This window comes from Halichoerus grypus, chromosome 5 (assembly GCF_964656455.1).
Source record: "Halichoerus grypus chromosome 5, mHalGry1.hap1.1, whole genome shotgun sequence".
Classification (NCBI taxonomy): Eukaryota; Metazoa; Chordata; class Mammalia; order Carnivora; family Phocidae; genus Halichoerus; species Halichoerus grypus.
This window is the reverse complement of record NC_135716.1, coordinates 173,057,723-173,128,565: the sequence shown is the minus strand read 5'-3', so window position 1 is coordinate 173,128,565 and position 70,843 is coordinate 173,057,723. Positions and strand designations below refer to the sequence as shown.

Genomic DNA, 70,843 nt, shown 5'->3' with positions numbered 1-70,843 from the left:
ACAAGCAGGGAGAGTGGGAGAGGGAGAAGCAGGCTTCCCGCCGAGCAGGGAGCCCGATGCGGGACTCGATCCCAGGACCCTGGGATCATGACCTGAGCCAAAGGCAGATGCTTAATGACTGAGCCACCCAGGCGCCCCGACACACATTTTATTTTATTAATTTCATTCTCTCTCTCCCTGAGGGATTTATTCTTCATATGTTTATTTAGATATACATTTCCTTGAAAGATATTTAGTGTCTCTGTGTGTGCTTTCAAATTATACACAAGGTATTGTGATATACATTCCCCTTTCTCTTCTGCCAAGATTGCAAACTGGCATAGGTAGCTGGCTCCTTTAGCCAAAACCAATCTGGCAAAGCCACAGATCTGAGAGAGAAGCTTGGATTTGAAGCACAAACAAAAGAACCTCTGCAGGGTACTGCAGGGAAAGAAGGAGCTGATCTCCGCTGCTGGGGGGGTTGTCGGGGAGAAGGGACCGGCCGTGCCCTGGAGCAGAGGACTGCCACTTTTGGCAATGACTGGATAGGTTGGCAGGAAGCTTCTGGAATGCTCTTTTTCCTCTCCCTTTGCTTCTTCACCCCAGAAGACAGCGCTGAGATGCTCAAGCTCTGCAGGCAAATATGAGGACTGTCCAAAGCCCTGCTGGAGTGAGGAACTGTTGAAAACAGTACAGGCTGCTCGGCTAGCCTCAGCCCTTCATTCTTTCCTCTCCTGCCCCTCCCGACCCCTCAGTCTCAGGGACAGCCGATTTCAATCTCCGCTGATTACAATCTCGGGACGCCGCTTCCTGCCAGTCCTGCTCCTTCCCAGGTGTTTAATGATGAAATCCCGAGCAGAATAGCATATCCTTTCAAACCGTCATTCAAGGTGAGGTTGTAAAAGCAATGTTCTCAGGAATGGAAGGGCTCCAAATTTTTTGCACACAAAAGATTACACCGAAAATATTCTTGGAAGAACGCTCAATTAAGAAGTGCAAAGTCTCTCCTGGGGGGAGAGATGTAACAGAGCAAGTAAGTCTCTCCTTCCTTTCCCAACCAGAGCGAGGCACCGAGAGGAAAGAAAAGCTCTTGGCAAGCATTGAATTGTGGCTTTTTTCAAAGGGCACTTTGGGGCCTCCCTTGAAACTGAAAAGCAGTTATGGAGGAATAATGTGGTCGCACCCTTATTCCTCTAGCCAGTCCTGAAGAGTGGCAGGAAAGGAAGCAATTCGGGGCGCCCGGGTGGCTCAGTTGGTTAAGCATCTGCCTTCCGCTTGGGTCACGATCCCAGGGTCCTGGGATCAAGCCCTGCATCGGGCTCCCCGCTCAGTGGGGTTAGGGTTAGTCTGCTTCTCCCTCTCCCTCTGCAGCTTCCCTGCTTGTGCTCTTTCTCTCTCTCTCTCCCTCTATCAAATAAATAAATAAAATCTTTAAAAAAATAAAGGAAAGGAAACAATTTTACCTACAGAGCAGTAAATCTCTTACTATAAGTCAAAGGACAGATACGTTTTGCTAATTATGAAGTTGTAAAGGGCATCGGTCTTTGCTCAATACAGGTTCAACCAGCGCTTCCCAAAGTGGGGTTCACCGGCCAGTGTGGGTCATTTCCCATCTACACTGAGGCACGCATAGGGATTGAGAGTGTTTAGAAATTTCAAAGCAATTTGACAGCGAGTTTATGTTCATTGAATCAAATAATAAAACGTGGGTTCGTATTTCATCTTTATTTTGCCAAAGTAGCGATCTGAGGCAGATTAAGACAAAAAGAATTCACCAGGGACAGTTTGAGAAGCACCCTGTTAGCCAGGAACGAGTGAACTTTTCCTGGAAAAGGCCATACGTCTCTGTCACGCTATTCAATTCTGCTGTTGTAACTCAAAGCTGTCATAGACAACATGTAAACCGAAGGTCATGGTTGCGTTCCATTAAAACTTTATTTATCGACACTACCATTTAAATTTTGGAGCACTAAAAAAAATTTTTTTTGGAGCATTTAATGTGTCACAAGGTATTCTTCTTCTTTTTTTTTTTTTAATTTTTTTATTGTTATGTTAATCCCCATACATTACATCATTAGTTTTAGATATAGTGTTCCATGATTCATTGTTTGTGCATAACCCCCAGTGCTCCATGCAGAACGTGCCCTCCCCAATACCCATCACCAGGCTAACCCATCCTCCCACCCCCCTCCCCTCTAGAACCCTCAGTTTGTTTTTCAGAGTCCATCGTCTCTCATGGTTCTTCTCCCCCACCGATTTCCCCCCCTTCATTCTTCCCCTCCTGCAAATTCTTCTTCTTCTTTTTTTCTTTCTTAACATAAGGTATTCTTCTTCTTTTGACGCCTTCCCCCCCCAACCATTTAAAAATGTAAAAACCTTTCTTAGCTTGCAAGCTGTATAAAAACAGGCAGCAGATAGATTTGGCTGGCAAGCTACGGTTGGCTAATCCCTGGATTAGACTCCATTGTCTCTGAGGATTAGTGTCTGTTTTAGGGAGAGGAATGTTTGTGTGTGTTTGGTGATGCTAATTTTCTTTTGAATCGGAAATATATTCATAGGGCTAAATTTTTTTTTAACTAAAAAATTATATATTGAGAAATCTCCCTTGAACCCCATCTGTGCCCCCTCATTTCCCTGCCAGCCCTGCTCCCTATGTAGGTAATCACTTAAATTAACTTCTTGTGTGTTGTTTCTGGCAGTATTAGCAAATACATATTCACACTTCCGCCCTTCCCTGCATACACGCAGCACACTGTTTATACTGTGATCTGCCTTGCTCTCTTCACCTGCCACCATATCCCGCAGATTCGGAGATTTGCTATATTGCAACAGAGGAAGTTTCCGGCATTGAGCAGATGTAGTCTCTTGCAGTTTGAGATTGTATCATTGTTTATTTAACTAGTCCTCTCTATATGGACACTTGCGTTATTTGCAAACCAATTCAAAACAATGTGGCAATAAAAAAATCATGAATCACTGGGCATGTGCCTGGGTATGTGTGTGTGTGTGTGTGTGTGTGTGTATGTGCGTGTGTATGTGTGTATGTGTGCGTGTGTGTGTGTGCATTCATTAGGGCAAATGTCCAGAAGTGGTGTCACGGAGCCAAGGGATAAATGCATTTATCATTTTGATAACTATTTCCAATTTGCCCTCTATGGGCATTTTGCTCTCCCACCAGCCCCTGTTGAGTGCTGGCTTCCCCATGAGGCCTTGCCCATAGAGCAGGTTGTCACACTTCGGGATTTTTATCCATTCTAAAATAAAGATAAATAAAAGATAAAAATGGTATCCTAGTGGAGCTTTATTTTGCATTTCTCTTATTACGAGTGAGGGTGAACATGATGAGGGCTACTCCTGGCAAACGAAGTATTTTGGTGCAGAGTTAGAAATGTCACCCCTTCTGGGCATTACAGAAAGGCACCACCTCTGGGTGAATGCAGAGCTGGCTGAGCTGTGCCCTCGGTCAAGTTCAGCTCCCACGGCGCCCCCTAAGCAGGGCGCTTTTGTGTAGGGATCCGCACCCAGCAGCCCTGATGATTCAAGAAACAGGTAGGGCTATTAGCTGATCCAGGTGGGAGCAGCCCAGCGGAACCTTGAACCCTGGATGACGGGAAGGGGAGAAGCATCCAGGTGAGGGAAGGACCAGCTACCTAATCTGTGGGTCCCAGCGCAAAATAAAATGCAGGACCTCTTGTTGTGAACAATTCGAAGATGGCTGCAGGAGAGCATTAAACTAGGTACAGTGCCCTTCCGAGCACAGGGCCCTGGAGGTTCTGGACCCAGGAAACTGGCTCTGGGGTCAGGGATGATGCCCTGAGTGTCCAGCTGGTGGCCAGCATTACACCGACCCACCAGCACCTGGCCGGCCACAAGGCAGAGGAAGGTACCATGCAGAGGACGCAGACGATAGCTCCCTGGAACAAGACTGATGCCCATGTCCTCCCAGTGGGCCAGCAGAAGCTGCTCTCCCCACGGGAAGGAATAATCCATGGGTAATCATAATGACAGCCACAGACAAACCAGACCGGGTGCTTTACATCTGTCATCTCCTTTAATGCTCCAGCGGGCCGTGCAGTGGGATGTCAATGTTGTCTGCGTTTGGATGAAGAAACTAAAACTCAGGTTGTGGGGGCGGCGGGGATTTGACTCAGCCAGTGTGACTCCAGTCTGTATTTTCACCCCTTACACTATATTGCCTTGTACCGGTTTGTTTTCATGCCAACAGCACACACACGCGTGGACACCCACACACAGAGTTGACCCATGAATTGCTCTATTCAGAGGAGGCTCCCAGGAGTGTAGCTGCTACTGCTAAGCAGGAAGTCAGGCTTGGAGACAGTGGGAATGGGAGCAATCTACTGCCCAAGGAAGCAGGAGGAAAGGGGCCAAGGCATACACGGTCCAGGCTTTGGGCTTCTCACTCGGGATAGAAGACTTCTGTCTGAGGATAGAAGGGCTCGGGGCTTGTCTCTAGCACGGAAGAAGGGTGTACTCTTTTTTGTCAGGGATCTCGGCTAGGGTAGGGAATGGGGTGCTAGAGAAGGAAACTCAGGATCGGGTGGGAGGCTTCCAGGGTAAGGGGACTCTCGGCACCGAGGGGCCCTCCCTCTGCTCCACTTTTTGCTGGAGGTGTTCCAGCGTCTTCCCAAACAGTAGGCAACCGTTGACACGGTTGACTCCTACAGTGGTCCTGTTAAGTTGAAATTTTAAGGAATAAACACTGGATGGGGGGCGGTGTTAATATTCTATGGTCTTTTGGGAGAACCCTGGGGGAGAAGACACAGCCTCTGTCTTCCAGAAGCTTCTAATCTGAGACAAGTGCCTCAGATATTTCTGACTGATGGGGAGACAGATTCCTGCCCTTGGGAAGCTAGTCCTGGTCTGATAGGGACACAGAGCAACCAAGCACGGGGACACTCTGCTAAAGGCCTTCGTAGCAGCCATTGCCTCTTTCTTCTTGCTGTGTCCATGTGCAAAGCCCCCCATTTTGAGGTCATGATGCTTGGAGCATGAGTCTTGGCATCACGAGTATAGAGATGGCCAATATGGTGGAGCAGAAGGATAGGAAAAGGCTGAGTCCTTGCCGACACCGTTGGGAAGCTCCCCTCTTTCCAGACTCCTGTCATGTGAGAGTCAGGCTTCCCCGTTATCCAAACCTCTTTTAGCTGGGCACTTTGATTCCAAGAAGAGGTCATGATAGGGAGACATAATTTTTGCACTTAAGTAACTGCTATTGGGCAGGAGCCATGCCCCCTCAAGATCCCACTCGTGGATTTGCTATCTGGGAGCACTGAGCAAACCCTGCCAGCTACCCCCGACCTCTCTCTGCCCCTTCAGAGCCCATGTTTCTCCAGGAACTTGTCTGCACTTACTGTCTCTGCCTCACTCCCCATATGCTCCCCTGTCCACTCTACTCTGACCTTGTCCTTGCCACATGGAAACAGCCCCTTCCGGGACCCTCAGTGGTCTTCCTGCCCCAAACCCAAACAGGCTTGTCAGTGCTTGTCCTGGAGGACTCCTCTGTTGCATTGGCCGCTGTGGGCCTCCCCTTCCTTGCTAATGCCTTGACCTTCTCTCTCAGCTCTCCTCCTCCCCCTCTGACCGTCTCCCCCTGTGTCTTCTTTCTGGCCCTTTTAACATCAAAGGGGTGAGTGCTTCCAACTCTCAGCTCTGCTGTCTGCTCCCGAATCCATGCCCCCAGTTGGCCCCTCCCGTGAGCTGTGAGCTCCTATATCCACATGTCTCCTGCACACTTCCCTCTGTGGGTATTCTTCAGCTCCACATGCTCTAAACAGAACTTGCCCTCCCCTCTCCCACCAGGACCTCCTCCTGGGGTCTTTACCTCAGTGGCTCCATCCACACAGCCCGGTACCCACTCGGCTCTCCATCCCTTTACCCCGTCCGTCAAGCTCAAGAGCATCTGAACGTCACCGCCTGCCCCTTCCGTCCAGACCACTCTTGTCGTTTTTATGTTTTAATTAATCAATTAATCATCGATATTAAATTATAAGTGACATCCAATATTATATTAGTTTCATGGGTACAAGATAGTGATTCGATATTTGTATACGTTATGAAATGACCACCACAATAGGTGTAGTTACCCTCTGTCGCCATACAAAGTCGTTACAATATGATTGACTATAATCCCTATGCTGTACTTTTCATCCCCATGACTCTTTTATGTTATAACCGGAAGTTCGTACCTCTTAATCCTTTCCCCTAGCTTGCCCATCCTCCCACCCCCGTCCCTTCTGGCCACCACCAGATTGCTCTGTATCTGTGAGTCTGTTTCTGTCTTGTTTTGTTTGTTTGTTTTGCTTTTTAAGATTTTACATATAAGTGAAATCATACGGTGTTTGTCTTCCTCTGCCTGACTTGTTTCACCAAGCATAATACCCTCTGGGTCCATCCACATGGCTGTAACCTGCAGGAGCTTATTCTTTTTTACGGTTTGTGTATATACATACATCAAATGGGGGAGCGCTTCCAGCTCTCAGCTCTGCTGCCAGGTCCTGAATCCGTGTGCGTCTACCCCACTGTATGTATACACACTGCATCTTCTTTATCCGCTCATCTATCGATGGGCACGTAGGTGGCTTCCGTGTCTTGGCTACTGTAAATAATGCTGCAATGAACAGGGGGGAGGGTGCAGATGTCTTTTCGAATTAGTGTTTTCATTTTATTCAGATAAATATCCAGAAGGGGAATTGCTGGACCTTATGGTAGTTCTATTTTTGAGTTTTTTGAGGAACCTCCACACTGTTTTCCGTCGTGGCCGCACCAACGTGCATTCCCCCCAACGGGGCAGCGAGGATTCCCTTCCGTCCACATCCTCGCCAACACCTGTGTTTCTTGTCTGTTCGATACCAGCCATTCCGACGGGTGTGAGGTGGTCCCGACGACCACTGTTACGTGTCAAGCTCTACTGTCTCCTGACTGCTATGGCAATGGTCTTCTCACTGGTCGCCCTCCACCTTGTCTCCATCCTCCCTGTAGCCAGAGTCAGTCCTCTGACATGCAAATCTGATCCAGTCGCTGCTTTACTTAGGAGCCCCCTGCTGCTTTCGGAAGAAGTCTAAATGCCATGTAGCCTTGAAGGCTGGGCTTGGCCAAAGCTCCTTCCTCCTTCCTCTCTTCCCAGAATCTTCCTCGTGCCCACTCGTCCTCCGCACCGACCCCTGCAGCAGCACACGCCGGCTTCCTCAGGTCCCTTTGACCCTGCTGTGCCCTCTCGTCACAGTACCCCAGTCCTCCTCTCCTCTGACTCCCTTAAGACTCAGCTTGGGTGTCACCCGTCTCAGGAAGCTTCCTTGAACCTCAGGGTGTGTGTGGGGCCCCGCCACCACATTGTGTTTCATTCCCTTAACTTCCCACTCAGTTCTGAGCTCCTTACGTGCAGCAGGGACACTGCCCCTTTGTAGCTCTCTCTGGTGCCCAGCACAGACGCTCAGGAAAGCAAACAAGGGAGACTGGGTGGCGTCGTGAGACTCTTGATACCACACACGAGTTGTCCCCTGTGGTAAGCAAACTCGTAGCTCAGAAATTTGGCGCCACAGCTGCGTTTGTGCGGACAGCCATGGCAGCCGTCCTGTGCAGGGCAGCACCTGTGATAAGAACACCCTATTGGGGCTGCCTCCCCCCCACACCACCCCGACTGCTTTGGGGAGCCTGGTGCCCTGTGGCCTCACCCCCTTGACCCTGGGCCGAGACCCACTGACTCTGGAAGAGTCTCGAGCAGAGTTTCCACCATGCTGGCTGCTTTTCCGGCCAACACCTCCTGGGGTTCTGTGCTGATGGGGTCCCCGGGTTACCCTTGCAGCTCCTAGCCCTGCTGGGGCCACAAGTGGGCAGAGGGAAGCGAGGGCTGGGGCAGACTCAGCCTTTCTCTGCATCCCAGGGGACCGTTCGCTGTTGGTAGCAACCATAAAAGGCACAACTGGGCACAGCTTCTTTTCTGTTGCCAATGGGATCATTTCCCAGAAAGTCAGCAAATCCCCAGACCTAGAAGGACATCGCCTCGTGATGGGACCCTGCCCCTGTGTCCTCCCTCTCTGCCCCTCTCTGCTACTCTCTTTCCCTCCCGTGGCCACTCTCTTCCATCCCCCGAGAGACAGCCTGCTGCCATGGGACCGGAAACTGAGAGGTGAGGGCGTGGACCTCCCTGGGCCAGAGATCGGGGTCAGCTCTAACCGAAGGCCACGACTGCTGCCAACAGCAGGAGGGGCTTCATGTTGAGAGTTCTGTGTGGGAGAAATGCAGAGGGACAGGCCTAGACTCCTCTCCCAGGTGATGCCAGCTTCTGAACTCACATCTGCTCTCCTGCTCACACTCAGTAACCCCAGAGAAGGGAGAGTTCAAGGGAGCACGCAGACATGCTCCTCCACCCCAGTTGGGGTCCAGGGTGACAACCTTCATCACACACAGAGTACACAAGGAGTGTGCACTTGCATGAGGTCCTGGCCCTTCCCCGCTCTGCTAAACATCTCATACACATGTAGGCCTCAGATCCATTGAGACGTCCCCATGATGCACTAACAAGACCTCCATACTCCTTATCTGCCTGAAGTTTCTGGAAGGTTGCAACCAGGTCATCTCAACAGACTGGGGGGGATCTCTGAGATCATTGGTGATATGTTCCCCTTTAGACATATTGTACTTGTCCGCACCCTGGATTCAAGGCTTGGAAATTCCATCCATGGAACTGGATCCCCAATGTTTTTCTTTAGAATTAAAGCAGCACACTTCCTAGGCAAGACTCTCCAAGCCCTTACACGTATACACGCACAAACACACCCCCCTCCCTGCCGACATACATATATTTGCGTACACACACTCTGGAGCTCACTCACTAATGCAGACATCCTTTCATACAATATGCCCCCACATGCACACGACATGTATGTGCACGTATGATTTGGTATGCATCCTCTGTACATAGCAAATCATGTGCATGCAAGCTCATGCTCACAGATGCTTACACACGAACGCGCACACACATGCATAAATGCACAACACAGCCCCTCGCGAAGGCAGCCAATGAGCAGGGACTCATACTCCTGACAGAGCATTAATTTCTGGGTATTTACACTTCAGAGGATGCCAGAGTTGGTATCTCCAAGCGACAGCCTCGTATGTTCTGAACTCCAGCCCCTCTTAAACAGCTGCTGCCTCCGGGAAGTTGGGGGCTGCGCAGGAAGAAGAAAGTGGGGGTGTGGGGTCAGTGGGTGGCCTGCCCTTGCCCCTATATGATAATCCCCTTTTATCCCCTCATCAGCTGGCAGGACAGAGATGAGGATGGATGAATTGTATGGGCTGTTAGCTGATGCCCAAATCTTAGATTATTTAAAAATATTTCCTGTGGACCCCACTCCTGACTGAGTGACTTCCCATGACCCGCTCTGTGAGTCACGGCCAGTCATCTCCCTGCCCACACTTCCGGGACAGGGCAGAGGCCGGCTGCCATTCCAGGGCCGACAGGGCCATTGACTGAGTGAGAAGCACTCTTTCCTTCTGCTCAGTGTGGCATTTGGGAATAAGAAACAGGGCATTTTGTGTGACTCATTCATTCAATCAATCACTCATTCACAGAAAGTACATACTAAGCCTCTATGGAGTTCCAGGACAGGTGGGAGCCTCTTGGGAGGTGAGGAGGATTTGCCTCCAGGGGCCCCAGCAGGGAATGGGGTGCAGGAGGACAGATGGCCCCTGCCCGGTGATTTGGGTCAGTGCTTCTACCTTCTCTTCTTGCCCATCTTTCTTCTCCTCCTTCCCCCTCCCTCCCTTCTGGAAAAAGCCAGAGATTGTCCTGGAGTTCCCCCCAAAGTACTCCCTCCACCTTATCCCCAGTCTTCACGTGCTTGCAGATGGAGCTGCTTAATGCTCTCTGGATCTATTGCTCTTTCTTTTTCAGCCTTCAGGGACACGGTGACTCCAGCTTTCATTTGTAAAGCAAATATTTTTTTCCCCTGCTCTGCCATACTTGCTAAGAATTTAGTTTCCATGGCCTTAAACAAACACTCCTGAACACCAGTCCCTAAAAAGTCAGTGTGGCAGAGAGGCTGCTCCCCACCTTCTCCAGCAGACACTCGTCTGCTCCCCACCTTCTCCAGGCCCCGCTCCAAGTACACAGGCCCAGGAAACTGGTTCTGGCTGCCAGAACCCGAGCATCAGTGCTGAGGGCCAGGTCCAGGCTGAAACAAGGGAAAAACCGTGTGCCACGGCTCAGCCTTTTTCTGCCCCTCGTGGCAGAAGCAGAAGATGAAAGCGGCTTGGATCCGTGAGTCATGGTCTGGAGGCCCCTGTCCTGGAGCGTCCCCCAGACGCTTAGTGGTGTTAGTGTGAGCCACATGGAAACGTTTGCTGTTTGAAGCCACTGATCATTGAGATTGGTAGTGACTGCAGGTGCCTCTCAATAGTCAGTGTTATAGCTGGACCAGCCCTTGCGGGTCTTACTGTGATGGTAAGATGCCCTTCATCGATAACCATCAGGAAACTTTTCAACAATAAGGGTTTATTACTTATAGGACTTGGAAATTACACAGCACACCTGGGGCCACACAACGAGGTCACAGGTAGAGAGAATTTGTGTTGGCCTGGGGTTCTGCATTTCTTGGGGTGAGTGCCTAGGGTTTTGCAGGCTCATTCCTTATAGTGAATTTAAAACATAAGAGCGGGGGGTGGGGGGTGCCTGGCTGGCTCAGCCGGTGCAGCATGCGACTCTTGATCTCGTCTTGTGTGAAGGACTCAGTGAACAAAACCAACATCGCTACCTTCGTGGGGCTTCCTCTATAGTGGAGAGACAGGCAATAAACACAAGACACCGTAAGTAAATCAGACAGCATGTTGGGTGGTGATAATGCAATGCGGCAAGAAGGGGTCGCGGGAGCGCGCGATGAGGGGTGGGTTGCAATGTTTCATAGGACGGGTGGGCTCTAATGTGATGTGCTTTGAGCATGGTCAGCGCTCAGGAAAGTTTTCTCAAATTATTAAGAATTAAAAGAGTCAGCTTACTGGCAGTCGTGGTTTTTGGTGTCAGGACTGTGGTTGAAATTTTTCTACTAATCTCTGCTGTTTCCCGGTTTTTCCTTTCTGAGGAAAAATTCCTCAGTGTTCTTTTTTTGCTGGGGGGAAATCCTTTTTATTTTGAAATACATTCACGTTTACAGAAAAGTTGCAGAAGTAGAGCTCCTGTAACTCACTCTTCCAACTTCCCTGAATGTGAACGTCCTCCGCGGAGTCATGGGACCACAGGGAACCCAGGACATGAACATGATTCACTGAACTATAGACCTTATTTGAATGACTCCGGTTTCCCTGTTAAGTCTGGTTCGGGTCCAGGATCCAGTCGGGGTCCCTCACTGTGTGTCATTTTCATATCTATGTAGTGTCCTCAAATCTGTGACAGCTACATGTTTCTTTGTTTTTGCCAAACTTCAGACTTTTGAAGAGCTCTGCTCAGGTTTTGGTAGAATGTCCCTCAGTTCGGGTTTGTCTGATGTTTTCTCATGACCAGATTGAGATGATGCATTTTTTGGCAAGAATATCACAGAAGGAATACTGTGCTCTTCTTAGGGAGTCTTATCAATTTGGGCCCATGATACTGATCACCTCGATCACTAGGTTAAGGTGGTGTCTGCCAGGTTTTCCCACTGGAAAGTGACTGTTTTTTTCTTTGTAACTAGTAGGTATCTTGGGGGGAGATACTTTGAGACCACACAAATATCCTTTTTCTCATTATACTTCCACTCACTAATTTTGGCATGACTCCATGGCTCTTGCCTGCAACAATTAAAACTGGTGTTTTTTATTATTTCTTTTTCATGAGGAATTTGAATTCTGTTACAGGCAAGAGCTTTTCCTTGTATTTCCTTATTCAATTATTTATTTATATTCTATACACTCATCATTTTCATCTTTGGGTTATAATTTCATGGCATCATTATCTATTTTTTCTCTCAGATTGTTCCATCTTGGCCATGGAGAGCCCATTCAAGTCGAAACCTATGTTCTTTGGCATTCCCTCCTCATTTTTTTTTTTCTTAGCACTTCCTTACTTTCTGACATCACAAGATGTCCCAAGCTTGTCTTGTATTTTGCCTTTCCAAGCTCTGGAATCAGCAATTTCTCCTAGGAGTCCTGGTTCTTTTCCTCCCCCACCACCCTCTCTCTTTTTGAGGATGGTATTTAGAAACAGATATCCAGGAGCCAAGGGTGCTCATTGCTACTGGGGTGTCACTTCTTCTGGGCTTTCTCAGTGATCAAAGCTGGAAATAGACACACACACACACACACACACACACACGCACACACTCATATGCACTCGCACAATGAGTTTACACTAATGCCTCCAATCCCAACCTAACACCACAGGGTTCGTTCTAACCACTCCACCTTCCCTATTTGGAACTTTAAAAAAAATATATCTTATCTATTTATTTGAGGGAGAGAGAGAGAGTGAGCATGAGCAGGGAGGAAGGACAGAGGGAAAAGCAGACTCCCTACTGAGCAGGGAGCCTGATGTGGGACTCGATCCCAGGACCCTGGGATCATGACCTGAGCCGAAGGCAGACACTTAACCGACTGAGCCTCCCAGGGGCCCCTAGAACTTTTTCTGACAGGAGTTTCATTATTCACTGCATATTTACCTATTTGTTCAATTCTAGGGCAAATACAGTAGTTTCAGAATTGCAAACTAATGCGTCTGTGAGAAACAAATTTATGAACTTCTCTACATATTTTCTCCCAGTCTGTATCTTTTCTTCCCTTTCTCTTGACTGTGTCTTTTGCAGCACAAGGAATTTTAATTTTAATGAAGTTGTCCAATGTATCTCAAAAGTCATCCAAAGCCAAAGTCATCTAGATTTTCTCCTATCTTGTCTTCTAGGAGTTTTATAGTTTTGTGTTTTCATTTAGGTTTATGATCCATTTTGAGTTAATTTTTGTGAAGTATGTAAGGTCTGTGTCGATTCTTTTTTCTTTTTTTTTGCATGTAGATGTCTAGTTGCTCAAGCACCATTTGTTGAAAAGACTATCCTTTCTCCACTGAGTTGCCTTGTTCCTTTAACAAAGATCAGTTGATTCTATTTGTGTGGGCTTATATCTTTTGCCTCTCCACATAAAGTTTAGAATCTGTTCATCAATACCCACAAAATAACTTACTGGGATTTTGATTGGGATTGTACTGAATCTATAGATCAAGTTGGGAAGAACAGACATCTTAGCAATATTAAGTCTACCTATCCATGAACATGGACTATTCCTCCATTTTTTTAGTTCTTTAGTTTCTTTCATCAGAGTTTAATAGTTTTTCTCATATAGATCTTGTGCATTTTTGTAAGAGTTATACCTAAGTATTTCATTTTTTTGTGGTGCTAATGCAAATGATATTGTTTTTAATTTCAAGTTTCAGTTGTTAATTGCTACTATATAGGAAATCAATTAACTTTGGTAGATTAACTTCTTAGTCTCAATCTTGCTATAATTGCTTATCAGTTCCAGGGTCTTTTTTGTTGTTGTTGTTGATTCTTTGGGGTTTTGTACATAGACAATGATGTCATTTGTGGAAAAAGACAGTTTTACTTCTTTCTTCCCAATCAGTGTACTTTTATTTCCTTTTCTTGCCTTATTGTATTAGTTAGGATCTCCAGAATGATGTTGAATAGGAGTGGTGAGAGGGTGCATCCTTGTCTTGTTCCTGATCTTAGTAGGAAAGCATCTAGTTTCTCACTTAAGTATGATTTTAGCTGTAGGTTTTTTTGTAAATGTTCTTTATCAATCTGAAGAAGTTCCCTTCTATTCCCAGTTTGCTGAGAGTTTTTATCATGCATGAGTGTTGGATTTTGTCAAATGCTCTTTCTGCATCTATTGTTATGATCATGTGGTTTTTCTTCTTTAACGTGGTGATGTGATGGAATACATTAATTTGTTTTCAAATGTTGAACCACCTTTCTATATTTGGAATAAATTCCACTTGCTTGTGAGGTACAGTTCTTTTTATACATTATTGGATTCCATTTGCTAACATTTTGAGGATTTTTACACCTATGTTCATGGGAAATGTCACTCCGTAGTTTTCCTTTCTTGTAATGTTTTTGGTTTTGGTATCAGAATAATGCTGACATTATAGAAAAAGTTAGGGAGTATTTCTTCTGTTTCTATTTTCTGGAAGAGATTGTAGAGAATTGCTCTAACTTCTTCCTTAGATATTTAGTGGAATTCACCAGTGACATCATCTGGGTCTGGTAGTTTCTGTTTAGGAAGTTTTAAGAAGGTTATTAATTATTGATTCAATTTCTTTAATAGATATTGATCTTCACTAGGGTATGCAAAATTGGTTTAATTAAACTGAAAATGAATTCCACATGGAATTACCACATGGCCATGTTTGACTCCTCATGCCATTGGGAAAATAAGCTCAAAGAGGGACCACTTAGTTGGAAGTGAGGAACAAATATGGGAAGAAGAATGTGTATGACGCTTGAATAAACAAAGAGACAGACTATGAAAGATTTGTATGGACTGGCTTATTCGACATCTATTTCAACTGCAGTATTTTCCTGTACTGCAGAGGCGAGAAAGCTTAAAACTATGTTTATAAGACTTGCTTGCGGGTAAGATTCCATATGCTTTAAGATTCTGCCTATCAGATATATCTGTTTGAGGTCTGAGTCGATGGGAAGAGGGGCAGGACATACAGCCTTACTTTGCTGGTGGAGGCATGACTCTGATGGGAGCTGGGACACCAGCCCTATGGTTGGTGAAGGAGCACTAATCATGTTGTTGCAAGAGAAGCAGCTCCCATGGCAGATAAGTTCTGTGAGGTGACTCTGGGGGTTTGTTCTGGAAACTCAGCCTGCTTTTTGGCACTTCCAGGGATTCTGTAGGATTCACTGCCCTCCTGTAAATATTTTTCTTCTAAATAAGCTAAACCCTCAGCCCTGAGTGGTGCCCTAGGGGAAGTTTGTTGCGGGGGGTTCTAGGCAGAGGAAGCTCCTGTGGCTGGCTGCAAGAGGAAGTGTGTTCTTGGAGGAAGTGAGAAAAGGCCAACAGGACGGAGCCCAGGGGCTGGAGTTCAGGCGGAGAGGTCAGAAGGGCCCAGGTGACTACAGGCTTTCCAACCTTCTCAGCTCAACCTGTGGCGCTGTGAAGCCATGTTGTGAAAGCTGGAATATTATTCATCAGCCCTTATCTTCAGTCAATTCAATATTTTTAAGAGAGAGAGAGACAGTATTGTGATAGGTTTAGGCTTGCTAAAGAGAACCTCATTTGGGGATAGTTTTGAGACCCACAGGCAACCAGAGGCTAGTGTTGGAATGACCTTTAGGAACAAACCAAGAGCCCAGCTGGGGACAAGTCTTTCACTGTAGCAGGGGCTGGACTTGTAATGACCCTTCGTGGACCATACAGCCTGGTGATTCCATTCCTCCCTTCCAGCTTGGCTGTGTGTCTCCTTGCTCACACCTCTCTCTGGGATTTGATCCAGGGACACAAATAAAACCACCTCTCCATCTTTGCCAGAGAGTGTCCTTCATTCTGTTTTCCACTGTGAAGACTTGGCACCCAACAGGGCTTCCTACACTCACCCCACGCCGGTGTGAGTGCTGCACTTGTGTGTAAATCTCAGCACAGCTATGAACGTGGGCTTCTCCTTTGCGCTGGAAATGAGCAGAGCTTCAGAGAATCACTCTTTTCACATATCTTATGTCGATGCACCTCTCCTGAGTGTAAGCCACCTTCCTTCCCTCCACTGCTCTTCAATAAGGTGCTGCGAATCTTTGGATCTTAGTGTTTGTGTGTCTAATTCGTCCGCCAGACAAGGAGGTCTTCAAAGTTTGGGGGCTCTCCAAGCATTAAGCCGTGCCCCCTCTTCCCCATCAGACAGGAAACGCCCTCCATCTCATGTTCCTCTGTCTTCCCACGTCACACTCTAAGAAGCTGTAAAAAACTTGTCCCTTTAATTCAAACCACACAGATGGCGCCAGGACATTGGAGGTGAGCAGGGAAGGCCACTGCAGAGGAAAAGCTCTGTTAGCAGTAGAGGTCAAGGAGAGTCTCCCTCCCCTGTTCAGAGCTGAACACTCAGAGGGCACTTGCTTTGGGCTGACAGGGTGAGGTAGTAATTGACCTGCATCTGGTTCCTAGCACTTAGCTCGGGGCCTGTGGAATGGAAAGGGCTCATAAGTCTGTGTTGAGTGAATGAATGAATGGATTATCAATATGTGGATACAGAGGGTCCATCCCAGACATGAGGTACTTGGGCAACACAATTAATTCTAGACCCCACCTTTGGGAGGCGCCGAGCTGGCTGATAAGCTGCTTGTCTGGGTCATGATTGGCTCACAACTGGAAAGAACTGTGGTCTGAAGTTTCCAGAGCCCCACGACCTGCAGCTAAGAAGGTCCAGGGAAGGTTCAGGGAAATGTCTGCTCATGGCTTCTCAAAGAGTTTGTGTTTGGTTTAGGTCAAGAGTTTGATCTCCTCACAGTAAGTAGGTGTTCTGGTTAGTGCTGGCTGCTTACTCAGTGATTTTCTTAGTTGACTTTCTGCATCTGTTTCAACTGCAGCGAAATCTTCTTAGTCTCCAGGACAGAGCCAGGAACTTCTCCAGCCAGCTGTCCCCAGGGCCATCTGAGGTCAATGGAGGCTGTAGCCAGAGGTCGGGGGGAAAAGGTGTTCTTTTGGTGCCCAGGAAAGGCTGTCTGTCCCAGAAAGGGATTCTCCCTCAGCTTTGAGATGTGCAGTCAGGCAGCCGGACGGATGGAGCCTTGTCTGACTTCTGCTCAATGGACCAAAGGAGAGATGAGCATGGGGTTGGGGTGGGGAGTGATACAGCTAGAAATTCAAAATCCTTGCTCTGGAAAAAGAAGAGCCATGCCTTGATTTGGAAGGAACATGCTTAGAAAAAAAGTAAAGAATGCAGTGTTGGAAGGGCCCTTCATGAGAATGGAGCTCAAACATCTCACTTTACAGATGGAGAAGCTGAGGCTCAGAGATTTCCTGGCAGAACTGGGACTCCAATCCCCTCCAGGTGGTAGCACCGTGCCATGGCTAGCTGGGAACATGAACTTTGTACAATGCAACCACCTCCCTCTCACGGTGTTGGCCACCTGACTCAAGGCTCTCCTTCAAGTAAGCAACATGTCCTTACTAACCCCAAAGTAGCTGTTGTCCGGGCAACCCCAGGAGTGACCTTCAAAGTGTCTAGAATGCTATATGCACTTGACTTGGGCAAACACACGTATTTGGTGGTCCTATGCATGGCCATTAGGGTGTAACTGATCTTTTGTTGAGTTTCACTCAGACATATGAACTTCTAATCTCAGCTGCCTCGTTTAGTTGAAACAAAAATTCCAGTGCCTTTGGAAACGGAAAATACATGTGATGCAGAGAGAAAGGGCAGGGAAAACAGCCTTTTAAAGATAGATATAAAAATTACCTCGAAAAACACTGATAAGCATTGCCGTGAAATTAGATATTTCTTCCTTCCCCTTTATTTAGAAAACAGATTACAGAGGGCTGAGACTGGGCTTTCTGGTCCTGTTAGGTTGTCTGTTTGCATGTCCTGCTACTCTGGGGTATAGACTACATACCAGCAACACTGGGATCTCCAGGGAGTTTGTTAGGAATGTAAAGTCTTAAGGCTCCCCGCAGACCTGTGGATCAAAAATCTGCATCTTGACAAGATCGCTGGGTAATCTGTAGGCACAGAAAGATTTGAGAAGCACTGCCCTAGAGCATGAAAGCCAGTCAAACACAGAACAGACTCTGAACAGAGAAAGAAAAGAAAATCTCGACCGTGCTTGTTTTGTAATGGAGAATGTATATAATCATATAAAAGCATTTATTGCAACAATGGTCCTTTTAAAATTAATAGGCTTTGTGTTTTCTAGAGCAGTTTTAGATTTGCACAGGATTTCCATATACATCCTCCCAGTCTGGACGTGCACAAAATTTCTCCTACTGGTAACGTCTTGTATTAGTGTGGTATGCTTGTTACAATGAATGAATCAATGCTGATACATCATTATTAACTGAAGTCCATAGTTCATGTGAAGACGGACTCTTTGTGTGGTATATTCTGTGGGTTTTGACAGATGCATAATGTCATGTATCTACCATTATCCTATCTTACAGGGTAGTTTCACTGCCCTAAAGCCACCCCATATCCCGTGGTTCACCTAGATATTGATTCTCCCCATCCCATACTCTTGGCAACCACTGATCTTGTTACTGTCTCCATTAGTTTTGCTTATTACAGAATGTCATATCATTGATATCATATAGTATGTAGACTTTTCAGATTGGTTTCTTTCATTTAGTAATCTGCCTTTAGGACTTCTCCATATGTCTTTTTGTGGCTTGATGATTCATGTCTCTTGTCGCTGAATAATATCCCACTGTATGGATGTACCACAGTTTGTTTATCTATTTACTACTGAAGGACATCTTGGTTCCTTCCAGTGTCTGGCAATTATGAATAAAGCTGCTACAAACATTCATGTGCAGGTTTTTGTGTGGGTGTAAGTTTTCAACTCGATTGAGTAAAAAGACCTAGGAGTACAATTGCTGGATCATATGGTAAGACTATATTTAGCTTTGTAAAAAAGCTGGGAAGCCAAACTGTCTTCCAAAGTGGCTGTACCATTTTGCATTTCCACCATCGATTTCCACCACCCTCACCAGCATTTGGTGCCGTCTGTGTTTTAGATTTTAGCCATTCTAATAGGTGTGTCATGGTTGTTGTTTTACTTTGAATTTCCCCAATGACATATGGTGTGGAGCATCTTTTCATCTGCTTATTTGCCATCTGTATATCTTCTCTGGTGAGGTGTCTGCTCAGATCTTTTGCCCATTTTGTAACTGGGTTGTTTGTTTTCTTACTATTGAGTTTCAGGAGTTCTTTGTATATTTTGGACACAAGTCCTTTACCAGATGTGTGTTTTGCAAGCATTTGCTTCTAGCCTGCGGCTTGTGTCTTTCACAGAGCAGAAGTTTTTAATTTTAATAAAGTCCAACTTAACAATTCCACATTTGGTGGTGTCACGTTGGTAGCTTGAAATCAGTGGTAGTGGGAATACTTACCACACTTCGGACTGGCAAACTCTACACAGCAAGTTTTGTTTTGTTCCCCCCCCCCCACGAGAGTTGATTGTAGAACACTTGCTGGCAAACCACTGTCTCTCGCTGTCTAGCGAATCATTCCAGTTGTTCTATGACTTTCCTTTTTTTTTTTGACTTTTTAAAAAAATTTTTTATTGTTATGTTAATCCCCATACATTACATCATTAGTTTTTGATGTAGTGTTCCATGATTCATTGTTTGTGTATAACACCCAGTGCTCCATGCAGAACGTGCCCTCTTTAATACCCATCACCAGGCTAACCCCTCCTCCCACCCCCTCCTCTCTAGAACTCTTAGTTTGTTTTTCAGAGTCCATCGTCTCTCATGGTTCGTCTCCCCCTCCGATTCCCCCCTCTTCATTCTTCCCCTCCTGCTATCTTCTTCTTCTTCTTTTTTTTTTTTTAGCATATATGTTCTATGACTTTTCTAATGGTTTTTTTATATGTGCCGTAGAAGTTTTTCTGTTTTGTGTACATAGGTAAAATATTGGTATTTTCTCTTTCTTTTTGTTTAATTGCTCTTAATTTTCATATGTTCCCCACAAACATAAATAGATACAGTGATGTCATTTCTTATCTGGGGATTTTTTCAACCTAAATAATACCAATTGGTTGTTGTTTTTTAAGATTTATTTATTCATTTATTTATTTATTTAGGTCGGTGGGGAGGGGCAGAGAAAGAGGGAGAGGGAGAGAGAGAATCTTAGGCAGACTCCATGCTTAGCACAGTGCCTAACTCAAGGCTTGATCCCAGGACCCTGAGATCATGACTTGAGCTGAAATCAAGAGTCACAACTATGCCACCCAGATGCCCCTACAAATTGGTTCTTAATCCTCAATTTTTACTGTTATTTATTTATAAATGACTTTGATATTAATAATTAGACAAAGTTCTGACTATTGATGCAGTGTTATCACAAATGATTATTTGTTTGAAAAACAGCAAGTTTGTATCTAAAATGAATAATCACAAATAACTTAGTTAAACCAGTTTAATAAAGGAGAAAAGGAGCTTTTGTAACTTTAGATAACTGATTTTTTGAACATATCTAAAATCATTCAAAGTGTAAGTAATAGTCATATTTTGTGAATTTTTGGAATTTAATTAATTAATTTTTAAAAAGACTTTATTTATTTTTCAACAGAGAGAGAGACAGTGAGAGAGGGAACACAAGCAGGGAGAGTGGGAGAGGGAGAAGCAAGCTTCCCGTCGAGCAGGGAGCCCGATGTGGGACTCGATCCCAGGACCCTGGGATCATGACCTGAGGTGAAGGCAGACATCTAACGACTGAGCCACCCAGGGCCCCTGGAACTTAATTTAAAGAACTAAGTGCAATTTGACATGACAAACCTCCTTTTTCGTTTTGCTGTGTGCTTGGTGAAGTGCTTATCATAAAGGAGGCACTCAATAAATATATGTTAAAACTACAATTAAAGTCAATAATAAGACACAAATACCTTCTATCACATCTGCAATTCATTATTTTACTAGAAGTCTTAGCCAATGGAATAAGATGACAAAAATAAATAGGTATAAAATTTAGAGAAAAAAGACAAAATCATGGTTTGCAGACACTATGATTCTCTTTGCAGAGACAATTAGCATTATAGACTAAGAGAATTTGACAAAGTTGCTAAATATAAGAACCATATACAAAAAGACCCGAAGTCATACCCACATACCACCAACAATCATTTAGAAAATGTAATGGGAAAAAATTCCATTCACAATAAATACAAAAAATACAGGATTTCTACAGGAAATCTACTATATAGTTAGTAGAATTTTTTTGAAGAAAAATCATACAACTTTATTGAAGAACATATAAGAAGACCCAAATAAATAGTAAGACTATGTCATGTTCAGCCTTGGCAGGATGAAAGATCATCAAGCCATCTACAAATTTCAATGTTATTCCAACAAAACTCCAATGGGAGTTGTCATGGAACTTGAAAAAACTTCTTCTAAAATTCACGTGGAGGAGATAGTGTTTAACAAACTCTTTGGGAATAACCAAAACATTTCTAAGGAAGAAGGAAGAAGAGACTTTCTTTAGGATATGTGAAGGCTTAAACAGTCATAGTCATTGGGAAGAGTGATACTAGGGCAAGTATACACAGGTAGATGAACGTGAAATAAGGAAAGCCCAGAAATCTAAGTGTAGGTGGAAGCTTATTGTCATAGAGGAAATATTAAATTGGAGGGGAAAGATTGTATTATTCAACCAAAGGTGTTGAAATAATTGACCTTTATGGAGACATTAAATTCCTGCCTCATTTCATACTCACAAGCAAACTCTGATAGAAGATAATGCAGAAGACTGTTCTTTTGACCTCAAAGTCATGAGCAGCTTTGTGAATAAGATACCAAAGCAGACTGGTAACTTATTACATAAGAGTCAAACGTTTTTATACTATAAAAGATGCCATAAATAAAGCTGAAAGACAATTGGCATGTTTAGAGCATATATTTGCCACATGTATAGCAAAAGATTGATGTCTTGCCAGTCTTCTGCTTCCCGGAAGCAGCTGATACAGGAAGCATACCCCCTCACCACACCCCTGCCCCCAAATAGAGCTGAGCAGGGGAAGGACAGGGATGGAGCTGGGGGCACATGGTGTCAGAAGTAGCACAGATATGAACAGACCATTCATGAAAGAGGAAGTCCAAATGGCCACTAAGGATATGCAAAACTGCTCAACTGCACTAATGGTGTTGATATACCATTTCATGCTCATCAGACTGGGAAAAATTGACAAAAGTGACATTATCAAGTGTTGGCTACAGTGCTGCTAGGCAAGTAAACTGGTACAACCATTAAGGAAAGTATTTTGGGATAACTAGTAAAGTTAAAAACATATATACCCCCCACCTGACCTAGAAAGCATCCTTACCAAACATGTTTAACTTGACAACCATGAGGAAACAACCAGATCAATCTAAATCGAAAGGTATTCTGCAAGACAAATGGCCTAGATTAAAAAACGTCAATGTCATAAAAGACTAAATAAAAAAAAAAGATTGAGGAACTTTGTAGATTATTAAAGAAGATTAAAGAAGCACAACAGATTACAACCAAATGCAATGCCTGATTCTCATTCAGATTCTGGATGGAAAAAAGCAAAAAAAAAAAAAAAAAAAAAGGACATAAAGGATATTATTTTGGCAATAGGGGAAAATTGAATATTAGACATTTTTAATGTCCACTAGATAATAGTGTTATTGTATCAATGCTGAATTTCTTGAGTGCCATAATTGTATTGGGTTATTTAAGAGAATGTCTTGTCCTTAGATGGTAGATGCTGAATTCTTTAGGATAAAGTATCTGCAATTTATCCTCAAATGTGTGTGTGTATGAAACAGAAGTAGAGCAATTGTAGAAAAATGTTAACAATTGGTGAACCGAAGGGTTTATGGGTGTTCATTGTATGAATTTTGCAACTTTTCTGTAGATTTCAAATTTTTAATTTTTCAAAATAAAATTTTGGGATAAAATATGAAAACTCTATGACCCATCATTGCCCTTTTCAATACATATCTAAGAAGAAATCAGACCCAGAGGGACCAGTATAGATTGAGTGAACAAAGCAAGATGTGGGATGTTAAGTATGCTATCATTCCATTTGTGGAGAAATAAATAACAACAACAACAGGAAGTATGTTATATATTGTTTATGGATACATGTATGCAGCAGGAGCATAAATTGTGCACTGGATACACATCAATTTAAGAATCTGGTTACCTGTGGAAGGAGAAGGAGCAGGGAAGGAGGGATGGAGATGGGATGGGAGAAAGGGCAATGAGGAATTTCTGCTTAATCTGTAAGGCATTAATTCTAAAACAAAACAAAACAAAACAAAAAACAAAGCTAAACTAAAAAAAAAGAAAGAAACAACAAAAACCTGAAACAAACACAAAAGCCAATTTAGACAAAAACAAATAGGAAGAAAAAGAAAAATTATTCTTACTAGTGATTATCTTGGGTGAATATGGGGAAGTTTCACATTTCTAGATTTTTTTTTAATGATTTTTTTTCCTCCTCTCTGATCATGAAAAAAAATAAGATTTAATATCTGTATTGTGTCAAGGATTATAGCAGTCAAACTAGGAGTTGCCAGTCTGGACAAACAGAATCCCTCTAAGGTCATGGGAGCCTCTGGTTAGCTGTGCGACCTTGGCCACTTTACTGGACCCCCTGCCCAAGCAGCACGTTTCCCCATGGAGTTAATGTCTGTATTCAATGGGGTAAATCATGTGTTGCGCTTAGCGCAGTGCCCGGCACCCAGTAAGCTCTAATACCACCACTATGATTGCGGTGGCTGCTGTATTATTATTCCTTAGCCCTCACTGGCCAAGGCAAGGGGTCCCTCTCTAGGCTGCTGCTCTGGGCTTATCCATCTCTGCACTTCTGCACTGTTTTGGGTGGCGTGCTCATTCCTGTGCTGTCTCTACTTTTAAACTCCAAGCAAGGAGTCTCCTGCTCCCATTCATCTCTGTATCCAGTGGCTGGCACGCAGTAGGTCCTCAGGACATTATTTTTGGGTGAGTATTGACACCACCACATTTCTGGCCACGGGTCCCCACTCTCAGAGCTCACTTCCAGTACATTTACTTCCCCAATGGCTCCAGCACCTTCCACCCGACCCTGCTCCCCCCCATGTGTGTTCCTGGGCATCCCATCCCTGGGCTCTCTGCTCATGCTCCTGTCTCAGCTGAGACTGAGGACCCCAGATGCTCCAATAACCAGGTTACTTAGCAGATTGTCAGATCCTTAAGAGAGTTCTGAGCTCTGAGCCAAGGCTGGGGGGATTAGCAAAGGCCTTATCAAGCCGGATAAGGCTGTGACCTGGATCATTCTGAACTCAAAGCCACCCCCACTGGAATTCTCTGGGTCACTGTCTAGGCCCCTCTGGTAACACCCTCAGCCCCAGGCTCTGGGTTTCTGTTGGACATCCTGCCTCTGTGAAGTCAGTTGGGGGCTGAGCAGAAGAATGCCTGGCTGGGTGCAGGCAGAAGTTTCTCTCGCCACCTCCAGACCTGTCTTCATCACTCACTCCCATTTGGGCCTTTAAGATTCTGGAGGCCCAGAGTCTATTGGGATTCACAGCCTGTGCACCCCAATGTTGTGGCTGGGGGCAGGGAGTCAGCAGGGCCTGGAGCCCGATGGGGCTGCTCATGAGAGCAGGTCACAGGAGCCCAGGAGCTGAGGCCAGGCCAGAAAGGTCAGTCATGGGCATGAGGCTGCATATACTGGGAGGGGCAGACCAGCTGGAGTGGGAGAGATGGGAGAAGGTGGGGTCTGAAGAGCAAGGAGGGTCCGTGGGGAGTGTGGGCAAAAGGCATAGGCCCTGCTGGAGGAGTCTCACTAGGGCCCTGGGGTCCCTTTCCCATAAGGTGGCAAGCCCTGGGAGCTGTGTGGTTCTCATGGAGGCCAGGCCCACCTGAAGGGAGCTGGAGATCACCCAGAAGGTTGTCCTTGAGACTGGGGGCAAAGCCAGGCAAGGTTAGGAAGAGGGTGAGAGTTGGAATCTGTGTTTACGTTAATCTGAGGCTTTGCCTGAATTTCTTTTTAACTCAAACCACAAGAAAATATTTGTCTTTGGGAAAAAGAATCGTCAGCAGTTCCTTAATCTTTTCTGAGCATCCACTCTATGCAGACACTTGGGGACACGTGGGCGGGAATACGGAGCTGGAGGAGGCCACTCCAGCCCTGATAGGGAGGCCGCTCTGGCCTCTTCCTCCAGCCCCTGGAGCCCTCCTCTCCCTGCCCCCATGGCCAGCCCCCTCTCTCTGGAAGGCAGTTTAGTTTTGGGCTGGATTTATGTAGCTTTGCGGGTCAGACCCGCCAGGTTCAACTCACTGCTTTGCTGCTTATCAGCTGCATGATATAGGTAAACCATGTCCCTTCGATTCTTGCTGTCCTAATCTGCAAATGGCAGCTGGTGGCAGCGCCCACCTCCTAGGATCCCTCTCAGGGTAGAAGGGGATAAGCCACATCAAGAGCTTGGCCTGGTATCTGTGCTCGGTGAGCCTGGGCTATTTCTATTAGTCATTCCACAAACGTCTTTTTCTCAGACCCAGTCTGTGCCAAGGTGCTAGGGGCTGCCAAGTGTCGAGATGAAGCGAGACATCCTCGCGGATTCATGGCCTAGTTTGTTCATTCATTGATGGATTCACTCAGGCAGTCAATAAATATGTATTAAACCTGATGCTGGGCACTGGGACAGTCCCCATCCCCAGGTTGCTCCGGTCTTGTCGGGGAGACGCTATGATAGAGCACGATTGTCCTGTGCTGAGGGCGCCCATAGGGCGCTGAGGGACAGAGAAGGGAACCCATCCAGTCCGGGGAGGGGGGCGGTAGGCTCACTAAAAGGCTTTGTTTTGGAGGGGAGGGCAAAGGAAGACCTAATTTCCTTATTGTTTCTCCAACTCACAGCCATGCTTCTACTCCAGGACCTTTGTACACACCCTCCTCCCTGTGTGCGACGCTCCTCTCCAGGCTGTCCCCGTGGCCTGCTCCCTCACCTCCTCCATCGCTTTGCTCCAATGTCACCTCCCCAGGCAGACTTTTCCTGGCCACCCTATTTAAACTGACAAAGCCCAGCATCAAGCTCCCTGTCCCAACATACGCCCACAGCACTCCGGTCTCCCTTCCCTGCTTTATTGCTCTCTGGAGTGTTGATCACCACCTGCCCAACTGTATCTTCTATGTGGTATATTTGGGGACGAGTTGGGGAACATAAAGGGTTCTTCCCAGGAATGCACTGGGGAGCGGGTGGTTGGTAAGGCAAGGCTGGAAAGGGTGGTAGTGGGGCCAAATCATGAAGGGTCACATGCCTGTGGGGGGAGACAGGCACCTTTGACCTTGGCAGCAGGTGATATGTGCTGACCTGGAGGTTAAGAAGATTGATCCAGGAACAGAGGAGGAAACCAGGCTGGCAAGTATAAGGAAAGGCATCTCAAGGGAGGGCACAGCTCGTTAGGCCCAGGGAAGGAGTCCAAATGTTATTCTAGGTTTACGGCATTCTAAAGGCCTGGTCTCATTTTCCCCATCCTAACGGACCGACGCTGGATTCTCAGTGCTAGAGTGCAGAGGCTGATGGACTTAGCTTGGCCTTCGTCTCCTGCAGTGTCTAGCTGGAGCTCTGCCCACAGGAGTTGCTCCAGAAATGATTGCTGGGTTGAACTGGGATGGGAGCCGAGTGGAAGGGCCTGGAATTGTGAGTGTCAGGATCATGAGCCTAGAATCTCGGGTGCCACGTTGGATCTTGCCAGTCAGAGTCTGTTCTAGGGTTTCTCCAAAAAAAGAAGTGACATTACAGTGTGGAAAAACAAGCAGGCGTTTACAAGGCAAAAAAGACAACGAAGAACATTCTGGGGGCGCAGGGAACAACAGAAACAAAGACAGAAAGGAAGGCTAGCTCAAAGTATGTCGCTTGAGGATGAAGAGTTTAATTGGTGTCTCAAAGATAAAACAAAGCAGGTACTTGCTATCAACTAGGTGTTTGAATTTGCGTTTTCAGCAAAGGTTTTGGCGGAAGTCAGACTTTAGTGTGTTATTGAAAAATAACCATTACATATGTAGGAACAGAATGAGCCCCAGATAAGATTAGCTGTGTGTATCTTTATTTTATTTTTATTTAAACAATCTCTACACCCAACTTGGGGCTCGAACTCGCGACCCTGAGATCAAGAGTCACATGCTCTTCTGACTGAGCCAGCCGGGCGCCCCTGTGGGTATCTTTAGAGCAGGCTGCCAACTTACAGAATGACTGAAATCCAGTGAGGTTGGCTGCTCCCTCAAGTCTTGGCTCATCCCCCCAGCTGTTCTTTATTCCACAGATAAATATCAAACACCAATATGTATTAGGCTCTGTGCTAGCTGCTGAAAATATGATGAACAAGACTGACGGGTTTCCTGGCCTCTAGTGGAAGGGGCAGGAGACAGAAGTCCTAAACAAATCCAGAAAGAGATACATGAGAGGTAAAGATGATGGTCAGGGCTACGAAGGGGAAAAACTGATCTGAGCTTAACTGGAGGTTAACCTTGGGCAGGTGGTCAGGGAAGGCCTCCTGGAAGAGGGGGCATTTATGATGAGACCTGGAGTTCATACCAATGCTAAGTATTAGTATTCCAGGCAGGGGGAGCAGCAAGTACCAAAGGCCTCAGGAGAAAAGCTCGGAGTGCTCAGGGTTCATGTGACAACAGGCACTGTCACTAGAAGGTCAGAGCCCGTGGGCGCCCTGGAGCTCATTCAGTCTGTACCCCACTCAACTGATACTGCTTTTTGCAACAGCCCTGAACATGACTGTGGCATGAATCAGTGTCGGGGGTGGGGAGCCCCACGAGGCAGAGAGCACAGAATATTTGACAGCTCTCTCCATGCAACTGAAGGGCTCCTGACTTTTCTGTGTGTGTGTTTTTAATTTCGCTAAATTGTCTTTTTTTTTTTTTTTTTACACTTCTACAGACTAGAACTGATGCTTCGTAATTGACTTAAGCTAACGTCATGTGCTTTTGACAAGTCTCTCGTGTTCCTAAAATTTAAAGAAAGCTCCTTCTCCAGAGGAGTCAAGTGGGGGCCTGCCCCACCTCCTCAGTCCCCACCTTTTACACTATATTTCTTCTTCCTAAAAGGTGATAAAGAAAAAGTGCCTCTGGGGACAGGAAGCTCACCACCCTCAAGACTGCTCATTCTATTCCCAGGACATCTGGGTTATTAGAAAAGACTTTCTGGGCTTGACCCAAAATCAGCACCCCCGCCTGGTGCTGGCTCTGTGATCTGGAGCCACATGGGACAACTGTGGTCCTTTTCACCCTCAACAGCCCTTCAGAAATTTGGAGACAGAGTCTGGGTACCCCGAGCCCACTTCCGAACACCAGTCAGCCCCTGTTCCCTCCATCTGACAGGAATCCTGTGACCCAGACACCCCCCAGTTTTCCAGAAATGCTCTCAGAGCGGGGGTCAGGACCAGGCACATCCCTCCCGATGAGGTCGGTTTGGAGCCCTCACTCTGGGCATCACACTCGGGCCATTACAAGCAAAAACGATGCTGCCTCTGTGATCCGAGGGCTCCCAGGCTTGGGGTCACAGGTCTGATGGCTGAGCTGTGTCATCCCGCCCTGTCCTTTCGTGGTTCAGTTTTGGGGTTCTTGGGGTGGGATTTGTTCCTCTCTTGTTGAACCATATCATCTTGCTCTTGATTGAGGCCATTCTAGCACACCATCAGGAGAAGAGTTCAAACTCCTTAGCCTGACGCCCAAGGTTCTTTGTGGCCTACCCCTCTGTGTCTCTTCAGCCAGCCCTTCCACCATTCCTCATTTCCTACTAAACACATAGAGAAAGTTCCCTTTTCTGAGAAATCAAGCGTGGACCTGCCCCACTTTCCTAGTAAAACCAGCAAACGTTTGTTGAGCCCTTCCTACGTGGCAACACAGTTCTAAACACCTGCCACGCATCAGCTCGGAACACTGGGATGAGGCAGGTACAGTGATTATCCCCATTACTGAGCTTAGCAAACCGAGGCACTGAGAGGTTAAAAACCTTGCTTAACGTCACACAGCTAATGAGCGGTGGTTCCAGAACATGGGCTCTTCATCAGCAGGCAGCGTGCCTCAGCTTCCTGCACATCTTCTCTACTCTGCATCCAGTAACATTCTGTTAAGAGCGTGAGATTGCCCACAGTGTGAGTCCTTATAACACGGTGATGGGCAGATGTTAAAAATCAGGGCTTGTCTTCCCCCCGGAGAGCCAGTTATTAAGTATTCACTCGAATATCACTGCCTAATGCCCTCAGCTACCTCATCCATTTGTGGCTCCCCAAATGAGCCATCGTGACACATGCCTGTGAGTCCCACATAGGCTGTTTCTCCCACCTAAGGATGCCCTTCCTTGCATCCTTGCCTGGTGAACTCTGATCCACTCTTTTTTTTTCTAATTTTTTTTTTATTGTGGTAAAATACACACAACCTCAAACTTACCATCTCAACCATATTAAATATACAGTTCAGTGGTATTAAATACATTTATAATGTCGTGCAACCACCATCGCCGTCCATCTCCAGAACTCTTTTCACCTTGTAAAGCTGAGAGTCTGTTCCCGTTAAGCGCTAACTCCCTATCCTTCCTCCTCTCCCCTGGCACCCCCCATTCCACTTTCTGTTTCTATGATGTTGACTACTCTAAGTGTCTCCTATAAGTGGAATCGTATAGTATTTGTGTTTTTGTGACTGGCTGATTTCACTTCGTGTAATGCTCTCAAGGTTTAGCCATGTTGTAGCATACTGCAGAGTTTCCTTCCTTTTTAGGCCTGAGTAACATTCCACTCTATGTATCCACCGCCTTTTGTTTATCCATTCACCTGTTGATAGACCCTTGTTGTTATTTCCACATTTAAGCTATTGTGAATAATGCTGCTATCAACATGGTTGTACAGATATCTCTTTGAGACCCTGCTTTTAATTCTTTCGGGCACATACCCACAGGTGGGGCTGCTGGGTCATATGGTGATTCTACTTTTAATTTTTTAAGGACTCACCATATTGCATTCCACAGCAACTATACCATTTCACATTCCCACCAATGGTGTACAAGGGTTCCAATTTCTCTAACATACTTTTAAAGATTCAGTACCGTTGCCTTTTCTTCTAGAAAAGCCCTCCGTGATCTCCTCATCCTGGGATAGGTGCCCCTAATGTACATTTACTGAGCAACTACTGTGTGCTAGGCTCTGAGCTCAGCACTTGAAACACAAGTTTGCACAGGAGATGATCTCTGCTCTCAAGGCACTCCCTGTCCCATTCCTGGGGGACAGGCGGAGAGGGTAGGACTCAAGCATGAGTTCTATGACAGGCCACTAGAGGGCCCTCCAGGCAGGGAGCAACCCTGAAGCTGGTGGGCATGAGACAGTAAGGAACGGTGGAGACCAGGGTAAAGCTAAACACATTTCCAGCGGATGGGTGCATTTCCTTCTCTGCTCTGGCCAGCTGTCGTCATGTAGGAACCGAGCCGGGATTGCTAGGTCTTTTATTTTATTTTATTTTATTTAAAGATTTTATTTATTTGAGAGAGAAACAAAGCACGAGCGGGGAGAGGGGCAGAGGGAGAGGGAGAAGCAAGCCCCCCGCTGAGCAGGGAGCCCGATGTGGGGCTCGATCCCAGGACCCTGGGATCATGACCTGAGCCGAAGGTGGACGCTTCACTGACTGAGCAACCCAGGCGCCCCTCGCCAGGTCTTTTAAAGAGAAGCTGGCAATCTGGATTTCTGTCTGAGATCTCTTAAAGCTCACACATTAGCAACTAATTCCAACATTTTGAAAGGCACCGTGTAGGACAAGCTCAGCACCAGCTCAGGGCTGCAGGTGTATAACCAAAGACCCAGTTCCACTCATTAAGCAGTTATCAGGAATTATGAGCTCCGACTATAGCTCAGCTTTCACTTCTCCATGTAGAGTATGAGGAAATCACGTGACACTTTGGTCAGGGGTCTTGTGAAAATCACGATCATTAGGTCTTTATTGGATGTCAACCCCTTTGTGGAGTGGCAAGAACATGGACCAGGGTGACAGGCCAGGCTTTAGGCTCTGGGTCTGCCTTTTATAAGCTACCTCACATCTGCCCCTCAGTTTGGGGTCCTAATGCCCCACAAGATTTTGTGAAGATTCAAGATCGCAAATGGTGACCTCACCTTGTGCTGGCCGCACAGGGGATGCTCACCGAGTATGGAGTTCCTCTCTCCTTCCTTCCTGATTGATGAGCCTCGAAACTCCCTCCAGATGGAAGTGCTAGAGTAGGCAGTATGTGTGATGAGTTCTACAACATTCCAGGCAAGCTTTCTGCGGAAGGAGAAATCAGGTAGAACTTCCTGGAGGAGGAGGACTCAATGTGGACCATCTGCCAGTGAGCTCCGGGCAAGCCTGCTTTATGTGCCAGCCTCCGGGGGTGGGGGGAGCAGCAGACCCTCTGATGAGGCTGAGGGTACTTCGGCAGCTCTGGTCTCGGGATGAGAGAGTGTCCACGTGTCTCTGGCTGCCCTCCATGGGGCTTCGGCCCTGGGACGAGCCTGCACAAGAGGGACTCAGCAGGTGCCAGAGAACAAGCATGTTTATGAGATGTTTAATTTATTCCACAGATATTTCCTGAGGGCCTGCCATGTGTCAGATGTTACTCTAGGTGCTGGGGTCAGAAAAGAATCAGAGAAGGATCCTGCCCTCCAGAGTCTTCCACTCAATGGGGGTGGAAGTAGTGGGGGCGTTTTCATCACTGAGGTGTGAATGACTGACTGGATCCACTACCAGGAAGAGGGGGGCTGGCAGGGGCTGGGTTGGCGGGGAGACAATGAGTTTGGTCCTGGGGTTCCTGCAGGACACTGAGCTACACTCTCGAGCAGGTATTCGGATTGTAATGATTGTATATATTTAATTACTATATTTGACGTGAGGGCTGGGGCGGTGGGTATGAAGCTAGAGCCGGAGGGGTCATTCATTCTCTCGGCAGACCTAACTTAGCACCCACTGTGTGCCAAGCGCCAGGAGTACAGACGTGAAGCAGACACAGCGCCTACCCTCGGGGGGGGGGGGGTGATGCCATAACAGCAATAATATTTATAATAGTTACGTTCACTGAGCACCTACAAGGCACCAGGCTCCGTGCTGAGCCTCTCTGCAGCGCTTCATTGAATTATCACAATTACAGAATGAAGCTGGTTCCATTCTTGTCCTGTTCTACAGGTGCTGATAAGAGCAAGGCCTGAGGAGGCCAGGGGACGCAGGTAGTCGGAGGGGACATCCAGATTTGAATCCAGTTCTGTCTGACTGGAAGCTCAGACGGTTGGGCCTGACGTTGTACTTTTTCTTCATTCCCGTACTCATTTCAGGGAGTGTCAAAGCTAGTGCTGGACACTGCGTGGCCGGGCTAGCCCCTGGACATTTGCATAGAAATAAGACCTAAGACCCTGACCATGGATGAGCTAACCCCGGGAGAGACGGAGAGAGAGAGGAGCAGACTCCGAGGGCAGATCCTTGAAGACACCTGCAAGTGGGGGGCCGACAGAGATGGGGGTGAGCAGCGGAGAGTGGACGGCGGGGTGTGGCCTCTCAAAGCCAAAGAGAGAGAGAGAGGGTTGGGTGGGGGGTGAAGCCCAGGCTTGGGAAGCACCAGGATTTGGGGGTCCCTGGGATCCAGCTCCGGGATACAGCGGAGGCTTCAGGCGGCCCCGCGTTCAGAAGGAAGTGGGTGATGAGCAAGTGGAAGCTTCTCTGTCCAAAAATGTGGCTTTTAGAGGGGAAAACAAAAGCTGGAGAGACAGGTCGGTGGAGGCAGGGAGGCTTCCTTTTGCTCGCCCGTTTTGTTTGGTGTCGGATGGCGAGGCCTGTGAGTGTCCGTAGTGGAGGAAGGAACTGGTGGAGAAAGAAGAGTTCACGTGGGACAGAGAGGAGTCTTTGCCCTCCCCGCTATCACCCCCAGGACGTCTTGTGTCTCTATTCGATGCCTTTGCTATCTGTTCCCTCAACCCGAGGGGAAGCGTGAGGTGGTCCGGCCTCCATTTCGTTCACAGCGGATCCCCCGCAGCGCCTTGCGTGTGGGAGACACTCAGTCGGTACTTTCTGTATTGAACTGGGGTTCACAGGGTTCCGCGGGGTGCCCAGCAGTCAGGTCTCAGGAAGAGAAGTGCTGGTGAGGGCCGGACGGAGGGGCTTCTCTCTGATGCTGCCGTGATCGAGCTGAGAGAGGGGAGAAGAGACGCCAAGAGGGAGAAGGAGGAGCTCACACCCACGTCTCAGAAAAGTGTGTGCACACGGGGGTCAGGGATGGGCCAGGGCTCAGGATTCATAGAAGTGGAGAACAGAGCCTAATAACAGTTACCTATGCTCCTCAAGAACATTCTAGAAGGTTACTCTTAATTTACGTGTTCGCACTGTTTGGCCACTGCTCTGTTATAAATGCATTCATTCACTTCATCCTAACAAGGACTCTGAGGCAGGCCAGGGGCAGCCAGCCTGGAGGAGATGCAGTTGTGGTGGGGAAGCCAGGATTGGAACTCAGGACTTGAAGCTCATCTAGAGTCTGTGATGTCAACCCCTGAGACACACACCTGGCCACTCGGCCTTGTTTTATACAGTATGTTCCTCACCACGAGCCTCTGGGGCGGCAGGGAGTCACTACTCTCCTAGATCGCAGGAACAAACAGAGAAGTGTGGTGACTTGCCCGGAGTCACACAGCTCCTGGGTGGCTGAGTGGGGACTGCGGCTTGCATGGCTCTGACTGCAAGCCTGGTGGGTTCTCCTTCCCAGAGAGAAGGAAGGCAGGAATTGGGTAAGGAGCCCGGGGCCAAAAGGGAGGTGCCAGCCGGGCTCCAGCGACAGTTTACAGCATCTCTCCAGAGTGGGGCTGTCACAGGCTCCTGGGTCGCCCCACCCTGGGGACAAGGCAGAGTCGGGGGTTGGCAGGTCGGGAACGACAGGAAGAGGGGGTGCCGCCTGGCTGCCATGGACGTCCCTGAGTTGAGCCCCAGGGAGTCGGAATGAAATATGAGCACGAGCCGTGGGCTGGAGGACTCCACAGAGACGCAGGGTGGCGGGAGGAGGGAGGCTGCCCTGGGAGGGGGATTCCAGCTGTCCTGTCCCTGGTGGAGAACCCTGGACTGCGGGTGGCCCAAGCCAGGCCCTCCTCAGTGTCACCCAGGCACTGTGACATGCTCCAGGGAATAGCTGCTTCGGGACCCAGGGAGGCAAAAAGTCCTCAGGGGTCTCGAGAGGGAGAAACAGGGCTTCCTACGTGAGCCCTCTGCAGTCCTGCAGCTGGCCCAGGCAGGGGCGTGGGAGGCGGGCAGAGAGGCCTTTAAAACCCGAGGGCCCAGCCCCTGCTTCTTCTGCAGGCCTGAGATGGAGAGAAGGTCTCCCTGGTGAGGAATCTCATTCTGGGGGCTGCCTTGCTTGAGGTGGGGTGGTGGGCAGGGCGCAGGGAGGGAGAGGGGCTGGGAGAGGAGGCCCCTGATGCCCCCGTGCCTCCCCCTCCCCAGATTGAGGGGAGGTCTCTCAAACGTCTGCTGTGCCGTGGGCTTGGTGCTGTCCACCCTTTGTGGCCAGAGACCTGACCTGGGGGTCCTAGGGCATGGCGGGGGGCTGCTACCTCCTGTCCATCCAGGGACCCGGCCACTTCCAACCCCCACGTTTTCAGGCTTCCGTTAGGCTGTCTGTCTCCACTCTCTCTACCTCTCATGACCTCAGCCACCACTTTACTCCAAAATTATCTCACGGCTGTGCTCATTTCCCTCTGTGGTCGCTCGATAAAAATAGCAGCCCCACATCCTTCTCCCGGGGACTGGTTCTGAGCTCCACTGATGGGCCACTTTCCCGGCCTCTGGGACAGCTGTGTTCATGCTTCTGTCGCCTCCTCGGTGAGGCCTCTCTGCATCTTTCGGACCCCTTTCCACGGGGCCTCACGCTGTTCCCTCACACCAATGGCCCTGGCCCAAGATGCTCTAAAATGTGCCTGGGAGTTTGGTTCGGATTCAGGTATGGTGAAGCCAACGGATCAGGAGCCAGGCGCCATTTAGAAGACAGTCTGTTATTTACGGTTTCTGAGAGAAGGGGACCCACCCCCACCGTGCAGGGCCACACGGGGAAGCGCCAGGTTGACCAGGAGGCAGAAGAAATGAGAACAAGCTCGGTCTAGAGCCTTTCTTGTGTTTTCCACGGGAAAGGCAAGGCAGGGCAGGGCAAATAGCTTGGGATTGGCCAAGCTCAGCAGACTCTGGGTTGCAGGGGTGGTGGGTCCCTAGCTGCCTGCTTCCTGGCCCTGGGTGGTGATTTAGGGCAGGGGAAATATTGGCTGGGAGTGGGAGAGTTAGAGAGGTTGGGGAGTGAGTTAGACAGAGGGGTTGGGGAATGAGTTGAGGACTGGCCGGTTTGCATGTATGAAAGCCATGCTCCCAGGGGAATCTTCTGTTACCCTGGGAATTAGCTGCTCCTGGGAGGGACTGTGTCTTCCCAGCCCAGCAAAGCCACCACAGGACATCAAAGCATCATCAAATATGGAAAAGGAACACCATGAATAGTACACAGGGGCTGCTCAGAGGCAGTGAGCAGAGTAGATTCACAGTCCTGGGCTGAATCATTGGGCAGCTCACGTCCCCTTCCTGAGCCTCAGTTTCCCCATCTGTGAGATCAATGACTTCTAGCCCCTCGTTCAACAAATGACTGTCAAAGGACAGACACTGTGCCAGCAGGTTTAACAATAACACCTGCCAGGGTCCTCGGCAGGCTTAAAGAGACAGGGGACAGAACCTGGCACATTGTGGGTGCCCTGTGCATGGTGGCTGGCACCTCTCTCCTGTTGCAGCTCCGGGAAGCAGCTGAGGAAGATGGGTGTGGAAGGGTAGGGTCTAGAGCCTTTTCCCTTGGCTGGTTAGAGCCCTCGGGGCAGAGGTCATGGGTGGACAGAACTCTCAGGAATGTTCTTGGAACTCAGAGGGGCTGCTGGACAAAGGGCGGCATGGAGAGGTCAGCCCGGTAGCCAGGAGCCCCGGGGGGCTGGAGGCTGTGTGTTTGGAGCCAGGCCTCCGGAGGTGCCAGGGGCTCAGGGCAGAGCACTGCACAAGTGACTGCTGGACTCAGGGATCAGAGACAGCTGGGCACCTAAGGGGAAATCCTGGCAGACCATCAGCCAAGCGAGCAGCTGTGGATAAACAAGGACTTTGGGATCCAGACAGGGAAAGGAGACAGGCAGCCGCCGGTAAGGAACCTCCAAGAGGCCAAGTTAGAATCAGGCACTTGCCCAAGACACATGGAATTTCCTCTGCCTTCAGGGTGTGAATTTTTGGGACTCAAGGCCAGTGATTTATGTGTTCGCTGAAGGCAGGTGCTGGGGAGGGAAGCTGGGGTCTCCAGGCTCCACGGCCCACAGGGCAACTCACCCTTCTGTGAAGGGAGGCTGTGTTGTGCCGTGAGAGGTGCTCAGGCCTGGGTTTGAGCCCTTCTTCCACTTCTTACTAGCTGCATGGCTTCTGGCAAGTTCCACGAGCTCTTTGAGCCTCCATTTCTCCACTGGAAAAATGGGAGCCCTCCTGAGTACCCAAGGTCGACTTATTCTTTAGGTAGGCACAGTGCCTGGGGCCCATGGAAATGTATGAACTTGAATTCTTTTAGAATCAGGAGGAAAATAGAATATGAGTCACGAATACGTCCTACTGCATCCAGCCCGGATTGTGTTGGTTTCCATACCGACACGGTTGTAAAATACTCCTTGAAAGAATTTTTTTTGGAGGAAGGGGCCCATGAAGGCAAAAGTGCTCAGGACCCACAAAGCCACAAGAAGGCCCTGAAAGGCGGTCACACTGTCTGCAGAGGGGACCGTTGTGTTGGGGCATCTATGGTGGGAAGTCCTCTCCTGCCTCTATGGGGGACCATACCCCATGAGTGCTCTACTGCCCCCCAGGGACCCCTGGGATCAACTCCTTGAGTTGGTGGGGACCCGGTGGTGGGGTCCGAATGCGTCTCCTGAGAGGCATGTCACGGGACGGGATGTGTTTTCTTTTCCAGAACCCCGGAGATGAATGGCCTTCTCACACTGGCTTGGTTCCTGGTTTGCAGTAAGTGCTGGCCCCATGACCTCTGAACTTGTGACCTTCCACCCCTAAGAACAATAGGGTAGGTGGAAAGGAGGCTAGTCTTTGAGGTCGGGGAGACTTGAGTTTGAATCTTGGCTCTGCGCTTCCTGTGTAGACGTCGGCAAGAACCTTCGCCTCTCTGAGTCTCTGTCTCCTCATCTGTGACACAGGATGATACTCAGCCCACTGGTGGGCCTGTCGCACGATTCTAGGTGGTGATGGGTAAAGATTCTGCTATGGGAACAATATGTGGCTTGCAAATGTGCGAGGCATATTTTTTACTTTGGTGCAAAACAAAATAAAGCCCAAACGAGAACAAGACCCTTCTGTAACTATTCCGTTCCTGGGTCATTCTCTGCGGAGGCCAGCCCCACCTGCTGCCACCTCCCAGCTGGAGGTAACTGCCCAGCACAGGGGAGCCCATAACCATGTACACAGCCCCCCGGCAGGCTGTCCTAATCTTTGATGTCTTGCCAGATCCCTGGAGACTCGCGGAGGGCGGAAGGCGGGAGGCTTAGTGCAGGGAGGGAACACTTGGCTCACTGTGAAACCCTGAACCTTTCCCTCCAAACTACTGTTTCCCAATCTGGAAAGCGAGGGAGCTGGCTTCAGTGATCTGGAAGGATCCCACCCTGCTAAGGTCCTGGGCCTTATGTCCTAAGTGGTGTTATTTGAGGGGAGGGGAGTGCGCATCTGTCTGCTGCTTCTTACAGCTACTGTATTAATTAGACCTCGTATTTCTTGGTCATTCACTAGGTGTCTGCCTCTGTGCTCAGAATTTTCATACTTTCTCTCATTTTAACCCTCAAGATAACTCCACAACGTAGGCATTCACTTTAGTGCCCCACCCCCCCGGCCCCTAATTTGCCGATGAGGAGGCAGAGGCTCTGAGAGATTAAGTGACTTGCTCGACATCATGCTGTGAAATGAGTGGGCAGAGGCAGGATTTGAACGCACGGTTCCCATTCTCTGAGTCCGGACTTGTAGCTCTACTGCTTGTCCTCCCCTTTCTTGCTCCCGTCCCACTAATGGGGAGAAGAAGGAGGAGACACCTGGGTCCCCGCAAGCCCCAGGGCAGGAGCGGGGGCAGGAGCAGGGGCAGGTGCATGCCGGGCAAGCGTGTTCGTCGGGGGTCGGGGGCTGTCTTCCAGGTGTTCCTGCTGTGCCCGGGGGCTTGCTGGACCTCAAGTCCATGATTGAGAGGGTGACTGGGAAGAACGCCTTGACGAACTACGGCTTCTATGGCTGCTACTGTGGCTGGGGCGGTCGGGGGACCCCCAAGGACGGCACAGATTGGTGAGCTGATTATCATGATTATCCTTTATGTTCAGCCTCTGCGCCCGCACAATCTCACGTAATTCCACATCAGTTCCAGAAGATGAGTATTAAAGCGCCATTTTATTGGTGAGAAAACTGCGTGTCAGAGAGGTTAACTGACTTGCTCGAGATACATCTAGTAACGTCACGTGTCTCAGTGACCACATGTGTCAGTTGGTCCATTGCTACGTAACATATCACCCCAAGAGTAGTGACTTCAAGTGACCATGACCATTTACTTTGCTAAGAATCTGCCTGTGGGGCAGGGCTTGGCAGGATGGCTTGTCCCTGCTCCACCCAGCTTCAGCTGGGGCAGCTCAAATGAGGCTGGACCATCCAGTTTCCAGAGGGCTCACTCCCATGGCTGACATGCTGTCGCCCCCGTCTGCTGGCTGGGGGCTCAGCAGAGGCTGTGGGCTGGAGGACTCAGTTCCTCTCACTTAGGCCTCTGCAAGGCTGTTGGAACTTCCCCACAGTACAGTGACCATTGGGTTCCAAGAGTGAGTGTCCCAAGACTGCAAGACAAAAGGTTTAGCCTCAGAAATTCCATGGTGTCAGTTGGTGGAGGCAGTCACAAAGGCTTTGAGAGGAAGGGGACCGAGGTTCCATTTCTTGATTGGGAAGTGTCAAAGTTCTAGAACATGCGAGAAGGAGAGACGATTCTTTGGAAAATTCTGAGACCCCTGATGTGGATAATGGGATGGGGCCATTAGGCAAATGGATGGCAGATGGTGGGAGCCAAGTTTCCCACTGCTGGAGGGGGAGTTTACGCCCCGTGGTGCTGGATTAGAGGTGGAGATGTCAGTATGAACTGTTGTTTAGCTTAATATAGATGCCGGTGGTTACATACAGAAATAGGTACAGATGTGTGTACAAACATGGGTTAAAATAGACACATTTTTTGCTCTGGCAGCGGAGAGGACCTAAAAGAAACAATATCCCATTAGCAATAAGCAACTCCTAAAGCCCAGACCTGGTCTCTGACACCATTCTTCAAAAAACGGAACCAAGGCTCCTTGGAGACCTGGCTGATTCTAGGACCAGGGCAGAAAATATACAGGATGAACCTGGAGTCTCATGTAAGGCCAGAAGATAAGGAAGTGTTCAAAAAGAACCACCTGCCACATTGATAGAGCTATGTCAGGGAGCAAAGGAGCTAACTGGAAGGGCTCCCAATGGCTCCCAATGGCCAAAGCTGGAGTAATTAGAGAAGCAAAATAAGCCCATAGCCCCAGTCTTATTATGAGAAAAACATCAGACAAACCCCATAGGGGGGCATCCTACAAAATACCTACCCAACACTCCTCAAAACTGTCAAGGTCATCAAAACCAAGGAAAATGTGAGAAATTGTCACAGCCAAGAGGAGCCTAGCAAGCCGTGACAACTAAATGTAATGAGGTATCCTGGATGGGATCCTCACATAGAAAAAGGATATTAGATAAAAACTAAGGCAATCTAAATAAACTATGGACTTTTTATAATGAATCAATAATGATATATTATGATTTAGCTGATTAGTTATTTAGTCAATGACATCAATATTGGTTTGTTAATTGTAACAAGTGTATTGTACTAATTAATGATGGGAAAAACTGGATGTGGGGTAAAAGGGAACACTCTGTACTACCTTCTCTATTTTTCTGTAAATCAATTTTTAAAAAATGCAATCTGCCACACCTAACGTACTGGAAGTTTGTTTTTCGCTCACCTAACAGTTCCATGTGAATCACATGTTAATTCCAGGACCCAGGTTCCTTCCCTCTTATGGCTCTGCCATCCCCTGTGGCCTCAGAGTCCTCTGCTGGGTCATCTCCATCCAGCTGAGAGATGGAGAAAGAGAGAAAGAGGAGGACAGTGTGGGAGGGTTTCATGGGTAGGTCTGGAAGTGGTGGGCATCCCTTCTGCCCATGATGCCCTGGTGGGAACCTAGTTGTGTGGCCACACCCACTTGCAAGGGAGGCTGGGAAATGTAGGCTCACCGTGAGCCCTGGAGGAGAACGCAGGTCAGTGAACCACTAGCCAGTGGCAGGCAGCCCCAGTGGAAGAGCAGAGAAGTACTCATCCATATCCCTAGATTCTTTCTTTGCCAGACTGCACCCACCTAGGTGGCCTCTGCTTAAAGTGACGTGCCCCTTACGTAGGATCTACGTCTCTTGCATTGACAGGTGCTGTTGGGTGCATGATCACTGCTATGGGTGGCTGGAGGAGAAAGGCTGCCACATCCGGACACAGTCATACAAATACAGATTTTCACGGGGACTGGTCACCTGTGGTAAGCCTGGGGCTTCCCCTTCGGGCCACTGATAGAACCTGGGTCTCTGCTGGTTCTGAGTTCAGCTGCCCCTAGAGGTCAGCCAGCCTATATCTTAGAGGGCAGAGCTGGGTGCAAGAGGGGCAGGATTATTGCAGCCGTATCTGACCTCTGGGGAAGGGCTGAAACATCGCAGCCTGAGCATTCACTAGGTGCCAAATGCTTTGCATACCTCTGTTTACTTGCTCCCCCAAATATCTTTTGGAGTGTATTTAGTCTCCCCATTTTACAAATGAGGAAACTGGAACTCAGAGCCTTGCCAGTGCGCACAGCTAGAGCTGGGATTCAAGCTCAGGGCCATCTGAGTTCAAAGCTAAGTCTGGGGGTGGTATCTCCTCTATGAGAACCGGAGTTCCTCCGGAGCAGGGGCTGTCTCCACCGTCAGACTGGGAACTCCCAAGGGCAAAGAACGTGTCTCCACCGTCAGACTGGGAACTCCCGGAGGGCAGGGGCTGTGTCTCCCTGGACGGAAGCCTCCCCCTGGGGCAGCAGCTACGCCTCTTCCATCGGCTCATGCATTTCCCAGTGTGGAAGCTGTGCCTCCCTCATCAGACTGAGAGCTTCCTGGGCAGGAGGCAGGCTGGGGAGTCCGCTCCGACTAGAGGCGAGCCCGAGATGCAAGGTTGGTAGAGCCCCTCTTCACTTCCTCACTGTGCATTTGGCATCCTGCCTGCAGAGTCCGGGCCCCCCTGCCAAGCACAGCTCTGCGCCTGTGACCGGAAGCTCGTCTACTGCCTGAAGAGGAACCTAAGGAGCTACAACCCTCGCTACCAATACTTTCCCAACATCCTCTGCTGACCAAGACTTTTGTCCCCTTCTCCTACAACACGGAGCCCACTGACGCTGCTGGGCTCCTGAGAGAGGCTCCCGGTCTCGGACCTTCTTCTCTCTCCACGGTCCACGGGGCTTGGAGGAGCCCCACGGCCACTCTTCACGCTCTACAGAGTCCCAGGAGAGCGACTCTGGTCATAGGACCGGGTAAGGTCAGGGTCCCTGGCCCCTGCTTGTGAGGTCGGCCCCTCTGATGCTGGGAGCTCGCCCCTAGCTCCAGGCCAGCTGTGCCCCCTTACCCTGAAGACAGCGCCCCTTCTCTAGCAGATGCATTTACTGTTCAGTGTCTGCAATCGGATTCTCACTACCACCCTCTAGAGAATTTTTACTCAAGGTAGAAGCCAAGTTGACCCCATAAGTCTGCCATATAGATATTAAATAAAATTTATTCTTAAGACAAATAAAACCACATGGGCATTTTCCTCTGCTCCGGGGAATTACCCATACCTCTCCTTCCTCTGCCACTGGGGTGCTGAACCCTGAGTTAACCACGGACTCTCAGGAACAGAAGGTGCAGATTCAAAAATAGAAGGTTTTCTGGGACCAGATCCAAGCCTCCTTTGGGGTTCATCTCCTTACTCTTGGGGGGCCTCTCTGGCCAAGCACTGGGCTGCATTCTTCCTTAAGGAGATGGGGAGAAGGTGCTAGGCAATCATGCTAGCTTGAGCTTCTGGGCCAGAGAGGGTCACGGTCAAATCCCAGCACTGGCTTCTCCAGCCATGTGGTCTCAGGCTTGTTACTGAACGTCTCTGACTTCCAGTTTCTTTAAAAAAGGAGCTAGAATGTTTTTTTGAAAAATGTAAAGTGGGTAATCCGGAGGCCACCTGGGTGCTGACACAGGAATGCTGAGGTTCTGGAATGTCACAGAGCAGGACATTTAAAAAAAATAGGGTTCAGCTGAGGAGTTTATTTTTACCAAGCAAGAATTCTAAAAAACCCACCTCATCTATCAATTCGTAAAAGAAAGGGCGTTCTAATACTGAGATTGCAGGAAGAATGTGCACATTCCAAAACAGAGGAGAGTCCTTTCCAAGAAAGGACCTTTGGCTTCCTTACACGGACAAACCCCAGAATAACCACATAACAAATGGGATCTATATTTAAAAAGCTCCAATGCTGAATGTTTTCAAAATAAAATTTAATTTTATGAGGTGACTCTGAATGTACTAGTGTCTTAGAAAAGTTTAATACAGACTCACGTCTGTATTTGACAGTGTTACACAGAATGGGGCTCAAATGTCCCATTTGCTCATCAAATTTTTTTTGGATCAAAACCACTTCCCAAGTCCAATGTTAAATAGGAATGTAGCAGAGTCAGAAGCTTCACTCTGATGCCATCTCTCCCCAGTTGCGATATCCTGGCTGATGGAGACCCTAGTCCCAGCTTCTCCCGCCTCCCATCAGGGTCAGGGAGGTTCTGCTGCTAGGTTCTGCAGGAGGGGCTGCGTGCAGGCTGTCACCTCCGGGCATCCCAGTTCGGGGCACCAGCATTCAGACAGGCACAGGCAGGCATTTGTGGACAAAGGAAGCTGTGAGGTTACGAAAGCAACACCACAGGCTGAGCTGGGCTTGAGCTGGAGGGGCCCGTGGGGAACTTTTGTTTATCTACCAGGACATTGAGGTGCAGAGAGGTTAGGAGACTTTCCCAAAGTCACACAGCACATCAACAGCAGAAGGTGGTTGGGGAGAGAACACGGAGAGAACACAGAACCTGGGGTGGTTCAGGGACTCGTCCATATTAGGGGTTCTTGGGAGGATCCCCTGGATTCCACCTGAGGGCCAGGTTCCTCTCTGCTCTAACCGCCTTGGATAACAGAGACAGTCCCTGGGTGGTTAGTCCGTTTGGGGCTCTGGCTTCATTGTAGAGGGGGACCCCACTGAGGTCCTCCATGGTGGCTGCTCTGGACCCTTGCTCGCTGCTGTGAACAGCTCTGGGGAAATGATTGAAATCCAGGAATCGCCAAAACCTGGGAGGAGGCAGTCTCTCTGACTCTGTTATTTGACCAGCTCTTGGGTGACAGGAGAACCATCAGGGAGGTCATCTCTCAAAATTGAATGGCCCCCCAAGGGGGGGACCGTCCTGGATCTGTCAGATGTCCCTTGGCTACATGGAAACTGCATTTCCCAGAAATTCCATCCTTGCAGAATTCCAGGCTGGTGTGGGTCTCCGGAGATGTGCATGAGACGCTGTCCCGGCTGACACCTGCTGTCCCGTATCTGCGGGCTCACTACGTCGGTGTCAGAAAGCTGCGCCGGGTCCTGCCGGGCCACCTGCCCCAGCGCCTCTTGTTGGAGGTGTTGAGATGATGAAGGGCGTTCGGGGCTGTCCTCACCATTCCATTCATCCCTGTCCTTCCAGTTTGCCCTGTCACTTGGGCCACATGATTTCAGGTAGCAACGCCAGCAGAATAAGAAACAGCCTCTCACAGAATGTTTTCTTTTACTGGCGCCCACAATCGTGGAAGTAAATCCCCGTAAAAAGTCCCTGATTTTGTATATGGGTATCTCCTCTCCGTTCTGGGGCTCCGATCAAAGCCTGGTTGATAGAGCCGGCTTCCTGGGGCCTCGCGGCGTGCCTGGCAGGGGCTTCTCCAGTGTTTGTTGACTGAATGAGGGACTGGATGAACAGATGAATGAAGGAGACACAGCCCCCGCACTCGAGGTGTTCACAGAGCGGCGTGGAGACAGAACTGAGGAGCTGGGCAGGCAGCACAGCGGCCGTGGCATGTTGACCTCTCTGGTGGCGCAGTCTGGACGAGTGCTGGCTCGTCCTTGTCCCTTTGGCCTCCTGGTCCCTGATGCCTCCCTGATCCGGGCTTGTGCTGAGTGAGGGGAAGGGCCCTTCATCAGACGGCCACGCCGGGGCGGTCCCCTCGGGGGCCAGGGGAGATAACTCAGTGCCCTGAAGTCTCGCAGGGGGTGTGGTCTTCCTGCATATGGCTTGCCCCCGAGATGAGGTCCCCGCCTGCTCTGTGTGTCCAGAACCTGCTCAGACACAAGGCCGACTTCTGGTCACACTCGCACATCTGTTTCTGGCACTTGCTCCCGGGACCTGCGCTAGAGCGGGAAAGAAACTGGGGTGCTCCCCTCTGCTGCTGCCAGAGAGACCCATCCTACCCCACTCAGGTGGCAAGAGTCTCCCTGGGGATCCTCAGAAATCCTGCCACCTCCTGGAGGCCTCTCAGGTTGGTGACCATGCCCTTCCCTGCTGAATTCAGAAAGCCCACGGCGATGGCGTAAGTCAAGCCCTGGGGGAGGTTTGCTGTTATCCGTCAAGGGTCCTCGATCCATCTTTTCTTTCACATACTCCAATTGCGCCACTCCCTTCCTCTAAAGCCTTCAGTGGCTCCCCATTGCCTCGTTCTTCAGCCTGAAGTTCAAGGTCTTTCCGCGGCTGGCAGCCCTGCCCTTCCGCTTGATCTCCCAACCACTCCCCACTTCCCGAGACCTCCACGCCTCACCAGCTTGCCCTGTGTGTTCCACTCTGCCTCTGCTCTCGACGTTTCTTCCCTTCTGGGATGTTGTCTCTCTCCTTTATCCGTGAGTTGGCTTTTTTTTTTTTTTTCTTATCGGTAATAATAATCACGAACGCTCCCACTTACCGACCGCCTGCTATGTGCCAGGGACTTTCTTACGGGTTAGGTCCCTTCAACCTCCCAACAACCCAATAGGCAGATGTCATAATCCCACTTCGATTGAGGCCGAGCATGGAACCTTGGCCACACAACCCGAGAGAGGCAGAGTGGGGATTTGAACCCGGGACCATGCAGATCCAGAGCCTGAACTCCCCGGGGGCGGGGCCTGTGCCTCACTGCTGCTGGCTCGGCTTTCCTAGCTGGGCACGGGGCCTGGCACGGGGTCTGGCACGGCGGGGAGTGCCCAGTGAGTGTGCTCTGGGTCAGACCCCCTGCACGCTGCTCTCTGTCAGCACTGCCCTAGATCGGAGACGCATCGGCTGCGAGCAGGGCTCAGGTCTGCATCTTCTCGGGAACCACAGCCAAGATTAGGTCAATACAGAAAACCTGGTTTTGGGGGAGCCTGGCCGCCGACTCCCACGGGCTCAGTGAGAACCGATGGCCACAGCTGGGACCCAGAGGCCCTGCAGGGCCTCCCGAGCACCCGGAGAAGCATGGAACTAGATACTGGCTGGCTGTAGAGACTTTGAACCCCAGACCATCCAAACCTCCTCCTCACCCAACTGGGTTAGCATTCTATTAATCGGAATTTAATTTGGGGTAACGAGAAGTATTGGGAACTAGATACCAGGTTCTAGTCCTGACTCTGCATGTGTCTTGGTGTCTTGGGTGACCTTGGGCAGCCCCCCTCCTGACCTCAGCTTTCCCATTTTACAAGAGCAGTTTGACAGATAATTTTAACTGTAGCCCTGGTCCGTGAGTGGGTCATGAGATCAGTTTAGAGGCTTGCATCTGGTGTGTGCGCGTGCACGTGCGTGCGTGCGTATGTGTGTGTGTGCTTATGCATGTGTTAATATATCACAAGCAGTAAAGTGCTGCTTCAGCAAATTGTGCCTCTGTGGTGGGTGTGTGTGTGTTGGGGGGCTGACTGGATCCAGGTGTGAAATTTCTTACATTCTGTGGGTTGCCATCAAAAGGATTTGAGAAACCCTTGCTCACATGACCTCTCAGGGCCTGCCTGGGTCTGAAGCTGCTGGCATCTGAGTGGCTTCCCTGTCTGAGCCTTAATTGGTCCGGTGCCCCTGGACCCCCTCATCCTTCTCCTCAAGCATTAGATGAGAACGGGGCTTCTGGCCGTGGATCTCCAAGCCTGTGATGAAATCAGTCCCTGAACATTCTGGAACCACCCAACAGAGGCACTGGACATAAACACAGGTGTTTGGCTCCTGGCTGGGACACAGAGAGCCAAGCCATGGGTTTAAGCCCTGGGGAGCCAGTTTTTAAGGACTTTGGACAAGACGGGGGCTTGGGTGGTCGCTCTGTGTATTTCCTCACCGTGTGACCCCAGGCCTGTGATTCCAATTCTCCAAGCCTCAGTTTCTCAGCTGTCAAACGGGATAATAATACCTTCCTCACTAGGCTGTTGGGAATATTTGATGATATGATGCACGTAAATTACCTGTTGCAGCGCCTGACAAACAGTAGGCGCTCAATGATGGCCGCTATTGTCGGAGAGGACCACCAAACCCAAGCCCAGGAGTTGACTCCAACCGGTTGGCTCTAAACACAAGCCCTAGGGGCCGAGGTTGGTGTCCAGGGTGGAAGGGGGTCCCCGGCTGCCCCGTGAAGCGCTTACCACGTTGGACGTGGGTGTTGGTGATGCTGTGGTTATGGCGATCCCATGGGGAGCACGGGGAGCTCTCAGGCGGGCGTGGCAACACTCACAGGTGGGGCAGCGCCTACGGGGAGCCCCAAGCTGGGCCTGGGGCAGTGGGCCCTGCATCGGAGCAGAGGCCGCGCGTTTCAGCATCTCCAGCCTCTGTCTGCGGGCTACCCCATGCCACCTGTCCACTTACCCCACTGGCTAAATCCCTCCCACCTGCTCAGGCCAGCTGTGTGCTCCCTCCGGGTGACATCTGTCCCAGCGTCCCCAGCAGAGGCCGCCATTCCTCTCCAGGGCCCCAATGGTGTACCAGTCATTTGTCCACTCGAGCCCCCCCATCAGGCCTTCACTGCCCATCTGGGCGAGGTGTGGGGACACAGAGAGAAGAGCAACCACAACACAGTACTAATCTCTCCCTCAAGAAGCTCAGTCCGGGGAAGGAGACGGGTACTCCCCACCATGGCAAGAATGAGATGCTCGATGAAGGAGTTTTGAGTTGAACCAAGAGGCTCCTGTTGAAGCAGGAAGGCGGTGGGTGACGCTGTGCCAGCCTCCCTCCCCACAGATCCTCTTGGTCCGGCATGGATGGCGGTACACCATCTCCACCGAAGCCAGCAAAGAGCAGTGCGCCCTGCACGCGAAGGCCCCCGTTCACACACGCTCAGGCCTTGGTGGGGTCGCTAGGCCACACCACCACTACAGGGGGACCTCGTGACTCTAGCTCGATCTCCTAGCGTCGTGCATCTTGTCTGCTGGGATAGAAAGGGTTAGGAGTTTAGTCCTAGTGGAGCTGGGAAAGCTCGGCCCCCCGGGGCACCTGATGCGTTCTAGGGCTGCCCTCCGCCCGGCAGGTAGGAGGGCTGCTTCTGAACTCCCTGCCGTTGCAAGTACAAATCCCCGGGCTGGATCCCAACTCCCGGTCGGGGACCAGAAATCTGTATTTGTAAACAAGCTCCCGGATGCACCTGGATGCACAAAGCAGTCAGGTGTGGGGACACCGGGAGGCTGCACAGGTCACAAAAGATGAGCAAAGCCCACTTGGTACACTCACATATACCTGTGGGGACAGCCTCTTGACATCCACAGAGACTCAGATGACCTGTGGTCCTGGCCCTAATTTTATGCATTTCTAAATTCGAGACAGTACCTCCAGGGGTAAAGGTGTAGGAGGTGTGCTCTCCTAATAAATCCTGAATTATATATGACCATCCTAGTCCACTTAACATATGCACATTTCATAACTTTCCCTTTTAATTAAATAATTTATTTAAAACATTTTTCATTTTTGGGGGCGCCTGGGTGGCTCAGTCTGTTAAGTGTCCAAATCTTGATTTCTGCTCAGATCATGATCTCAGGGTTGTGAGATCAGACTCTGTGCTCAGCGGGAGTCTGCCCCAGATTCTTTCCCTTTCTCTCTGCCCCTCCCGCCAATCTCTCTCTCCCAAATAAATAAATAAATCTTTAAAACATTTTTCATTTTTTATGATCAAATATTTTCTTAAAATGTGTCACTCACCTCTCCACTGTTTAAACCAAGAACACTCCTGTAAGTTTGTTGCTGACAAAGGCTCTCCTTCCCCAACCTTTTACCCAGGCTCCTCTAAGCCCTTGTTTGACTGGGCCTTGTCCCTGAGTCTCGTCCCGAAGGGCAAGAAGCTTGTTAAGTCCCTTTAACCAGGATCATTAGAATATAGCTGGGTCTCTAACATTCTATTTTCCAGCTATAACAAACCTCTTTTTCTTGTCTTGTAGGTTGTCTATGCTCAAAACAGTTTAGTAGACGGTACTTTTGTAAACAGAAATGAAATATTTATGTGTTCTCCTCACCTGCTCCCTCCAACATTCAGAAGCTCTTAGTGAGTATTCTTATTTCCATGACCATATAATTATTTGCCTGAGTTCACTAAGAATCAGTTCTCCTTGCAACAGATCATCATTGGAAACACTGGTTATATAAACCAAGGCTCTGATAGGAATGTCCTATTTGAGAACGATGCGCACAGGATCAGATATGACCAGAGAGTTTTAAGGACTTAAGGCTGACTTTATGGGACCAATACTCACAAAGCCCTCTTGAAAAATAGTGTTCTGGGACATGGCTTTCCAGGGCTCCCAGCCTTGCAGGCGAGTAAGGAAGGTCACTTCCTGGCAGACCCAGGGAACTTAGGATATCTTGGGGACCTTGAGAGGAGAGGAAGTCACCCAAATCTATGGGTACTGAAGGCAAAGTCTGGTGAGGAGTTCCTGGCTTGGCTTCTTAGCCTCTAGAGGTTTCTTAAGTGTCTAATCTGAGATTCCTTGTGAAAGGCTCTAGGGCAGCAAACTCAAAAAGGCCTACGTGGTCAATCTCTGTTTTTGCTGCCCTTATGTAAATAATCATGCCCAATTGAATGAGACCAGAATAATTTTGTAAACAAGAATAGCCGGGCATTGATTCTCTTTGGTCAGAAAGGGGGGTGACTGCAGAGAGAAATTTTGTGTTTTAACGGAAAACTATTGCCCAACCTTGGGGTTCTCTAATATCTGACTATAATCCCCCAGATAATTATTCTCCCACTTTCCTGACTCGCATCACTGAGAACTGAAAGTGTCCTTTTCGCAATGCCCTGGAAAGAGAAGCTGGATGACTTGACAGGAACTCCAGAGAAGTCACAATAGATGGTGTCTGCTGTCCTGTGAGCCGCTCAGAGAGTTTACTGGAACCCCTGATGCCATCGCCAAAGACATTCGAACTGCAAGCCAGCAAGTCTGTTGGATTGCCATTGTGGTCCTCACTCCCCCTGCAGATACCTCCAGCCCAGGATCTAGAATTCTTCCGACTGGCTGCCTTCCGGTCTCAGAAAGTGGGCTCCCAACGACTAATCTTTGTCTTTCTATTATTTTCATAGAGATTCCCCCATTCGATGCCCAACTGCTCGCACCATCCAGCAGGTAGCCTCTAGGACCAAGTCCCAAGCGGTGGGTTAGCTGATCCTTCATGAACAAAAGGCAACGAAACCATGAACAGACTCCTGCTATTCAGAGGAAAGATGTCTCTTCTTTCCTTGAACAAGAAGAGGGACTGATGAAGACTCTCCTTGACCAAATTTAGTCAGGCTCCTCTAAGACCTTTTTTTGACTCAGCCTCATCCTTAAGAGCAAGAATCCTGTCAAGTTAGGTTTAGCCAAAACCCTCACCCTCGATATCTGATCACCTTGATATCTGATCAGGTTCCTCACTCCTCATCGTCCTCCAGGTGATGTCTGATCACCCAGGCCTGCCTTTGGCAAGAATCCTGTTGGGTTAGCTTAGCTAGAATCCCCTCCTTACCTCAGATGTATATCCCCTTAGCAATTTTCCACCCCTGCCTGCTCCGTGGCTGTAAATCCCCACGTGCCCATGCTGTATTCTGAACTGAGCCCAGTTGTATATGAGGGATCTTGTCTCCCATTGCAATTGTTCCTGGTTAGAATCTGCTTTTCCCCCTTTAACTACTGCCCAGCTCTGGTTTTCCTTTGATTTTACCCTTTCCTGGAAGATTCCTGGTCATTGTGTGAATTCCTCTGTACTGATGTTCCCACTCTACTTCAGCTGCCCCATCCTTTCTCCAGCAAGGAGCTGGAGAGAAAGGGAGATGGATCTTCTAGAAAGAAAAGTCACATCTCAAACTCATCAACCCATCAAGAACAAAATGATAGATTCTGCAAATTGGCAAACAACTCATTTATCAGGTTTGAGAACCCCTGAGGCAGAGAATCTGAAAATTGTTTGGTTGCCATGCCTAAAAACTCTTTGAGTCATCAGTTCTAAACGGCTGATTTAATAAATCTGGAATGTTGCACAATTGGTTTCCTATAAATCAAAGTAAGCCAGCTGCCGGACGCCGAGATTACTCAGGTTTCAAATTAACTTGTTGATTATAAACCTCGAACCTCTTATTATCTTCTGTAAGGATCTCTGTATCTAGAGACAGTTGTGCTATTTTATGGAGCATCCAATCCAAGTTCTAATGTGTTTCAGCTTGCAGACTTCCTTTCTATGTAGAACTCTCCAGACCTTTTAAGATTTTATGCTTTGCAAAGTGTTGTCAAATCCATGATCCAATATAACCTCAAAACATCCCATTTCACAGAGTGGGAAACTGAGAGATAGAGAGAAAAATGTCCTGCTTGAGATCTCACCCAAGTTAGTGGTGCCAGGACTTGAACCAGCTTCTCAGAAGCTGAAGTTTGGGGGAGTCTCCCCCTCATGGGATTGGGAACCTTTTGGGGGCTGGAACTGGCACTTCTTTGAGCCCCCACTGCCTTGCCTGGTGCCTGACACAGTGGAGCAGATCCCAGTGTGGACAGTATCCTAAGTGTGCTTCACCACGGTTCCACTGAATCCTCATATTAACCTGCAAAGGAAGTACTATGAACACCCCATCCTGTGTGTGAAGATACTGAGGCACAGAGAGGTCAAGGATCTTGCCCCAGAAACCACAGCTGGTAAGCAGGGCAGAAGGGGATGAACCCCAGAGCCCCCCCTCTTCACCCAGGAAAGGTGTGCTGAATCAATATGGCTGCCCCCGCTCAAGACAATACCCAGACAAGGTTTCAGTTCAGACCTTGCCCAGCACGCCTGCTGCCCCAGGAGGGGAGAGTTACCAGTCGCTGGCATCCACAGGCTGCCCTGGTCCCCCCAAGCCACAGTGACAGCCACCGGTGAGGTGGCTAAGGAGGGGTCGCTTCTCCGTGGCCTGCTTGCGAATGCCATAGAGCTCCAACAAGCAGGCCCAGCTGAGCACGAGCCCTGGGGAGAAGGAAAGAAACATCAGTAAAATAAAGATGGGGATGCTGCCACCACTACCATGACCCATGACCACTGCTGCCAATAGCCCTTCAACAATGAGCTTGACAGCAACTGCCGTGTGTTCCACAGGCTGGTCTCTACATGCCAGACAGGGTGCCAAGTGCCTTCCAGGGGTCTGTCATTCACCCCTCACAACACCTTGTGAAGACAGCATGATAATTCCCATTTTATAGGTAAAGAAACTGAGGCTCAAAGAGGTTCAGTGACTTGTGCCCAAGATCCTACATCCAGGAGTCAGGAGACCCTAAGAGCTGGCAGACCTTGTATGCGGGACCCTGAGCCCACACTCTTGACTACTACATTAGAGCATTTTTCCTGCCAACTTCTCATGTAGTACATTTTCCCCATAGAGTCAAGATGGATGTACTGTTATGCATCTTGTTTTATTCACCTTTCCATTTAACATGAGCTTTTTCACCCTGACCACTTTGGTGTCAATGGGGAACTGCAGGCCAGTGTTGGTGGAGAAAATTTTTCCTCTACCCTCTAAGGTGTAATGCATGGGAGCGTGCAAATTAAACTAACAAAAGACAGATTAACAGGAGAAAAGCCACATGATATTTATCAATATTGACATGCACAGGCGTTTACAGAAAAGAAGTGAAACTCTGAGTGATGAGACTCAGGAGATTCCTTTTTAGCAAAGGAGAGAGAGTTTGGACTTCAAGGAACATAACCTGTGGGGAAATGACTAAGAGCTATATGGGGAAACTAATGGAAGAAAGGCTATTTTAGAAAAGTCTGTTTATGCAAACCGATCTGGATGTTGACTCCCCAGCTTTGATGATAAGAGCTGCCCGTCTCTCCAAGTACAAGGGTTGGGGGCACTTCCTCAAAGGGAAATTTGTGTCCTGCTTTGAGGCAGATAAGGGATGGGCAGGGAACTCTTCCCGCCATCTGTGGATTCTTAATTGCCTTCAGCTCAAAATAATTTGTATGCAAAGTGGCATATTCTGGGATGGCATATTCTGATCCCTTTTGAGGGCTTGTTGCAAGAGAGTCACAGAAGCTGGCTTAGCGTGGGGGTCTCCTAACTCCCAGTCCAGTACTCCGTGACCCCCTTCTTCCCCTGCTGTGCTTGTGCTCCCCAAGAGAAGACTGTGCGTTCCTCCTTCCTTGTCTCCAGGACCTTCTACGGCATCACCCAGCTGTTTTCCCCCCCTACCCCCCACCTGGCTTGGGACTCGCCAGAGAAGAGGACAAACAGTGCTGCTCACAGAGCACCTGACCTGCTCCCTCTCTAGTCCCTTCCTGTCCAGAATACATCCAGGCGAAGGTGTTCTCTGCGTGGAGCCTGGGGGATCTCAGCACCTCTCCCATGCTCACTAGTTGAGCCAACTATTGATCATGCACTTTTCTCTCCAATAAGAGTTTTATTTCCATTGCATTTACTTTTATGGTCACCTTCTGTGGATGACAAGTGATACTGGTTTTCACTATACCAGAGTGGAATTAATTTCCTTCTTAAATAAATTTGTTTAGGTTAAGAAATGTTAAAAAAAAAAAAAAAAGAGGGAAATTAAAATATTAAACCAAACATCTGGATGGTGATGTGTGAAAGGCTGGGGTTTGGGAAGCAGGATCCTCCCCCCTCCTGCCTGGCAGAGGAAGCAGTGGGGCCTGATAGAACGGGGCTTGCATGGAGTCTGATCTAGAAGGTGGGTCTCCAATCTTCCAGCTCACTGAGCTGTGCTGGCACAGGATGAACAAACCTCGGTACTAATGGGCTGGTCAGCCCCATGACTGGCCATGGGGACAGATTCTGCCTGCTCTGGATGCTGGCCATAAGGGAAGTGGGCAACGGGGACCCGATGATAGAGGGGAGCCAGCTTGCACCCTTTTGGAAGTGTAGTCCTGAGCCAGATGTAGCTAAATCTCCAGCAGCGCATCCTAGACTTACAGAATCGGACCTTCTGGGTGTGGATTCTGGCCCAAGAACCTGCCTTTTAAACACTCTCTGCCAGGGGATTCTTGTCCACTGTGAAGTTTCAGAACTGCCCCTGATGGGAGCACACCATCCGGGCTGGAGAGGGTGGAACCCGGAGGCAGATCTTGGCGTGGTCTGACCTCCTGTGCCCAGCCTCTGCTGCTTCTTGCTGAGTGAGTTACCTCGGGCGAGATATTTTACTTATCAGAGCCTGTTTCCTCCCCCGGAAAAGGAAGTCAAAATACCCATCCGGTGGGGGCAGGTGTAATGTGATCATGTGTAGAAGATTCTTGGCACCGGGGAACTCTGAAAAATGGCATTTTCCCATCTCCCTCTTAAGAAGCCAGAAGCCACCTGGCTGAATTATTTCCTCTATTTCCTCTTCCTTCTGCTCTGTGGTTCCCAGACTTGGGGTTTTGGGGACTGAGGTGGGACGCATTCTGCAGGCATCCACAGAGCCAGGCCCTGTGGCAGCCTCATCTTGGGGCTGGATCCTTGATGGGACAGGAGATCCTCGCCCCAGGCCAGCCCGGGCCCGGGGGACGGGGCTCCAGAAGACACAGTCTCCCTCGAGAATGGTCTCTGACTGCAGGGAGGAGGGGCGTGTTCTCGGCAGAGGGAGGGGGCTGATTTCTGATAGTTCTGAGGGAGGGGCTGGGAGGTGATAACGCACACCTGCTTTCCAATCTAAGATAAACAAATGGATGAATGAGTGATTAAGAAAACCAACAGAAAAGGTAAGCAGAGAACTGAAATAAGGCAGGGAGACCGAGTCAGGGTGGGAGGTGGTTGCTTTAGGTGGGAGGGCAGGGACCTTTCTCAGGGAGTGACTGGCAGCTAAGCTCTGGATGACCGAGGAGGCCGGTCTTGCAAAGAGCCCAGGGAAGTCCATCTAGGAGAGGCCCCTAAGCCAGTCAGGCTTGGCCCCGAGCCTAAAGCAGAGAGAGAAAGGAAGGAAACTCTCCTCCACCTTGCCTTTTCTGACCTGCTTTGAGTTTTCACAAACTACTTTAAAACTTCTTTATTTTAAGTGGAAAAAAGAAAAAGAGGACCCCCAAGCTCTAGAGCCAGCCGGGCCCTCACTCCCTGTTGTCCAGGCTGCCCCGGTGAGATCAGCTCCGGGGTGACCTCAGCAGTGAGCAAGGACGCCTTGCACCCCAAAGGAACACCCCTAAACCCCCCTCCAGGGGGCACTGACACAGGGGAGATGGGGGATAGGAGCAGCCCCAGCGCACATCGCACCCAGCAACAGAGACGATGCGTGAAAGGAGCATGGGTATTTGGGAGAGCCTCCTGCTGGGAAAACAGGCAGAGTTGTGGAGAAGGCAGCTGCCCATCGTGCCCCCGGGCTGGCACCTACCCCCCCGCCCCAGCCCCTGGAGGTCGCACCCTGGGTCCAGGAGGCCTGGGGATTGGATTCAGCGGTGGGATTAAGGGCTCCCAATGGGAGGGCTCTATCTGAGCACTACGGTTACCGTCAGTACGATATTACCCCCCCACCCCTCTCCCCGGCTGCTTCCTGCCTTGCCACATCCCCCTCACCTCCTTATCCCTGGGTGTGCCTCTTGCCCACTAAGGGGCACCCAGGGCTGATTCACCAACTGTCCCCAGAAAGAGTGTGGGAGGTAGGGTGAGACATGGCCCTGGAGCCAGAGAGAACTGGGTTCAAGTCCCGGCCCTGCCACTTATCAGCAAGTGACTCACCCTCGAGTTTCAGTCTCTGCAGCTGGAAGATGCAGGTGACAATACCATGCCCCAGGGAGGTGAGGGGAGCAGGTGAGTAGGCACCCCAGGTGTTTAATGTTGGCTGTTCCGTGCTGGCTCCCCCCCTTCCTCCCCGCCCTGTGGTTGTCCCTTTGTGAGTCTGACCCCGGAAGGAACAGGAAGCACAGTGACTGTCCTGTCTGCCTCCTACCTCCAGGCTACTTGAGAGACGGGCGTGGAGAACAGAAGCTGCCGGTCAGTCTCCCCTTCCTTCGTGCCTCTTACCCAATTCCAGGAATTGGAAATTGGCCCAGAATGAGAACTCACAGGGTGGGGGGGTCCTATCTTATTCTGCGGACTCAGTCCTGGCTGCTCTGAGACCCCATCTGCCCATCCCACCTCTTGGTGCAAAGTCCCATGTCTTTACCAACCTGGGATTGATTCATTCATTCATCATTCATTCATAACAAGTAAGTATTGATCACCTACTCTGTGACCACCAGGCCCTGCACCAGGTGCTTAGCTCACAGAGGGGAGCGCCACAGGCACGGTCCTCCTCCTGACCCAGCCCTGGACTTGCCCACCCGAGGCCATCCTATCAACAACCCCAACAGCTCTGGTTGTAGCCGCTACCCGCCACTCGGGGACATTAACCCTGTCTCCTCTCAAGGGTAAATGAAACCTGAGGAATCGAAACTGACCAGAGTAATCCCATCACCTTGAAGCACTAGGGTTTAGGGTGATCAGTCCTGTGGGGGAGGTCTGCCGGGTGGTGGCGGTAGGGCTCATTAAAAACAGACACGAAAGGGACAACATGTTCTCTGCTGGATTTATCATGTCCAGGTTTGGGGTCTGGAGCACAGCTGCGGTTTGGAAGCTGGGATGAGCCGCCCAGGGGCCCAGCGCAGCACAGCGAGGGTGGCCAAGAGTAGGAGAGACACCCGGTGCTGATGACATCACCATGCCACCGAAAAGCCACCATACCCCTCACATGACACTTCTTGTCATGTGAGGTCATAAATGCCCTCATTGTTGAAGTCCATCAAGTCACAGGAAGTTCCTGACCAGTACAAATGGGACAGGGAGTCTGCCAGGGAACAGAGTGGGGAGAGTCTGGGGTGGAATCCTGGCTCTGCTTTTGCTGGTCGTGGGACCTTGGAAGTTGCTGTCCCCATTCTGAGCCTCAGGTTGTAAAATAGGGACAATAATGCCCCTACCTGCCAACACTGATCTTGTCACCATCACAGGGCCTGGCACACAGGAGCTCTAATGGACAAGTGGGCGTCACCAGCTCTTGAATAAATAAACATGGTGCATCAGAATCTAACTGACATGGCTTGCATAGTCATGTGGAAGGGAGAGAGGAAATGGGTGGAAAGAAGGGGGACATTGATTAACTATTTTCTTCTGATGTATCTTGATTTCAGCTGTGGTCATTACATAACAACAAGAGCAAGAGTACTGCAGGTAACATTTAAAGAGGTATTACTGGGGCGCCTGGGCAGCTCAGTCAGTGAAGTGCCGGACTCCTGGTTTCCGCTCAGGTCATGATCTCAGGGTCATGAGATCAAACCCCGCGACGGGCTCCATGCTTAGCACAGAATCTGCTTGGGACTCTCTCTCTCTCTCCCTCTGCGCCTCCTCCCTGCTCTCTCTCTAAAATAAATACATCTTTTTTAAAAAATAAAGAGGCATTACCATGTGCCGGGCACTGTGCTAACAGCTTCATACACATAAATCTTGTTTAATCGGCTGACCTTGTCTTATTTTCTTCTAACTTTCATCTATACTTTGCATGCGAGGAAACTCAAGATTCCTTAGGTGAGGTCATATGGCTAGTCGGTGGTATGACTGGAATTTGAACCTAGTGCCATGGTTCTTAATTCCAATTACCCTGCCTCACATGAACCCCTTAGCTTCATGTAGAAGTAGGAAAGTTCTCTGTCAGCTGTTTCACTTACATGTGTGACAGGCTGGAGGGTGTGAGTGGCTCCTGGTGCTCTAGCCCTGTTGCTGGAGACATAGCTAATCACATACAGATGACAGATCCTTATATGAAGAAGCCACCCATCCATCCATCCATCCATCCACCCACCTATCCATCCATCCACCCACCTATCCATCCATCCATCCATCCATCCACCCACCCCCTCACCCATCCATCCACCCACCTATCCATCCATCCATCCATCCACCCATCCATCCATCCATTCATCCACCCATCCATCCATCCACCCATCCATCCATCCATTCATCCACCCACCCATCCACCCATCCATCTATCCACCCACCCATCCATCCATCCATTCATCCACCCACCCACCCACCCATCCATCCACCCACCTATCCATCCATCCACCCATCCATCCATCCATCCACCCATCCATCCATCCATTCATCCACCCACCCACCCGCCCATCCATCCATCCATCCACCCACCCACCCACCCACCCATCCATCCATCCACCCATCCATCCTTCCATCCATCCATCCATCCATCCACCCATCTATCCATCCCAAGTCAGTTTCCCCAGAAGCTGAGTCCAAGACAGGATTCTTGTGCAAGTGGGTGATTTACTGAGGGCATGCTCTCAGGAGAAACCTGTAAGGCAGCAGGGGAAACAGGCCAGACCAGGGTATGAAGCTAAGCAAAGAGGTGTTCTAGACGTCTGGCCTCAGCCTGATCCCACAAGGAGCTCTGGGACATGCAACGTACTGCCCGGGTGGTCCTGCATGGAGGTTGGGGCCGGGCAATTACATCCTTCTGGTACTACACTCTCTAGTCACTGGTTAGAGGTGGGCTTCCAGCAGACAAAGAGGAGAAGGAGACAGATGTGAGCATGTAGCAGCCAACCATCTGGCTTAGCTGGGGGTTGGGAGACAGGGCCAGGAGGGGATCTGGTTGGGGCACCAGCATCTGCCACAACCTCCATTCATCCATTATGGGCTCATTTGTCCATAAGCATTAATCGAGCACCTGTTATTTCAGGGAGCAGAGGAAACAAAGATGAGAGACAAAGCCCCCGTCCTCCAGGAGCTCCGGTCCAGTTGGAGGGGATTGGAAAAGGCCAGGTATTATGTCCCACTCAAGATGAAACCTGGTTGATTACAGACCCATAAAGTGCTATGCGGGTTTGGAGGAGGGAGCAAGCCCTCGGAGCTGAGGAGGAGTCAGCCAGGGGAGGCTTCTGTTGCTTGTGGCCCTTGGACCCCAAGGGGCCTAGGTGGGGCTCGGCCACCTGGGGACGGCAAGCGGAGCACTCTGCAGAGGTCCCAGCCTGAGAAAGCTTCTGGAAGCAGGAGAGGACACACCACATGCGTGTGTGGACCTGGGCCTGGAGCAAGAGGACCAGGCAGCTTCACCCGGTCCCTAGCTCAGGAGACATTCGTGGAGTCTCTTCTTGGTCCTGGGTACCGCTTTGGAGCAGACATGCAACTGAGTCCAAGACAGTCATGGGCCCTGCCCGATAGGACTGCCCAGCTTAGTTTGGGAGAATGGCATAACGCTGGGCAGTGCAGGCCCCAAACTCCGTGAGAGGTCCTACCAGGGGTGGGGGTGGTGGGGGGCTTTGGGTTTTAAGAAGTAGAGCCACGTGGACAGAAGGATCAACACTGCCCTTCAGAGAGGCCACCCTGGCTGCAGCTTGGACAGTGTGTCAGACTGGGTGAGACTCAGCCAGGGGGCCTGTCGAGTGGCAGTGGCAAGGGGGACCCACCCACCATGGACCCCAAATCCCCACCCCCAACACCTGTGGCTTCGGCCCAAACACCATCCCCAGGGGCTTCCTGGCCTTGGCTTCTCCGCAGATCTCAATACACGCTCAGAAGAGAGCGGCGGCCTCGGTCAAGATTTGGAAGGTCCAAGAGCAGGAAGGAGGGTGGGGCGTGGTTGAGACCCTCCCAGGCCGGTTCAGGGGGTCAGATGCTGGGGCAGGGGCGGAGCGCCAGAGCCAGAGATGCTGAGGCACGGGAGGGAGTGTGGGGCAGCGGGGTGGGCCCCTGCTAGCACATAGGGGTCTGGCCTTTGCAGCGGGGCTTCCAGTAGTAACGCAGGTGCTTCTGGTAGGTGTCCAGGTTCTGCTTCAGGCAGAAGGCCACCTTCTTGTCACAGGCACACAGCTCCTGCTCACACCAGCTCCCCTTGTTGGCTGCGGGTGGAGAAGGGGGCTCAGTGTCCGTCCCCTCCCGACGCAGAGCCCAGGGCGGCCTTAGGGTCCCAGAGGGAGTTTCTGAAGGCAGCCCCGTCCTCGCTCAGCTTTCGAGTACCCTTCCCAGCTGCTTGGACTCTAGCTGCATGACCCTGGGCACGAACCGTGACCTCCCTGTTTGTCTTTGCTCCTTTATTTATTCATCCATTTAATAAACAACCAAGCACCCATCCTGTGGCAGGGCCTGGGGGGACAGGACTGACCCGAATGGATGCGTGCAGTTCACGCTCCCGTGGGGGCAGCAGATACTCGAGAACCACAGAAATGGGGATCACAACCTGTTCCTCGCGGAAGGAAGGGATGGTGCAGGGGCTACAGGACGGTAAAATAGGGGGACCGTACTCAGCGTCAAGAGCCATTTGAGCTGAGGTGGGAAGGTTCTGCTCCCCCTGTGGAAAGCTGGGGTGGCAGAGGGGAACTGTTCCGGGCAGATGGAACAGCATGTGCAGAGACTGAGGCCGAAGGGACCTTGGGGCATCAGTTTCATTTTCTGTACTTGGGGTGAGGGTAGGTGCTGCCTTGGGGCTGTCGAGAGTACTGAAGAAGCAAAGCACTCAGCACACAGTAGGTGCTCAATAAATGTTGGCCATTACTGTTGCATTATTACTATTTAAAGATTTTATTTATTTATTAGACAGAGAGCGAGAGCGAGCATGAGCGGGAGGAGGGGCAGAGGGAGAGGGAGAAGCAGACTCCCTGCTGAGCGGGGAGCCCGACACGGGGGCTCGATCCTGGATCTCTAGATCATGACCCGAGCCGCAGGCAGACGCTTAACCGACTGAGCCACCGAGGCGCCCCTGTTGCTATTATTATTAAACCTTTAATGAACAGGGACTGATGTGACGAACCCACTTGATTCCCAGCCCCGGGAGTTGCCCGCTGTCTCCAAGCATGGACCCAGGGCCAGGGGGGACCTGAGGTCTAGCCCAGGCTCTGTCACCTGCAGCTGGGTGACCCTGGGCAAACACCTCTTCACTCTGGTCTCACTTTCCTTGTCTATAAAATGGAGCTCATCAGGGTGGGGTTGCTCCTGGCTGGGCCGCTCTGAGGACCGTCACGAAGTAAGTTGTAACAGTGATATCTTATGTAGTCCAAGCGATTTATCGAGCATGCACTTGGCAGCAGGTATGTGCGAGGCTCATTCTGTCTGCTCTCATTTTAGTTCTTGAATTAACTTTAGGGGGTAGAATACTGTTATCATCCTGAGTTTACAGATGAGAATACTGATGTTCAGAGGGTGTTCAAGGTCACACAGCTGGTTGATGGTGGCTCTGGGATCCAAGCTGAGGTCTGCCAGCCTTCCAAATCCTAGAGGGGTCAAAAGCCCCATTGGACTTCTCCATACTCCCAACCCCAAATTCCTCCACAGCCCCGCTACTATCACCGGACACATGAGAAAAACAGAGAGGTTGAGCGGCTTGTGCATTGTCACACAGCGCATGAAGGCAGTAAGGGCCAGAACTCCCTTCCTTCGCCTCTAACTCCAAACCCGAGGCCCGGGCACTCACAGCACTGGATGTCCCCGTGGGAGAAGGTGTAGTCATAATGGTCTGTGTGGACATGGCATCGGTGCTGTCTCAGGTGAGCATAGCAGCAGTCATGGTTCTGACAGCACCTGGAGGGAGAGGACAGGAGGAGGGACGGGCAGGGAGTGCAGCTGCCCAAGGGTAGAAACCGAGTGCCCGCCTTGGAGGAGTCAAGGCCGGCAGGGTTATGGTCCCGCTGGCTAAGGCCTCTTGAGTGCTTTCTATGAACCAGGCATGTGTTTTGTCTGTGAATATTCTCCCAGTCTGCACTACCATCCTATGATGGGGGCACTAGGATAATCCCCATTTCACAGATGAAGAAACAGACTCAGAGAGGTCAAGCCACATGCCCAAGGTCACACAGCCTGTAAGTGGTGGGTGAGGGGAGTGCCCTCCCTCCTGGCTGATTCCCGGGGGGTGTGGTAAAGATTGAATGAGACAGTGACAAAAAGGTAGGAATTAAAAAAAAAAAAACAAACAGTGTGAAATGGCAGCAGGGAGTGTGTGTGGGTGTTCTAACTAGATCAGGGGTTGGAAGTGCAAAGGGCGGGGGGCCTTCAGAAACTCTGCAGAACCAGCTAGAAGGCAAGCTTCAGGAGGGCCGGGACGGTACCGGGCCTCAGCAGAGTTCCCTAGCACACAGCACAAAATGAATTCACGGAATGAATACATGGAGGAACAGGAAATGGGAGAGTCCTGGGGTGGCAGCAGGACAGGACTGCCACCCGTGGCCCTGCCTGCGAAAGGATTACCAGTCTGTGGCATCTTTGGGTTGGCCTTTGCCACCAAGTCCACAGTGACAGCCGTAGGACCAATAGGAGATGATGGGTGCCTTCCCGGTCACTCGTTTGATCATCTTGTTCAGGTTCAAGATCCCGCCCTGGGTTGGAATCACACCTGCCAGAGAGTCCAGCAACAAGGAGAGGACATGAACATCAGAGGTCACAGGCCTGGCACTTGTGCCTGGTTGGACCAAACCCATGACCTTGGATAATAAAATGACTACAACCAGTAAGGCTATTAAAAATATAGCGATAGTGAGTGCTTATTACAGGCCTTTTTTTTTTTTTTTTAAGAGAGAGAGAGAGAGCACGAGCGGGGGGAGGGGCAGAGGGAGAGGGAGAAGCAGGCTCCCCGCTGAGCAGGGAGCCCGACATGGGGCTTGATCCAGGACCCCGGGATCATGACCTGAGCCGAAGGCAGACACTTAACCAACTGAGCCACCAAGGTGACCCTATGCGTCTTTTCATGTAATAATTTATTGACTCCATTCAACCCATGAGATAAATACTCGTTTTTTTCCCCCCAATAAATATACTTTTTATCTTGGTACATTCTAGATGTACAGAAAAGTTGCAAGGAGTTACAGAGAGTTCTTATACACCCCTCACCTACTTTCCTCTGATGTTATGATCAGCTTACATAATTACCGTATACTTATGGGAACTAAGAAACTGACACTGGTACAACAAGAACTATGTTTGATGCCCACTTCATAGATGTGCAGCTTGAGCCTCGTACCGGGTCACAGTGGCTGGTACATGGAGGAGCTAGGATTAAAACCCGAAGCAGTTTGGTGCCATTCCCTGCCTCTGCATTGAGTTCCCATTCTGTAACAGGAAGACTCACTCTTTTCCCCGCACTCCGCGCTGCCCCTCGCCTCCCTGAGAGAAAACTGCAGATTAAAGCACCGCGTGGCTCACCTGGGAGGCAGTGTGATTTAGAAATCAATGATTTTCATGGATATTTTTCATTGTAGTCATAATTGCTACTCATTAGAATTGGTCATAAGGGGATTTTATTTTATTGGGGGAGAGGAATGCTTAATGTTGAGATAGGAGAAATAAAATATATGAAGTCGATGAATTCAGGGGAGAGCCTGGGAGGAACAGACAACATAAGGAGACCGAACTGTGCACGTGTACAACCTCGAGAGACGGTTCGAGGACACAGATGGAGCTGAGTCTCAGGGAGACGTGGCCAGGTGGGGCCCTTCGAGTGACCTCATTATGGACCTCCCCTCCCATTCCCAGGTAAATGGTGTTATAATGGAAGCTGTGTGCAAATGAAGTAAATACCAAAGTGGGAGTGAGCCCCAAACTGGGGGAGGGGTAGATGGGAAGAGGGGGTTTGGGAGGGGCTCGAGCAATGGGCTGCAGCTAAAAGTGACCAGGGGTGTCCGGTACTTGTAGGTCTGTTCTGTCCCCAGCGTGTCCCCTCAATGTGCAGGAACCCACGTTGTCACTCCTGTTTGACACGGTGGCTCCAGCTGTAAAATGTTTTAAGAGAACCCTTGCTAAGCCTTGAGGGGACTAATGACCCATCCCAGGCCCACTGGAAGCCCGGATTCCGTGATGAGGAACCTGAAGGCAAGCCACGGCAAAGAGAGTTACCACCCAACTGTGCACCAACCAGGGACCTGAATTCAGGCTCTTGCCTTTCTGGTCTACCTCGTCCCTCTTTCCACCCTAAAACTGGCCCTTTCCATGTCAGCTTCACAATACACAAATAAACTCACACTTGAATGATGCAGTTTTCCTTTGCCAGGCAAGCAATAAGTTTAGCTTTGATTCCAGAAGGCTCTGGGATGGTAGTCTCATTTCTTATAATTTTATAGTGAGGCGAAACCAGCCCTAAGACACCAAGGAGCTCCATCTGTGGTCATGAGACCTTTGGTGAACTGGCTTAGCTTGTCAGTAATTCCTGTCTTGGTAGCTCTTTCTATCCTTCGCTGGCACTGAGGGGGATGGGCCCCCTTCCCCCAAGAGTTATCACAGCTACCAGCTCATCACACATGTGCTGTGTGTTAAGCTATTGTTGGCTCGCTATTACTTACACTTGCTAAACACTTCGGATATATATATATTTTTTGGATACATTTTCTAATTAAAGTCCTAACAACCTTATGAAGAGGGTGCTATTGTGTCCATTTTACAGATGAGGACATAGAGAGGTAGGGTGACTTGGCCAAGGTCATCCTGACAGGAGACAGCATTTGAATGCATGTTCACCTGTATATTTTATCTCTACAGTGTATTATTGCTTCTTTATGTCTGAGAGATGAGTTTTTGTAGCTTGACTGCAATTTCCCTGACGGTTTTCGCTGTAGCCCTGGTTATGTGTTCCTCTAAAAAATTTGGTAGTCCCAGAATTACACAAAACCACATTTTAAAGTACAAATCCTTTCTAACACTACATACTCGGACGGATTGAGAAACAAAAACACCGATTTGCTAGCAACCACATTTTCACATTTGATCTGCGGAAGATTGAATGGAAACTGCCCCATCTCCCACCACTGTCAACAGGACCCTCTTCCCAGATTCAAGGGAGACAATGAACATGAAAGAAGGGGTTCTAAAAGTACACAGTGCTGTGTGTAAATGAAAGATTGTTATTATTTGGTCAAGGTGACAGAGGGGAGCAGGGTGAGGTGGGGAGATCCCTTTCTGTAACTTGTGTCCAAAGTACTGTAGGCATCTGCTCAGCCAGCCCCAGTGTCTGAGCCTCTAGCTGCTCATCCTCACTGCAGACCAGTCATGCTGCACAGCAGGGCAGCCCAGAGCTCCGTGGCTGAAGCCAGGGTTCTAGGGGACCAGCCGCTGCTGCTGGCTCCTTGCAGGGGCAAGAAGGGTTGAGGACTGGGGGGCCAGAGCAGTGGGGATCAGAGTAGAGGCTCAGTCTAGGAAGGACATACAGCGCCTACTCACATCCCGCCTTCCCTTCCCAGCTGTGGGTCCTGTCCCACTCACCAGCAAACACCAGCAGGGTGCAGAGCAGGGGAAGCTCCATGGTCCCAGCGCAGAGCAGTGGACGCAGCTGCTGGAAGTCCCCTTCCATCCAGGCGGCCTCTTATATCAGCGTAGCCCCACCAGGCCGAGCCCACCCCTGTCCTTCCCAGCTCCGGCACCAGGGCACGCTCTTTCTATTTCCTGTTTCTAGCAACGGGGGAATTTTATTGTTTTTATTTTTAATATCTGTTTTTTTTTTTTTAACTTTTTGATTGCAAAAGGAACACATTCAGTGGAGGAGATTTGAAAAATCACAGACAATAAAACAATTTAAAATCGCTTGTGAATCCAATACACACCATTCGCTTTTTTTTTTTTTTTGATTGAAATATATTTGACATATAACATTGTGTAAATTTCAGGTGTACAACATGTTGAGTGGATACATTTATATATTATGCCATGACTGCCAGTATAGCAATAACTAGTACCTCTGTCATGTCGAATAATTATAATTTCTTTTTAGTGGTTGGAATAAAGATCTAATCTCTCAGCAAGTTTGATGATTACAATGCAATATTGTTGTCTGTATTCACTAGACTGTGCATTCGATCTCTAGGACTTATTTACTACTTGTTGCAAGCTTTTACCTATAAACAATATCTGTCCTATTTTCGCTCCTCCCTGTCTCCTGGTAACCACCATTTTACTCTCTGTTTTTATGTTTGGCATTTTTTTTTTTTTTTTTTTACTATTCTAGTCCATACAGTGGTACAGTGAGAGAAAGCCTTGAGGCTAAATCTCAGTGTGTGTCCAGAATTATTTTGTAGGATCTATTCCTAACGTGAACTTGAGCGTCACAGCACGGGCACGATTTGAAGGCAATTGATGTGTGTTGACATCTTACTCTGCAGGTCTGCCTCAGTTTGCATAGGAGAATCCTAACGAGGCAGATGGTGTGGACTCACTCAGAGGGTGGAGGTGCTCGAGGACACATAGGCATTCTAGAGATGCGCTCCCACAGACGCTCCACTGGTAACCTTTCAAGGTTTCATGGAGGGTCCATTGGTAGTAGAGATTGGTTTTCTCCCACGCTCGTTGGATGGCTCTCAAGCACATAGTCCACAGACTGACCTCCTTGCTTCCTGCTCACCCAAAAAGTATGCCAGCAAGAGTCCCTGCTGAGAGCTCTTTCTCTCGAATCTAATTTTTCCTTTGTTCCTTGACTCAGTCACCAACTGACTACCTCATCTGTGAGAAAATAACCTCCATGTAAAATAAGTAAGCAGCAAGCACACTGTATGACCCTGGCATAGTCTCTGACATGCGTCCCTCGTGTGTGCTCTGTGGTCATTCCTTTACACTCCTCTCAGTGCGGGACTTCAGCGTACCATCTTCCAGATCTGGGCTCCTGATGGGGCACGTGGGTACCTCCCAGAGTCCCAGCTGCTCCTGATCTGGTTATCATTTGGGTAGGAGCAAAAGTAGCCAGGACCACAGGTCCTTTGTTGATTCCAGAAGGCTTTTCCCTAACGGCAAATGCATGCTACAGAGAAGGCTCAGAACTGGCTGTCCCCAACACTTCCCGAGACCCCAGGGCACATCTAAAAGGCTAGGTTTGGGGCCAGAGAGACCTGCTTCAAATTCTGGCTCCTTCTCTTATCAACGGTGGGACTCTGAGCCAATCGCTCCTCCTCCATGATCCTTGGCTTCCTCATTTGCTGGTGGAGACAATATGGGGACAATAGTTCCTCCCTCCTCTGACTGCCGTGGGGTTTAGAGGCCCCATGCATGCAGCACACTGTACCAAGTCCCACCCATGGAAAGAAAGCCACCACAGTGACCACAGCTTGGACTGTGTAGCATTCTGCGGAGGTGAAGAGGGTGGGAGGAGATGTTCAAACCCAGCCCACCTGGGTTAAGGCTAACCTCCCTAGTGCTCCACCTGCCTCACTTGGAGCATCATGTCTTCTGCTTCCTCATGTGTAAAATGGGGACAATGACTGTACCTACTTCAAAGGCCTGTCACAGGAATTAAGCAACATGGTAGGTGAACAGGGCTTGGTCCATAGCTAGAGATCAACAGACATTAGCTATGGATGGTTCCCATCATTATTGTCATCTTTAATGTCACCCTCACTGCTTACGATGAATAGAAAACAACTAGCCTTTTCTTCTGTGTTGTCAAATCTGCCTTAGTCCTGTCCACTGTTCCTTTCCTCTGGAGTGTATTTGTTTTACTCTAGAAATTTGATCTGGGTTTAAGAAAAAAATCTATGATTCTACTTACCCCGCTCAAGCTTTCCTCTATCTTAAGCATAAGGAATATATTTATCGTAAGTGCTCTAATAGCTTTATCTACTAATTCTATCATTTGGGTCATTTCTGGGTCTGTTTTTCTTGACTTTTTTTTCCTTATTATGACTTTCAGGTCACCCCCACTCATTATTATAGTTAACGCTGGGATGATAAAGCTTTGTCTATGTTTAAAGGGTAGTTGCTTTAAAGTAGATGTTCAGAAGTGAAAATGCTGGGTTGGAACAGAGAAAGTTTTTAAGCCTCTTCCATTCTCTGAAGTCTGTAGGAATTTAGAAACTCCCTTGCTTCTGCCTCCATCAACACATATGAGTTTCCATTGGGCCTGGTTGTTCCTCGGGACTTGTCATTGTCAGCAAGTCTGTGTGCTTTGACTTCTCTGGAAATGGTAGGAAAAACATCTGATGATATCATTAGCCTGCAACCCGTCAAGATCTCCAGGTAGTGGGTGGAAAGGAGCAGGAGGGGCTTAGATGCTGGCATGCAAATTCTGTTAGGAATATTTACCATCAGCGGAGCTTCTACTGCGTGTCGGGCACTGGGCTGTTGTCTCATTTAATTTTCACAACCGCACCATGAGGAAGATGCTGATATTCCCATTTTACAGGTGAGGAAAGTGGGGCTCAGAGAGGTTAGAAAGTTGCCTAGGGTCACACATCCCGTACGCGGCAGAATCTGGGTTGAACACAGATCTGCCAGAGACACCCTTACTATGAGCTGGGCACTGCTCTAAGTGGTTCACACGTCGTAACATAAGGTAGGTGCTGCCCTAATCCCCATGTTACAGATGAGTCATTGCACCCAGGGGCTCCGCCATACTTTCTTGCCCTCCCCACACTGATGGAGGTGGAAGTGAGGAGAGCTGGCAGAGTCTGGAAAACTGCTGCCCCAACCTCACTGCGGAAGAGAAGAAAGTGGACCCCCATCTCCTAAGAGGTACCCCCACAGGGGAGAACACATCCTTTTAGCCAGTGATAGGATCCTGCCCTCGACCCATCCCTCCCTGCAAAGCTCCACTCACTGCAAAGATCCCATGGCCTGGGTTCCATCCACGGGAACCTGCAGAGGGTATCAGAGAGCAAGCTGGGAGTTCCCGAAGGTTTGCAGGAGAGGGTGCTTCCCCGAAGGCTCTGAGCTTCGTCTCTGATCCCCTGCACTGGCTGGGTGTTGGGTACTTTGGTGTGCTCCCATTGTGAAAATTCCTTCAACAGCTTTGCTATCAGACTGATGTGGCTTCAAATTCCAGCTTAACAATGGCATTACCTTGATTCCACTACTTCATCTCTCTGAGCCTCAGGTTTCCCATCTGAGAAATGGGGCCAGCAACGCACCCCCTGACAGCTTGCTGTCATGAGTTCAGGTGGAATGATGGGGACTATAGGCACACAGGTCATGATCAGTAAACGTATGGCACCTGCTGACTCCTCCTCCCAGGAGGAAAGAGTCTAAAATTCTGACAAAGCAAGGCGCTGGGCAAACTGACTTCCCCACATGCCTCACACCCAGAGTCTCTTGTTTCTAAATGATGCAGAGCTGGTCACACACAGCGGGGGGATTTCCACTTTGACCTCTCAGTTCATTCAGAGTGATCTAAACTCAGACTAGTGGCCATGGAATGTACTTTCAGAATCAGAAATCCCCACAGCCAGCAGCTTTGCAGTGGTCATTGCCAGAAGGTTCTTCCTTTCCCGGCCCTGGCCCGGCCCCTGCTGCTTTCCTCAAGCACACATCAACCTGGGAGGCAGCAGAGTCTGGGGATTCAGAAGGAAGTGGGGCCAGACTGGCCTGACTTGGATCCTCACTGCTCATCTCTTTCCTCATCTGTTAAATGGGGTGGAGGGAAATGAGAATGCCCCCCACCGGGGTTTTGGTAAGGATTCCAGGGGCATATAGGATGCTTGGCTTGTACACTGTAAGCACTCCATAAACGGCAGTTGGTGTTGTTATTAATATTAGCTTATGGGGGGCAAAGACCACACTTCCAAGAAATCCCACAGGAAGCCAGCAAGTGACTCCATTCAACAGGCATTTCCTGAGCACCTACTATTCGCTGTCAACAGGCCCAGCGCAGTGAGTCGGGTGCAGAGAGAAAAGGGTAAGGCAGATCCCCACTAGGAACTTATGATGTCCCCAGAGCAACCAGACACTTCGGAGCTGGTTGGAACCTGGGCTGTGCCGACCCCTGGCACTCCATCTCCGGGTGGGGGGTGGGGGCCTCACACCAGTTTGCATGAGATGATTTGCATGGAGGTGGGTTGATCTGCCTGAGGAGTCAGAATGGGGGGATGGCTGCGGACACCAAGATATTCATTTGGCAGATTTGGCTGGAGCCCAATGGAGAGGGCCATATAGAAGCTTCAGGCATAGTCTACGGTCACCGGGTAGGACCCAGGGGACAGACATGGCAGTGTGGGGCTAGAAGCATGCCCCCTCCTCTGTGCAGAGCACAGTGTGGCTCTGAGGCTGGAAGGTGGGGTGGCCCCACCGGGCGTCTGAGAGCCTGCAACTTTGGGGTGCTGAGGCCTCCATGAACAGCTGTGGAGGTCACATGGGGGAGCAGAGAAGGAGACTAGGAGAATCCTGGGCCTCCCGAGGCTCCCACAGAGACTCCCAGAAATAATAGCAAGACTTTATTTGGGAAGTAGGGGCTCAAGGGGGTTCTGACTCACGTGGGCGGGATAATAAGCCAGAGGCATTTCTTACTGTTGATATGACCCCCCAGGGGTTGGGGGTGAGACCTGGTGAAAGGGTTAGCTTAGAGGGATACACCATGAACTCCGTGGGAAAGAACGATGCTCTGCCTCGCACAAAGCCTTTGCTCACTCCCTCCTCACAGCACAATTTAGAAGCTGGTATTATTTGCCCCACTTCCAGAAGGGTTAGTGGGACTTTAAAGGGTCAAATCACTCAAACAAAGGGCTGACCAGACCCAGTGTCACTCCCAAGTCTGGTTTTTCCCAGTGGGCTGTAGCCGTGGGCTTGTGGACAATGGCTGAATGGTGCCCGCCCTCAATTTCTATGTTGAAATCCTAGTCCCTGGTACCCCAGAATGTGGCTATATTTGGAGAGAGTCTTTAAAGACGTAATTAAGTTAAAATGAAGTCGTTAGGGTAGGTCCTAATTCAATATGACTCCTGGTAAGAAGGGGAGCTTGGGACAGGGACAGGCAGGGAGGAACGAGCATGTGAGGACCCAGGGAGAAGATGACGGTCCGCAAACCAAGGACAGAGGCCTCAGAAGGAACCAACCCAGCTGACACCTTGACCTGCAACTTCCAGCCTCCAGAAGTGTAAGAAAGGAAATGTCGGTTGTTGAAGCCACCCAGCCTGTGGTACTTGGTGATGGCAGCTAGAGCAGACTAACGCAGGTGTTAAGGGAGCCCAGAGAGAAGAGATGCCCTGGCAGGCTCCCTGGAGGAGGTGAGCAGCTGTTAGTCATCATCCTCTTTCTTCTGCTTGCACCCCCACACCTCCCCCCAGCGTACACACACACACACCAGGCCTGCAGTTCAGGGATTTGATCTGCGGGACTGGCCAGATCCTCCAGATGCTGCCTGTAGACGGGCCTTCCCTGACTCATAAGGCCGAGACACATGGCCCTCCAGTTTACAGCCTCCGGTGTCTGCCTCCATAAAATGGGAACGATGTCCTTTGATGCCTCATTCCTCCACAGTCAACCGCTTAATGATTAGGGATGATTTGGCAAAGCAATCATTATAGATATGGATATATAGAACATTTTTGTTATAAATGTAGAAGCCGTCTGTTTTTCTTAGAAACGCTGTTTCTTTTATTTTTTTTTTATTTTTTTAAGATTTTATTTATTTATTTATTTGACAGAGAGAGACACAGTGAGAGAGGGAACACAAGCAGGGGGAGTGGGAGAAGGAGAAGCAGGCTTCCCGCTGAACAGGGAGCCCGATGCGGGGCTTGATCCCAGGACCCTGGGATCATGACCTGAGCCGAAGGCAGACGCTTAACGACTGAGCCACCCAGGCGCCCAAGAAACGCTGTTTCTTTTAAAATCAACCTTACTGAGGTACGATTTACAAAGAATGAAATTTACCAATAAAATGTGTCAAGTTCAGTGAATTTTGACAGATGTTCACCCCTGTAGAGCCACAACCCAG

General features: G+C 49.5%; 2 protein-coding genes across 2 annotated transcripts; one reads left to right on the top strand and one right to left on the bottom strand.

Moving 5' to 3' along the window:
- Positions 1-34,471: 34,471 nt before the first annotated feature.
- Positions 34,472-41,473, top strand: LOC118550456 (phospholipase A2 group V). The gene is made up of 5 exons (XM_036115579.2): positions 34,472-34,620; positions 36,646-36,695; positions 37,865-38,009; positions 40,197-40,303; positions 41,019-41,473. Exons 1-5 carry the CDS (start codon positions 34,592-34,594, stop codon positions 41,138-41,140), a joined length of 453 nt encoding a protein of 150 aa, XP_035971472.1. The 5' UTR covers positions 34,472-34,591; the 3' UTR covers positions 41,141-41,473.
- A 17,462-nt stretch (positions 41,474-58,935) lies between these two features.
- On the bottom strand, positions 58,936-64,459 carry LOC118550461 (group IID secretory phospholipase A2). The gene is made up of 4 exons (XM_036115591.2): positions 64,420-64,459; positions 61,420-61,564; positions 60,650-60,756; positions 58,936-59,081 (listed from the first exon to the last, which is right to left on the bottom strand). Exons 1-4 carry the CDS (start codon positions 64,457-64,459, stop codon positions 58,936-58,938), a joined length of 438 nt encoding a protein of 145 aa, XP_035971484.2.
- Positions 64,460-70,843: the final 6,384 nt, after the last annotated feature.

Coding starts and splice junctions, on each gene's coding strand:
- LOC118550456 (XM_036115579.2), top strand. CDS start 34,592: ATGTGCCTGGGAGTTTGGTTCGGATTCAG. Junction 36,696..37,864: donor GGCTTGGTTCCTGGTTTGCA/GTAAGTGCTGGC, acceptor GCTGTCTTCCAG/GTGTTCCTGCTGTGCCCGGG. Junction 40,304..41,018: donor ACGGGGACTGGTCACCTGTG/GTAAGCCTGGGG, acceptor TCCTGCCTGCAG/AGTCCGGGCCCCCCTGCCAA.
- LOC118550461 (XM_036115591.2), bottom strand. CDS start 64,459: ATGGAGCTTCCCCTGCTCTGCACCCTGCTGGTGTTTGCTG. Junction 61,565..64,419: donor CACCCTGCTGGTGTTTGCTG/GTGAGTGGGACA, acceptor ACTCTCTGGCAG/GTGTGATTCCAACCCAGGGC. Junction 59,082..60,649: donor CCACGGGGACATCCAGTGCT/GTGAGTGCCCGG, acceptor CTCCACCCGCAG/CCAACAAGGGGAGCTGGTGT.